Genomic DNA, 72,089 nt, shown 5'->3' with positions numbered 1-72,089 from the left:
GGGCTGTGGCTCACACCTGTAGTCCCAGCACTTTGGGAGGCCAAGGCGGGCAGATTGCTTGAGGTCAGGAGTTCGAGACCGACCTAGCCAACATGGTGAAACCTCATCTCTACTAAAAATACAAAACTTAGCCCGGAGTGGTGGCGTGTGCCTGTAATCCCAGGTCTCTGGAGCCTGAGGCAGGAGAATTGCTTGAACCCAGGATGTGGAGATTGAGGTGAGCCGAGACTGAGCCACTGCCCTGCACTCCAGCCTGGGTGACAGAGCAAGACTTGGTCTCAAATAAAAGAAAAAGATTCTGGAAAAGCCTGAATCTTGGAAACAAATCTATAAATGGGAGTTCATTTGCCTAGTTTCTTTTTTTCTTTCTCAGAGTCAGTGAGCTTTTGTTTCCCCTAATACAAAAGTTAATCTCCATTGATTTCAATCTCTAATACCTTACTTCACAAATCCAACCTATACATCATGCTATTAAACTGCAAAACCTTTACCATGGGCAATGCAGTTAACTGCGTTAAATGACTACAGTCATCAAAGTGATAAAATGAGTTAAAGCAGGTAAAGACAGAAGCCTTCTGCTTGTCATAATTTCATATGGACCAAAATAACCTCATTGTCCCTTGCAAAATAAGAGGTTCCATTTCTAGCCATTTGAATAAGAGATGAGAATATCTATATTTGGCAATAACTCCCTCTAAAATGAAACAAATTATTATTGATAATGAAATACCAACTCAAGTACTGGACACAGAAAGGAAGGTTTAAAAATACCCTAATTTTCACATAATAAATGATCATTGATCCTGTTATCTAAGATGGAGAAATGACCCTGGAAAGTAATTTATTTTCTATAAAATTCTATTCTGAAATCAGGAAATGATATTACAGTTTTCTTTAAAATTTGTCTCTTGAATCAAGACTTTCAGTACGGAACTTTATATATACAGCTAATCTAAATTATTTCATTTAACTCAATTCCTCTCTCATTGGCCCATTTAATAGAATACAAAGACAATAATAACTGCTCTATACAACCCAGATGTAATCATCTTGAATATGTGTTAAAGTGGTCTCTTTCCTGTCTTAGGTAGAAATCAAAGCAAAACAATTTCTTATAACTATGGAAATCTATGAATTGTTCTGGTGATTCCAAGGCAATATTTTCTGTATGTTTAATTTCAGTTGTAGGGAAAGATTGGAAGGGTTAAGAAGTACCTGGCCAGAAAGACTCACGAATGGAACAGTAAGGCATCACTTTATCACTCACCATTGGGGCACCTGGGCCAGTCTCTTCCCCATCTAGTTTTGGTGGATTATTTGCTTCACTGTTTTCTCTAACTAGAGAAAATAGGAATACTTACCTCGTTCTTTTGAGTTTCAAATCTGAAAAGGCAAGTGAGGGAACACAGTAAATTATAGAACACTGCATAAGGCATTATGTTTTTAAATTATACTTTGTAAAAATGAGCCCCCCAATTTCTGTAGTCACATATAGTAGGCAAAACCACACTGGTATCCTTCAATAATTGAAACTATTTACTCAATATGATTTGAGGAGTCATCAGCAATACCTTTCCAGAAACCACAATAATTTTAAAGGCATTTAACCAATATCTCACAACTACTAGTAGATATTTATGTCTCCAGTACCCGATTATTTTCTTGGATCAATGGTTAAAGCCTTTGTGTTTTCCCATAAATGAACATCTGTGTAGGAATTGGCAGTCATTTGCAACTGACCAAAATGAAGCTAAGGGACCTTTTTTTACATAAGTTTTGAAAACAGGGGATCATGGGAACAGCATGAGTGTCCTGCATGTCTGATTACATATGTGATGCTTTATATGAGGGATGGACGGGGAGGTAGGATAAAGGAGAACCACAAAATAAGAAAGAAAGCAAGTTGATCTCCAAAAGGAACCCTGATTTGGTATCACAGACTGGATGTGTAAAGTTAAACAAGTTATTGAAGATCTCTGAATTTTAATTTCTCCATTTTAAAAATAGACTTATGAACACATATTTCAAAAAAGGTGAGATTACTAAATAAGATAAGGTTTGTAAAGTGCTTACTTAAAGCTAGAATATTTACTATAACCTTCAACATAGTACATACTTAAAAAATTTGGATTCCCTTTCCCCCACCAAAATGGTATGAGTATGTTGACTTAAGATTTATCTCCTACTGATGACTTTACTTAAAACTTATCCAGAAGTTTTCATTTATGAGAAATCAACTTTTTAAAAAAATAAATCATCAGTTTTCATAGCCAAATTTTTCTGTAACTAAGTTTCATGTACATTAATCTTTTATACATTATGTCTGATAAGTTACACTGACATCACATGGATATTATCTGGAAGATGAATTAGCATTTATAAAAAGGTTAGAGATTAAAGTGTATATTTTGGGGGGCTCTGAAAACTATTGTGTCACATAGGCCCAAAATATTATTTATCATCTATTCGATGTAAAGTGATTCCCATAGAAAAAAAATATATATAAATTATAGAGTAAGAAAGGCACAGATTCATTGTGTCTCAGGAAGGCAAAGGCTTTCCCTTACATCACTAGATGTTGTTATTCTGGGTCATATATACTTGCCAAGTATTGAAAAGTTCAGGTAATTATCTCTGGTTCTTAACAGGTGCCATTTATTTGTCTTCATTTTATTCTAAGTGGAGGTCATTTGATTAGTTTCTCACTGACTCCCCTAGTTCTACTGGCAGATTTTTCTCTGCATATTTTTGGAGCAAAATCAGTTCTGAAAAGGAATATACGAATTAAGAATGCACTATTCTCATTTGATGGAACAATCTCAATCTTCTAAACTTTTTCCTTCTGGGCATTTATTTGTTTACGGTGCACCCTTGGTTTGCCCAAGAGGATTTTTTAATAATTCATTTTGGTGGCTCAAGCCTGTAATCCCAGCACTTTGGGAGGCCGAGACGGGCGGATCACGAGGTCAGGAGATCGAGACCATCCTGGCGAACACTGTGAAACCCCGTCTGTACTAAAAAATACAAAAAACTAGCCGGGCGAGGTGGCGGGCGTCTGTAGTCCCAGCTACTCGGGAGGCTGAGGCAGGAGAATGGCGTGAACCCGGGAGGCGGAGCTTGCAGTGAGCTGAGATCCGGCCACTGCACTCCAGCCTGGGTGACAGAGCGAGACTCCGTCTCAAAAAAAAAAAAAAAAAAAAAAAAAAATAATTCATTTTGCACAGCGAAACACTTTATAGATATATGGTTCCCATATGGCAGAACATGTGTAGTAACTACAAGATTATGTGAATAAATGCTGCTTCCAGTTTGAAATTGTCAATTATGAAAAGAGTCCTAGACGCCTTTCCAAATAAGATAATCGTAAAAAGATACATTCTGCATGATCTGTATTTTTCTGAACTTTAAAGAGAAATCTGTACAATTCAATCCATGTAAGGAAAAAACACAACCCGATTTTCAATATATGTATACACACACACACCACCAAAAATCTTGAATAGCCTAACAGTCCAAAACGTATAGCTTCTGGATTCAAGGCTCTTTTCTATCTGACCCTAGCTTTCCCTTCTACTAGTAGCCCTCTGTGGTTCTTGAACCACAATTGCATCCTGCCTGTGACAGACTCGCTTGCTTGCTGTTTCTCCATTGTGAGCGATGAATGAGGTAATGCCAAAGTTAAGTGCTTTCATACCAATAAAACATTATATAGCTTATGAGTTATTATTATTTATTGCCCATTTTTTTCACTATCTAGGTCAAGTCTGATTTCTTCCACAAAGCCTTTCCTCACTAGCCGAGGTCACAGCAATCAATCTTTTTTCTAAAATCCCATCGGAAATGTGATACCTCACATGTGCCACTTAGAATGACTCATGGCCCAAAGTAGAGTGCAAGTTCAGCAATAGGAGAGGCCAAGTCACATTTATCTTTGAGTCTCCCACCGTGTCTGTTGCAAGGTCTAGAATCGAGTAAGATTAATGCATATTTGTTGATGACTATGTGCTGTACCCAGATGTCAATTCAGGCCTTTTAATAAACAGATTACTCATTTAAATAGCTTGTAGATTCCACTTCAGTATAGTTAATTTTTTTTTTTTTTAACTTCCAGGGAGGTTTCTCATGAAAAACCAATACAAGAATACCAAGAATTAAACAGGTATATTACCTGTTGTTTGCATGATATGCTAACATGAATGTAATTTTAAGGGTTTTTTTTGTTGTTGTTGTTGCTGTTGCATTACTTCAATATCTGCTCTCATTTGCCTTGCAAATTCTACCTGATACCATACAGTTCATAAACTCATGTTTCTCTGCTCAACCAATGTTTTCCAAATATCTGAGTGTGGATTAAATTGATCAGGTGGCAAACTGACTCAAATAAAAAGAGTTTCTTAGTATCATTTTATTTCAAAAAACATTCCCTCTTTTATGAGTAGGCACTATTTCAAAAAAATCAATCTAGGCCATTCCAGTCTTGCTGTTATGTTTTCCTTTTAATGAGGAACTTATGAAACTGGAAACTGTATTTCACATTCGAGCATCCCAGAAGCCTTCTACTCCATATCATATCCCCTCTCCTATTGTCTTTCCAATCCATTTCCTGCTGTCACTCTCTCCCATTGCCTAACCAATGCATAATCCCTTTAAAATGCAAATATTGATATTTACAATAGTGGAATTTCTTGTGTAAATAGAATTGTGAGATTTGCACGGAAATGAAAATCTAGTCTTTGGAAACTGCCTCAATAGCTATCTGTGATATATATTTTTTTAAACAAGGTCAGTAGGGTAGATGAAAATAGGCCTATTTATACATAAACGCAGTAGGTGGCTTTTTCAGTTATCTCTTTAGATGCAATTCAGTCCTGGTGTGGACAAGTACAGACTCTATCTTTTCATAGCAGAATATAGTGTTACAGAACTATCACTAGATTAAAAACAAAGGCTTCAATTTTTAAAATTTGCCAAGTAATTAATTTTGTTATGAATGATTTAAAAATTAATACCATAGTTTATCATAGCTCTTTAAATATCAAATGTTCACAATTGCCCTAAAGCTTTGGAACTTATTTTTGATCAACCATTGCTTAAAAGCTGCATTTTATGTTGTTTATTATTTAAAACCAACAAACATATAAGAAAAATAAAGATCAGTATGTCCCCTTTCTCTGTTATTTGAATGTCTTCAAGATAAGAAATTTCTATCCAGCACCAATTGCAGGAAAGGCTCTGGTACAATAAAAAATGTGCCAGACTGGTTTCTGGACAGAGAACAACCTTAACTTCCTTTGCCACCTATGGGTTTCTTGTGGTTAATCTTCTTTTTGTGATGTTGTCTCTGAAAGTGGCACCAGGACTGTAAATTTTACTTGACATTGTTGTGATGGATGGATTACTAAGACACTGTAAATGATGTAAACATCTCAATAGCATTAAGAAGTCAAGCTCATGTTTATTGCAGATGTGTGGTACATCTAGACATTGCAGAGAATAAAATTATTCTTATTCAAGTCCTAATTATAAGAATTATGCATTAAATTGGAATAAATAAGTGTATTTAAACTAAAACTAAATTAAAGGGACAATAGCAAAATCCTGAAATTATTGGGTTGTTATATATTTGATGTTGTTAAAATAGGTCTTAAGAATAAGAATAACAAGGTTGTTAGAATTGTCATAAGAATAACAAGGTTAGCTATTTAAATAACCCCCAAACCAAGACATGCATTGCAATATGATTCACACCACCAAAAATTGTGGTCTGGTCTAGAATTTCCACAGAATAACAGTAGTAATTTTACTTCTGTGTCTGATTTCAGCAAAGCATAATTGTTATAAATCAATCTCCATGAGGTTTCTTTTCAATTCTTAGAATCTTAGAAAATGATCTCTTCACTTTAATCATTAGATTCCTTTGTACACATATACTTAGTGTTTAATTCCTATCCAAACCACAGGCATTGACCACACTGTCATAATGATTTCAGCATAAAGTAATGTAATTCACCAATTGTACTATTTAGAGTGAAAATTAAATTGTCAGTTATTTAAAATCATTTAAAATTTAAACAAATATAATAACTAACTGCGATTATGGTAAAATTCCTTCCCCATACAGTAACACTCGAAAGATGAAATCTTCGCATAAAATAAAATAATCTGAAACTAAAGAAAATGCCAGCCTACTTTAAGTCATATTTAACAGAAAAAGCATGAGTCCAATCAAACAAGTAGATGCTTGGAGCATGTGGAAATGGCATTGTATTCTTAGGATATCCAAGAAGAGGCAGTAGCTTTACTTTTATTTAATGTGATTTATACAGAACCCTTAGCTTAGCATTAAACATGAATTGCTTAGGAAATATAACCTTGATCAAATGCAACTTCAGACAATTATATAAGGCAAATCAATCATTTGGGACTTTGAGTAGATGTAGGTGTTAATGGTATGGTGGTTAAAAGTATTATTTTTGGAGCCAGACTTCCTGGGTTCAAACCTTGGGTCTCCCACTTAGTAATTCTGTTTCCGTAAGTATATAGTTGAACTTCATAGTCCATCATGTGAAAATCTGAAATGATGTTAGGGTTCTCATGAAATTCAAATATGCTAATGCATAGAAAGCACATAGGAATGCCTGGCACAGACTTTGCATTCCATAAGTGACTTGGCATTCATTCTTACAAGCAGGACTTTTTTTTGCCGTGATAACATCTGTAACACTTCTTAGGCATCCTTCAGTCTTGGGATCAGACCAAAGTTCCTCATTTCAACCGTAGAAGACAGAAAATGATTCAAATGACTACTTTCTTAATTCTGAGGATGAAGAATTAAGAGTCTTCTGACACATAGCTAGTACTAATCTAGCCGTATAGGAGAGTGGTTATTCCAATACATACAATAGATGAAGTGGTAGGCTAACCAACCTACATCCCCACTTCTCCAAAAAATGATATCTACATCTTGGTTATGGGCTGATTATGTTTCCCCTAAAATTCATATGTTGAAGACTTAAACCCAAGTACTTCAGAAAGCAAACGTACTGTAGGATCTCTAAAGAGGCAATGAAGTTAAAAAGGAGGCTATTAAGGTGGGCCCTACTACAACATGACTTTTGTCCTTGTAAGAGATTAGGACACAGATACATACAGGAGGAAGACTATGTGAAGACAGACGGAGAAGACAATCACGTGCAAACCAAGGAGAGAGGCCTCAGAAGAAACAATCGTGTTAACATCTTGATCTCAGACTTCTATCTTCCATATTCCGAGACAGCAAATGTCCGTTGTGTAAGCTACCAAGTCTGTGGTGCTTTGTTATGGCAGGCCTAGAAAACTACTACACAGCATCTCAGAGAGTAATCATCTTTTTTTTTTTTTTTTTTTTTGATGGAGTCTTGCTCTGTCACCCAGGCTGGAGCGCAGTGGCCGGATCTTGGCTTACTGCAAGCTCCGCCTCGCGGGTTCATGGCATTCTCCTGCCTCAGCCTCCCGAGTAGCTGGGACCACAGGCACCTGCCCCCATGCCTGGCTAATTTTTTGTATTTTTAGTAGAGATGGGGTTTCACCGTGTTAGCCAGGATGGTCTCGATCTCCTGACCTCATGATCCACCCACCTTAGCCTCCCAAAGTGCTGGGATTAGAGGCATAAGCCACCGCACCTGGCCTGTAATCAACTTCTTAATTTGTAAAACTGTAGGAGATTTTGCATTTCTTTTGTGTTTTTTCACTTTATTATAAATGTCCAGAGAGTGAAAGTGGACATATTATGCTTGTGAGATTCATCCCTATTTTTATACAGTAGGTAGAGCTGCAGTCTATTTGATTTTAACTGCTGCACACATTTAGTTTAATGAATACATCACAATTTATTATTCGTTCTACTCTTGACAGATATTTGCATTATTTCAAGTCTTGCTGATATTGGCATTTTTATAAATGACTTTCGGTGAACATACATCAATGTTTTTGTTGAGTATTTACCTAGAATTAAAAGTATTGGGTCATGGAGTATGCATATGTTCAGTTTGGGACAGTACTGTGAAATATTTTAAAAGTATCTATTTGTACTTCTACCAACAGCGCTTGAGAGTTCTGACTGTCATCAGTGTAGCCTTTATGACGGGGTGGTAATAATAACCTATTTTTGAATTAACTTGAAGTAATTAATGATGTAATATTTTATTAATATGTAAACCAGTTTCATTAATTTTTAGTATAGAGTTTCATGAGTATATTTATCCTCATGACCGTCACCAAAACAAAAATGTAGAACATTTTTATAATCCTCCCAAATTTTCCATGCAGGTTGTAGTCATACTGCCTATCTTGAGCCACAGGTCCTCACCCCATTTTCTGTCACTACAGATGAGCTTTGTGTTTGTTAAAGTTCTACATTAAATGCAGTCTTGAAGCATACATATCCTTATTCCCCCTCTTTCACGCTGCAGATTTCTGCTATCCATTCTTCTTGTTCTAAATATCTATAGTCCACTCATCGTTGTGGCTGTAGATTTCGTCATAAGCATATACTAAGTATGTAATGAGGTCTTTAATTTTGCTAGTTCGTATGTCTCCCAAGCCGGAAATAGGTCTGGGAATAGTTCAGCTTTCTGCCAAGCCCTGTGTGGTTTCACTCTGAACATGCAAAACTCACCATTCAGCTTCAGAATCAAGGGGTCATTTTGAATTCGGGAGCCGTTTCTCTGCATAACTTCCCCCATTCTGGTACCCTGCCTACAAATCCAGATGCCTTATCCTTGTTTTGGTTTCTTTATGGTGTACTCTGCTTGATTATTCCTGTGCTGTGGTCTGGAAATTGCCTTCTGACAGAACGCTGAGGAGATTCTAGTGCTCGCTTTGAGTCTTCCCCATCTCCCAGGGATCACATCCTTGAGCTGTGTGTTGCCCGATAGCAGAGAATAGTTGTTCCGCATCCTTTCCCCATATTCTTAGTTAGTTTCCCCATATTCTTAGTTAGAGGGAAATATCCTTTCCCCATATTCTTAGTTAGAGGGAAATCTCATCCTGGTTGAAATTTGAAGTACCTCATACTGGTTTAAATTTCCATTTTCATGATGATTTACTACATTGAGAACCTCTTTATAATGTGCCCACTGGCTTTTTGTATATCCTGTTTTATGAAGCAATTAATAAATTTTTCCTCATTTATCAACTAATTCATTTGTCATTTTCATATTGATTCCTAAGATTTCTCTTAATATTCTAAACACAAGTTGTCAACTGTATGTTGTACAAATACATTCTCTCAATCTGTGATGTTCTAATTTTTTAATGTTCTCTTTTCATGACGTGTTCTTAGTTTTCATAGGGCCCCACTGATCTTTTACCTTTTTCCTTTGCTATTATTTTACGTTTCTTGTAAGAAGCCTTTGACAGCTTGGGTTCATAAAAATATTTTCTTATGTTTTAGTCTAAAATCGATATTGTTTTACCTTGAATATTTATATTTATAACTCACTTGAAGTAGACTTTTATATAAGATGTGCAGTAGGAGTGGAAATTCAATTTTCCCGGCACCATTTAATAAGAAGGCCATGCATTCTTCACTGCATCTCAGTTAATCATATATGTGTGGCATGGTGCCTGTACAGTCTATTCTTCATAGACTATGCTGTATTTCTGCGGCTTTGCTTGACATCAGTTTAAATAAATATCATGCCTTCTATGTAAGTCTCCAAGGTTTATTCCTAGTCTTCAAGATTTTCTTGGTTATCTGGGCTTTGCAGCTTTCCATGTAAAATTTACAATTCACTAATTTTCACATTTAAAGCAAAACCAAAAACAAACCAAAAGCTTTGATCTTTGAGTGAGATTCCATAGAAGAATGTACAGATATTTAACTTCTCAGCAATATTGCATATTCCACTAACTGAACAGGCAATATTTCTCCAATTATTTTGCTATTGAAAATTTCCTGATGTTAATTTGTGTTATTTCATATGGAGCTTTTATAATATTTTATTATATTTATTGTTAGATACTTGAAGCTTTTTAATGACATTGTAAGCCATATATAATTCTCAAAAATTTCATTACTATTCATGAGTGGTGTATAACAATAAAATTGTTGTATATTTACAATTTAACTTGAAACCTTGCTAGATCACTTATTAAAACTCAAAGTTTTTCTTGATTTTCTATGTACACATCATGTTAAATGCAAATTGTTATAAGGTTATTTCTACGTTTCCAGAAGTGAAACTTTTTCTTTCTTTCTTTTACTGATTACTCTAGTTCACCATTATGTCTATTGTTTGTTAAAGGTTTTATGTAGATACTCTTTATTGGATTAAGGAAGTTCCTTTCTAATTACAGTATGCTATGAGATGTTTTTAAGTATTTATAGATGTTGAACTCTATCAAATGCTTTTATTTCACCTATTAAGATCATCAATTTTTCTATAAACATAGAAAATAAGCAGATGTGTTTGTTTCAATTTTATAAATTAAGATATATGCAATAGAATCTATCCTTCTTCATTCACAATTCTGCAACTTTTGATGAATCATGTATTCATGTAGACACAACCACAATCAAGGTATACAATAGTTGTACAGTATTAAAAAATTCTCCCATGCCTCTTCAGAGTCAATCTCTCTCCTCATCCTCTGGCCAACACCAATATTTTTACTGTCTGAGTAATTTTGTCTTTTCCAATGTAAAGGATATGATACAGTGTGCAGTCTGTAGGTAGACTCAAAGCCTACCTTTTTTCACTTAGTGTGATGCCTATGATGTTCATTCATGATGTTGCAGTACCAGTACTTGCTGTTGAGTAGTAATTCTTTGCGCAAATATGTCACAGGCAATATAAAGAACATATGGCTTGTTATTAATTGCTGTTAATAATGAATAATGCCTCTATAAGCATTTACATACATGCTTTTGATGTGACCATACATTTTTTATTTTACTTGTATAAATACCTGTGAGTGGGATAGGTCTAATGTAAGGAAATATTATCAAATGGTTTCTTAAAGTAGTTTTAGCCACTTTGCAGCATTTAAACCAAAAATATATCAGAGTTCTATTTATTTTGCATTTTTTTTTTTTTCTTTAGACAGATTTTCACTCTTATAGCCCAGGCTGGAGTACAGTAGTGCAATCTCGCCTCACTGCAAACTCCACCTCCTGGGTTCAAGCAATTCTCCTGCCTCAGCCTCCCGAGTAGCTAGGATTATGGTGTGTGCCACCACGCCTAGCTAATTTTTGTATTTTTAGTAGAGACAGGGTTTCACCAACTTGACCAGGCTGGTGTCGAACTCCTGACCTCATAATCCACCTGCCTCGGCCTCCCAAAGAGCTGGGATTACAGACATGAGTTGGCATGTCAGTATTTGTTGTTTTTGTTGTTCATTTTCAACCATTCTAATAAGTGTTTCTTAGTATTACATTGTGGATTTGAATTCCATTTCCAAAATGGTCAATAATATTGAGAAAATTGCTTTTGCCATCTATATATATTTTTGGTGGCATATTTTCCTGAATTGTATGGCCATTATTTTAATGGATTGGTTGTTTTTGCATTTTTTAGTTTTGGAATTACTTTACGTATTCTGGACACAATTTTTAAACAGATATATGATTTGAAAATATTTTCTTACAGTTTGTGGGTTATCTTAATTTTCTTCTGTTCCATTTTTAAATGATATCTTTCAAAGAGCAGAGGTTTCAAATTTTGATGAATTGAAATTCATCATTTTTGGTGTATGTGAATCATAATTTTAGTATTCTATCTAAGAAATACACACCTTATCTAATATTGTACGGATTTCTTACTAGATTATCTTTTAAAATGTTTATGTTTTTTGTTCTCATATTTGGATTCATCATCCATTTTGGGTTAATTTTGTGTATAGGACTATGTCATGCTGTCTTATTCACTGTTCTAGTATAGTAAGTCTTAAAATTAGATATCATGAGTTCTGGTCTTTTTCATGATCATTCTTACTATTTCAGTTTATTGCCTTTCCATATAAAACTTAAAATTAGCTAGTATACTAATATGACAATTTTGGCTGAGGTTTGATTGGGACTGCATTAAATCTACAGGTTAGTTTGGGAAGAATTTGCATGTTAACAATATGTAGTCATCCAATTCAGGAACACAGTATATTTCTGCATTTACTTAGTATTTATTTTGATTACTTTCATCAATGGTTAATAGTTTTTGTCATCAAAATCCTGCATACATTTTGTCTGACTTCATGTAAATATTTCATGGTTTTGTAGAGATATTATAAGTGCTACTTTTTGAAAAGAAGTCGAGTTTCCACCATTCATTGTTAATATAGAGATACACAATTAATTTTTGAATAATTAGCTTGTATCTTGTGACCTGGAAAATCACTTATTAGTTCTAGTATGCTTTTTTGTATATACTTTTTTGCAGTTTCTACATAGGGATGGCATCATAAGAATGAAGAAAATGTTTTCTTCTTTCCCTCCAATCTGTCTACATTTTATTTATTTTCAATGGCTTATTGCACTGCATGAGACTTCCAGTATAACGTTTGATAGGAAGGTTGGAAGAGGGTATCATTGTCTTCTTACCATTGTACATTATGTTAGCCACAGGTTTTTGTAGACTTCCTTGAACAGGTTTATTCTTACTGAAAATTTGTATCATGAATATATATTGAATAATGTGATACATTTATTCGTTATCTTTTGGGATAATCTTTGTTCTGTTTAGTCTATTGATGTACTGATTTACACTGATTTTAAAATATTGAAATATACTTGCATTCTAAAATTCCCATTTGATTATTTTGAAGATAACAATTATCTGGTTAAATTATCCATATTTCATCTTTGTCTTCATGTTTATTCTGTATTCTTGAAAATTTTCTTGTAATTATATTGTCCTTTATAATTAAATCCAATTGTTGAAACATTTATGAATTCACATGTCTTGTCTGTTACCTCTCTGAGATTTTAGGCATGACGCCTGTGTTATAACATGTGAGGTAATTTTTTATTATATCTGAAATTCTGCTTAAATCATTTTATGCCAAGACAATCATCTTCCAGAGAGATATTTGCCTTCTGATTTATTAAATTTGTAGATTGAGAACTGCTTGCATTAATCTGTGCTTAGTAGTGGCTAGGTTGTTTTCTTGGTAAGGATCAGTTTTTCCTTTGTTATTACCTGCCTGTCCGGGTTTCCAACAAAGCCTGGAGTTTTCTTTAGGGCCTCCAGCCCCTGATGTATATGGAACTCTGTCTCTGGAGACTTGACAGCTTCACTTTTTTTTCACTATCATTTTTCTTAGGATTTTACCCTTCCAACCTATATTGCCCCAGAACATGGCCAATGCACCAATATGGTGACCATTATATTCTTCAGCCCACCTTTCAAAGCCTCTGCCCAAAGTTTGAACACCAGCAACAGCCCTCAGCGGGTACATTCTCTGCTTTGTGCCCATATCCTTATTCAGAAAATACCATCAGGGTAAAACTGTCTTCATATGATTGGAGCCTGTTTGAGATTCTACTCTATCTGGAATGCTAGCCCATCTAGTTCTCATTGTATATCCATTTTTCTGCTGTCCTCAAACAGATATTTTAAAATTATTATTCTCTGTAGTTTATTTTTGGTGTGTGTGTGTGTGGTTGTGCTTAACAAGAGTATTGTTCTGTTATTAGTCATTACACATCATCCACAGAAATTCCCCATATTTTTTTACGATGATATCAGATACTTTGTCTTCTTTAACACTTTCTTTAATTCCCAGATCTTAAAAAGTGTCTCACATATAGTAGATTCTCACTGAGCATCTGCTAAGTGAATGAATGACCAGTGTATTTCCAACTAAAAGCCATCCATCAAAACGTTAGTTGCCTTATTTTGAATGTGCCAGTTTAATGCTCAAAAACTACAGTTTACCACTATTGTGTCCTAACAATTTGATGGTCATTATAGGTTTAGTTTCTTGAAAATCTTGAATTTTTCTCTGTGGTACTAAGAAGATCTTCTGTCACTATCTTATCATACCTTGTTGATGATATTGAAAAAGAATAAAAGAAGAGGGGACACCTGCAATAATCATAGACACACTTACTGAAAATGTCCTGTGTAATATGCATTAAAAATGAGACTTCCGCTTTCTCAATATGTGACTTAAATATTGAATTAAAAGAAAAATTTTTCATGAAATAATTATGAAGATACAGCCAGAAATGTCAGTGATTATGTTCATGTAAATGTGAGACTATAAAATCAGAATACCAGTGAATATACTCTCTTAAAATAATGTGTCATAATATATAAATAGTTCAGTTGTTTCTTGTTTCTATTAAAATATCTTCATGTATTTTGCCAGCATAAACTACCTCAACAGGAAACAGAGAGTTGCTTCCTGGGATACGTTTATTTGAAAAATATCAGTTAATTGATTTCCCTGGAGGTCAGTGAAATCAAGAGTAGGAACCCACTAGAAATATTACTCGCCAAATGAGCAAAAAAGATCTTCTTGTGCAATGTTTATTTTCAGACCCTGACACAAATCTAAAGAGTTTAAACTTCATTTCGAGTTTCTAAGGTAAGCACAGCATTTTTTTAGTTGGTTATGCGACATTTTATTTGACTGAGAATGTAGCTAAAGAATTAATAATTATAATACAGACAGTTATTTAGTGGGCACAGTACTTATATTACAATGAACCCTACTCTAATACTTTAGTGTTAGAATTTGATCATTTTACATATTCTGAGCTGTTTCAAGGTAAGTGCTTGTTTGCATGTGTGTGATGTCTATTTTTTAATATAATTCTTTGCAAATGCCTGGAAGAGATCTCTAATCATTGCTTTTATTTTAATGTGTTTATTCTCACCTTACTACCATCAGTGACATCGCTGGCTTATTACTGCATTTATTTTAAAAACAAAACAAAACAAAACCAAAATAAGGCCTTTTTCTAGATTTGGAAACTCATAAAAATTCTTCTGAAATGCACTCCCAAAGACTAGGCTGCAAATTTTACATTACATTTCACAGCATAAGATAAGAGCTTTAATCTCTCAATTTGAACTATCCAAATGACCCTGGGCTGCTCATTTTAGATTAAAGCACTAATGGTCCCATCGCCTGTTGCAGCAAAACTCATTCTTCACTTGTGTGAAGCATCAGCCTTAAAGGGGCCACAATTATTATTTAAGGACATTTCAAAAGGAAAGCTGACACTACCAAATAAACACATTTAACGAAGTGAGATTGCTAGTACTAAGGCGCTAATGAACTGTAAGTTTAGCTGAAGCAAACAAAATTTATCCCATGTCCCCTCCTGCCAATATCTAGGACTCCAGCTGGAGAAATAAGATGTAGGATTCATCCAATATTCAATCTTCAGACAGTGGAGAGAAGGTTCCTCCCCTATAGCCCTGTGCTGACAAAATGGCAGCTGAATCCTAGATCAAAGTGAATATGAAGAGAGAGATGTTCAAAATTAATCATTAATCTTTTTTTGTCTCACATATATGAAGGGGAGAGAATTCCTCCTTATAGTCATTGAAATATGCAACATATATATATTGCATATTTAATTAACTATAAGCATTTAATTTTCTTAAAAGTTTTTGCCACCAGGATTCTCCTTAAGAAATCAGTAAACATTATTGATCTATATATAAGGAATACTGTAAGATTGCCTAAACCTGTGATGGGCAAACTATCATGATGAAATTAAACAAACCAAAACATACCAGCAATTACTTGGATATTTTCAAATAAACAGCACAGACTACATCTTCTCTTCCATGAAGAAGGAAGAAAGAAAGAAAGGAAGATAAAAGGAAGAAAGAGGATACAGAGGGAGGGAGAAGACTGGGAGGGAGGCAGGGAGGAAGAAAATCACAAAACAAGGGTTTTAAGTGATGTACTAATCAAAGATGTAGGCATGGTCTATTGATCAGTTTAGCAGTTTAAGTGGCAGTTATGCATATATTTGAAATATATATATACCTTGTAGTCTGTTAACTTTGGTTGCCTAAAGAATTGCTGCATAATCAATTCAGCTACAGCAGTCAGTATTGATCAGAAAACAGACAGATTGGCTGTGCAGGGGCCCAGTACATTTGCTCACCTACTGTGTATAAGCAGGGCCTATTTCAAACCAAAAGAACTATAGAACGTTTCAATTCATTAAAATAAAAACCAACAAGGAAAAAAGTCCCATACTTTTTATTTGACAAATAAGTTGCTAATGTAACATCATGATGTTGCCCGTTCTAAATTTATATTATTCCAATGCTCACCTGGTAAATATATTTATGAAGTGATGCGAGTTACTCGGCAATATTTTGAAAGTGAGGCATGGGCATTTCCTTTCTTCCCCTTAACCTTCCTTCATGCCTGCTCCACTGGGGCTGTTCTACAGAAACATCACCATAAGGCTGCTTAAAATCGTAACTTCAGTACATTCTGGTTAGGGAGGTAGAGAGAGAACAAACGAACAAGCTTAACATATTTTTCCAGTGGGATCAGATCGGCTTTGCGAGATTTCAACGGTTCAGTTATTTTTAGCCTCCTGGAGGAAATTCAATGTCAAATGCACTTTTTTGTTGTTGTTGTTCAATGTGCTCAGTTCCCATCCTTTGTTCTGCAAGCCTCCTGTCTTTATACTTTCTGCATCTGCTTTTATTACATTTCTAACTGATCATGAATCGCTGCTTCTTGTGTAAAGAAAAAAAAACTTAATCTGTGAATGATTCCTATGTTATATCCAGAAACAAATGCCAAATTGGAATTAAAGAACAGGTAAAATATGCAGTAAGACAGAATTGCCACTTGTGCCTGATATCAAGGAATGCTTGTGCTTTTTCTCAACAACATAAGCAATAATAGCAATTCCTTGCCTTTTTTCACTTAGCTTTTTCTGGTACTACATGTATTTTATAAGCAACCTCAGACCACAGATTCTTTCTAGAGCAAGGCAGAATATAAGTATGTAAATAAAGTTTAGATAATTTTTAAATTTACAAAGAGCTTTATATTTAATCCTTGCCAAACATTCCCACTTAAAAACAGAGTTAGTGAAATTCAAAGATACCACATAACTCACCCAATATCGTATTTGGAAGCTTAAAAGCTAAAGTCTTTTAGAAACTGAAGTGGTCATAATTGCCATAGTTCAACTATTTTCAGTCCTCATGAACAAGTCCACCATTTTTCTTTTTATTTATTTATTTATATTTTATTTGAGACAAGGCCTCACTCTGTCTCCTAGGCTGGAGTGCAGTGGCACATTCGCGGCTCACTACAGCCTGAAACTCCCCCATGTTCAAGCAATCCTCTTGCCTCAACCTCCCAAGTAGCAGGAGCTACAGGTGTGCACCACTCCACACTCAGCTAATTTTTAAATTTCTTATAGAGATTGAGTTTCGCCATGCTGCCTAGGCTGGTCTTGAACTTTGGGACTCAAGTGATCTATCTGCCTCAGCCTCCCAAAGTGCTAGGATTACAGGTGGGAACCACTGAACTTGACCCACCATTTTTAGTATGGCCCTTAAGGCTTTCCATCATCTAGTCCATGCCTTCACCACTGACTCTATTATTCATAATTCTTCATATTTCCGCCATGTTTTCTTGGAACAACAAATTGCCCTTTAGTTCTCTGATGTCTTTTCTTTGATATCCTGTTCTTTGATTGTCTCTCACAGGCAATCACTTTGGCTATCTTGTCCTTTCCCTAATCTAATTTAATTCCTCCCTCTGCCCAGACAACTATTTTTTATTTTACTGATTATGAGTATGCAACAGGAGTGCGTAGTCTAGGTAAAAATCTCGTTCTATGACTTCTGGCTGGGAAACCTTGGGTAAGTTTCTTCAGCTTTTTGTGCTTCAATATGCTCATTCACAATCTGTGAATGCTAATATGACTTTCCTCATAGAATTGCTTGCAGATTTAAAGTGGTAATCCATGTACAATTTGTAACCCAGGTAAAACATGTAAGAACCGGAGTCCAGAGACTGCCTAATTCATTTTGTATCTCACACATCTCTGTATGATAAACTACTAGATCCTGATATATCTTTTTTCTCCTTTGTGGCATTCATAACTATTTCCTCTTCTCAATTTCCTCTGCCAGTTACATAATCCAGGCCCTTGTCACTAAGTCTTTGGATTTCTGTGATTTTATCCTAAGTGTTCCACCTGCCACATTTAAGATATTCTCCACACCATTGCCAGTTTAGTCTTCCTAAACTGCAAATCTATCAGCTCACTCACTTGCTGAACACTCTTCAACAGCACCCTGCTGCTTTCAGCTTACATAAGGCTCTACATGCTTAAACCTCTGCTTCACCCTCTAATGCCATCTCCCTAAGTGTACCTTTATCTCATAACTTACAGAGAATGCTAAACAATAGTGAGTGAATGGATTCAAAGATGTTCTATTGCACATTGAGTCATAGTACAAGCATATCCACTGGACACAATATAATAATGTCCTTCTAGATCTGTTGTCTGTGAAAAAGGACCCAATCTGTTTCAGGCAGGGTTAGAGCAGGAAATATGTCGCCTGCTGGATAATCAAACGCTTTGATCATCCTTCAAAGGATAGTGATACTGAGAATCCCTGGAAGGGGAGGAAGAGGAGGCTACAAGCTATGCCCTTCTGCTTCACGCACTTTCCTTTGGTTTGTTCGTTGGCACACTGTCTTGGGACTTACAGACCTCTATGGCATTCTTTTTTGTTTTTTAAAGCCCTTGATATTTCTTCTACTTAAAAAAAAATTGAGAATAAATACATGCAAAAGGTGCAAAAAATGCACTCAAATTTGTGTTTTTAACATTTGTCTACATTCATGTAATTATCTTCCAGATTAAGATAAACATTTTAAGCACCCAAAAATATTTCTTGGTGCTTCTCTTTCCCAGTAAATACCCGGCCACACTCCATAGGTGACCTGACTATTCAGATTTCTTCCCCCATTAATCAATTTGGACTCTTTCTACTTCATATAAATATAATTATATGGATATTAATATTATATTAGTATAATTATGTGTGTATTAGTAAAGACTACATATTAATATAGACATAATATGTAGTTTTTATATCTCACTTTACTCATGCCTCAAAATATCAAAATTGTGTCCAAGACGCTTTGTGTGTCAGTAGTTTTTTCCTTTTCCTTCCTGCATAGTATCCCAGTATCTCAATGTATACAAATGCCACAGTTTTTTTTCCAGCCTCATGTTGATGGACAATTGGGGTGTTCCTTGTCTGAGGATATAATGAATAAACATTTTTGTATGTATTTTTGTAGGATATATTTATTAATTTCTCTTCCATATATATTTACTTAAAAGTGAAATTGTTTAAACATAGGATCTTGTGGCCTTTTTGCATACTTCTTATTTTCTTTTCTTCCTACTTCTTTTAAACATTGAACAACCCTTCCTGACTCTTGTGTCTGTATTACCAAATTAAATTATTCAATTGTTCTTTTACACCATCTTCATTTATCTTTAACTAGATACCTAATCTTGAACAAGTAAGAAATCTGACAATACAAAGAGTGATATATTTTTCCTTAGTTTAAAAATTAGAGGGATTTTGAGGGTCTCCTTCTACTTTTTAAGAATATTCTGAAGTATTACAAATCATTGATATATGCCACCAAAAATTCAACCCTTGTTTGACATTTTTTTTTAATTTTGGAATTTTATCTGTGCATGCTCATCACTTACTTTTGACCCCTTACTAAAGTGCTTGTCTATGACTGTGACTTAAGTTCTTTTAGGTTAATTAGCTTGACTTGATAGGTGAACGTCCCTTCCATACATTGTATGCATCAGTGTCTTCCAAAATGTTCTTTTTTCTTTTATTTTTTTTCTTAGTGCTTGTTCTTGGGGGATTGGTAGCTCCAAAATTAACACTTGCAATTGCACCCTGAAAAAAAATCTCTAGGATTCTTAGCTTCAGTCTGTTGAGTCTAATATCAAATGGCTTAGGCAGAATATTCAGTCTTCTCAGTGACCTTAACCTTTTTCCTGGTTTCAAAAAACAGGATTTATGTCCTTGTGATTCTTTGATTCACTGTAGAAACTGCTTTAATGATCGCTGCAACGAAGTCTCATGTTTCACTTTAGCTGTAACGTTTTTGGAAGGAAAACATGAGAACTGAAGAATGCTTCAGCAGAATTTCAAATAAAAGAGAAAAATAGAGCTTTTAGTGTGAAGATGCTAGATAATAGTGTTTCTTTGTTCTTTCTTGGCAATACCAGTGATAAATATCAGACAGAATAAAGCATATGATAAACAAGAACAAAATCAAAAGCAGGAAAGTAATCTCGATCCTGTTGATAGTGGCAATAAAATCCCACCCACACTTACTTGTAAAATGGGAACTCCTTACTAAAGTATATGGAATATCAGAAATCACTCCTAATTTAAGCTTGTTTAGATGTGAAGAGATTTTTCACACAGAACCAGAGATGATCTCGTACAAATAATTCATTTGCTCTGTTTTAGCCAAGACAGAATCAGACCATTCTCTCCTGGTTATCAATCAAACGAGCACTGTCTAATTTCCAATTTCTAGAGGGTCAAACTAGTAAGTTGGGCGAGTATTTACAATGCCAAGTTTCTCAAAAGAGCTTCTATGTGTCCTGCCCATTTTCATTGTCTGCCTTCAATTCATTATAACTTCATTGATAAGAAGTTCTAAGTGTCTTTGTGGCCATTGAGGGAATTCTGAAGGTTTAGGTAACTGAGAGGCTACAGGGTGCTTTTGTGGCAGTGAAGCTTAGAGTTGAACACAGACATCACAACTTGCTACCTTAGCAAGGTAATTACAGCACAAATACAAACAGAGGTATAATGAATAAGTGGAATATCATCATTTCTGTATAGGCTACTCTTTTTGAAGACCGTTGGCCTGGAAGTTAGACAGAACGATAATCCTCCTCTGAGTCTACCATAATGGTTATGTGACCTTGGTTAGAGCAGATATATTCCATGATCCCTGCTTTCCCATATCCATGAGACAGAAATAATAATGTCTTCATCTTACAAAATTGTAATGATAATTAAATTAATAACGAATATGGAAAACCTAGCATCATAATATGCATCCTAACTTAGCTCCCTTACAAAAGTGCTTCTTTATTTTGATTTGCTTTTGTATCTTTATAAATGCTGGTAGGTGCAGAGAACACAATGGAACTTTGGATGGCAGTGTGCTATAGATAAAAGAGGATAAAATAGAGATTGGAGTCACACAAAGTTAGCTTGCTGCGGCAGCTCCACCACTGACTTTCAAAAGTTGATTAACTCTTGACAACGTTAGTTTCTTCAACTATAAAATAGAGGTAATAATTACCTAACTGGGTGGTTTGAGGATCAGTCCTAGGGGATGATACACAGGAGTGTCTCTGGAATGATGCACTTTGCAATAGCTTAAAAACAGTACATCTCTTTTGTAATAGAATTTCTTTTTCAAAAATATGACCCTGGATATATCATGTTTTCTCATCACTCTTAGGATTGTATTAAACTCTTCTCACTGGACTGGCCCTGTTTACCTCTTAGATCTCACCCCCAACTGTCTTCTGTGTTTACTCTGCTTCAACCATCCTGGTCTTCAAACAAGCCATGCTCATTTTCAAATTAGGACTTCTCTTCCTATCTATTTTCAAAGCTCATGTCCTCGCTTCTTGCCCTCCCCAAACATCTACTCCATCCTCCTTAAAATCCTACTCCATCGCTTCCTCAAAGTATTCTCTAATACTTTACCATGTCTTATGTGTTTTATATACTGATATGGTTTGGCTCTGTGTCCCCACCAAAATCTCATGTTGAATCTTGATCCCAAGTGTTGGAGGTGGGTCCGGGTCGGAGGTGATTAGATCATGGGGGTGGTTTCTAATGGTTCAGCACCATTCCCCTAGTGCTGGCTCGTGAATGGGTTCTCTCGGGAGATCTGGTTCTTTAAAAACATGTAGCACTTCTTGCTTCACTCTCTCTTCCTCCTGCTCTAGCCATGTAGGATGGGCAGTCTTCCCTTTTGCCTTCCTCCATAAATGGTAGGTTTCCTAAGAACTCCCTAGCGATGTTTCTGTACAGCCTGTGGAACTGTGAGCCAATTAAACCTTTTTTTTTTTTTAGGAGTCTTGCTCTGAAGCCAACCTGTAGTGCAGTGGTGTGATCTCTGCTCACTGCAACCTCTGCCTCCCAGGTGCAAGCAATTCTCCTATCTCAGCCTCCTGAGTAGCTGGGATTATAGATGTCTGCCACCATGCCTAATTTTTGTATTTTTAGTAGAGATGGGGTTTCACTATGTTTGCCAGGCTGGTCTCGAACTCCTGACCTCAGGTGATCCACCTGCTTCAGCTTCCCAAAGTGCTATGATTACAGGCATGAGCCACCATGTCGGGCCCTTCAGGTAGTTCTTAATAGCAATGTGAGAATGTACTAATATATACACATATTGAAATTTGAAATTATAACATGTATCTATTTGTTTTCTTATTTATTATGTGTCTCCCTTAGAGAAGGGAAGAGTCCTGATCTGTTTTATTCCTCCAAATTCCTAGCTTGATGTAGTAGTCATTCAATATACATGTGTAGCATGCACAAATTCATTAATCCATCAAATCATACTTAATATTTAAGTATACTAGAATTCTTTTCGTTCTAACCAATGTGCCCTTATTCAAACCCCAACATACACAAAGAAACATTATACGTAAAACTTATCATTTATTACAGTACTCATCTTACAAGGCAGACATCTTTAATGTTCACATCAGAGTTATAAAGAGTGCCAGTTATATTTATTCTGTATTCACAGTAGTGTTAAAGGTAGACTGAAAAAAATATTGTGCTAGCAAATACATTTTGACAACATGAATGCACTTTATGCAAATACCACCAAGTCTTCCTAAAATGGATAATAGTGTTGAATCACATTACTACCTCCTAATGGTATCTACAAATTGCCACAGTAATTTTCAGTTTGTAAGTAGGAAGTAATTCCTTCATTTTTTTTTTCTTTTTAAAAATGGTGCCTTCTTTACTTTTAAGTTTCTTCTACTACAATCAGAAAATTGTATGTGGCATTGAAATTTCTCAATGTAAATTACTTTTGTCCTAATCAAATGTCTCAACTTTTCTCTCTCTTTTTTTTTTTTACCACTTAGTTACCCACAAAAGTAGTTTATTGCCTTCTCTGCAGCTCTGCCATAACTGCCAAACTTTGATTAGTTTGGCAATTCCTTACATTTGAGGCCAAGATTTCTGCAGAAGTCTTTTTATATACTCCAGTGAGTGAGTGAAGACTATCCCATTCTATCTGGGCAACTGGCAGTTAAAGAAAAAAATCAAACAACTTTCTGAAACAAGGATAAAACAAGGACAGCAAGAATGCAGTCAAATATGAGTTGAAGATTCATGAATATAGTATTTTGGTAGATTCTCGATGTGCATATGAAGGAACATATTATACATGTCGATCTTTCAGGAAAATCTATGGAAGTGCATCACATCCATATAAGAGTATACTTAAGAATGCCCACGTGAAGATTTGTTTGTGGACATCAATAAACACTTATTGAGCATCTACTATATGTACTCTTTCAGATTTTTCATTGACGTTTATATTGAATTCCTCACAAAAATTGATACATTATTGTCCCCATGTTATACAAAAAGAAAACAGGCTCAAACAAGAAAATAGGTCTTAATTGTAGATCATAGATCTGATCTTGCCACCCTCTAAAATGTAAGATATAAAGCTGCTTTAGAGGAACTTAAAATCAAGAAGGGAAAATAGGGTAAACACAGCAATATTTGTTTAATAAGGTGTAACAATAGAAAGTTCAAGGCACTCACTATAGATTAATTCCTGTGGATAAGAAAACAAGGGATGATTTTATAAAGGAAGTAAAACTCATACCAGGCTTTGAAGGATGAGTTAAATTTACTTGATCATGCCCCATAACATCTAAATGATTACTCTGTATCAGACACTTTTCTGTTTATCTTTTATTGAATTGTCAATGTAACACTTAGAACACCACCCATATAAAATGCATCCTATGATGTTCCTCATTTTACAGTAGAGAAAATTGGGTGTCATCATGGTAAAAAACTCACCCAAGACTAAGCTTTACTGAGTGCCAGGGCAAGGATTTGAGACCAGTTAGTTTCCAAGAATCTGTGCTTTTAGCCACAATTTTTCTCTCATAGGTGAAGAGAAAAGCAATCTAAAATGTTATCTATTTATTTGTTGTCTTCATTTCTTCCCCTCTCATTCACACTTAAACCAATGTCATGTATGGTTTTGTACCCCAAAGTTCATTAAAACTGACCTTCTCAATGGCCCCCGGCCCCCACAAAGCTACAGGTGGTGGTCACCAGTGCTCTTCCTCTTGACCCATAGGGAGTAATTTGGTTCAGTGGCTCACACTGTTCCCTTCATTTGATTTCTGGGAACCACACTCTTCTACTTCTTCTAGTACATAACTGGCCTTTTTTTGGGTTCCTTTGACTAGTTCTCTTTAAACTCTAAATATTGAGATGTTGTATGCTCAGTCTTAAGACCTCTTATTTCCTTTAGAAATACACAGTTCCTGGTGATTTTATCCAGTCTCAGAGATGTAAATGGTATTTATACAATGAAGACGCCTATGCTTTTGTCCAGACTTCTCTGGACTCCAGAATCATCAGGCCTTCTTAGCATATCTTCTTGGTGTCTGTTAGAAACCTCCCATTTAATATATCCATATGAACTCTTGAATTGCCTTCTAAAACCAGCTCTACTTGAAATATTTCACATTTCAGTAAATGGTAATTTTATTCTCCAGTTAGTTATGCAAAATAAAATAAAATAAAATATATAAAATAAAGTTGAATTATCCATGGCTGCTACCTTTCTCTTTCACCTGACTTTTAATCCTTTGGCAAATCTTCTTTGCCTCCCTGCTGTTCTTTAAATGTGCCACGTGCACTGCCCTCCCATTTAAGGATTTTTATATTTGATTATTTATTTTGATTGGAAGGCCCTTTTGTCAAGAATTCACTTGACTTTGACTTGCTGTCTCACCAATATTAGATCTCCCCTAATTGTCACATTTTAGGTCTTTGCTCTGTCACTCATCAGACAATATTTATAAGAGCATTCACAGACCTCAATATGAAATTCTGCTTCACCCTCCTCTGGTTATATCTTTCTCCATTAAACATTTCACACTCAGATTAGATTTATATTTTACGTAGTCATTTTCTGTCTGCCTCAAACCTCCTTAAAATGTAAACTCCACTAGAAAGGATATATATTTTTAATTTTGTTTAGTGCAGTCTCTAAGGCCTAGAATATTGCCTGTCACATAGAAGGCATTTAATAAATATGCCTAAGTAAGGCAGTTAGTAAATATCAGTAAATCATTTCATAAACCAGTAAATTCACATCAATAAATGATATGAATGATATCAATACATTCATATCAATAAATGAATGAATAAGACAAAAGTTTAATATGAGAAAAAGCCTAAGGATAGAAAATTTCAAGAATTGAGAAGGTTTTGTGAATGCTTTTATTTGACAAAATAAAAGAAAACAATCCAAAATATTAGTGGAATAAAGCAGGGAATTTTTTCTTATTTTTATGGCTATATACTTACAGAAATGGTACAAAATGTGAACATTATTGATATAAATATCACTTTTCACAATTTAACTTCTCTGTTATATAATGAGAGTATTTTTTTTTTCATTTAGAAACTGGGGAAATAACTATGCTAGCTCCTGTGGTTGTTATGATATTAAATCTGTTATAGAACAAATTAATACATGTTAAACACAGAGTTCATGGGAAATGGGAAATGATCAATGTAAATGATATACTATCATCATCATAATTATTTATTATTGCTTTTATTGGGATGAATTTTATTTACAGGCAAATGAGGAGATAAAACATGATGTCTCTAAGGCACAGTTTACTACATGCCAAACAAAAAAATTACCTAACAGCTATAAACATGGATGTAAGAGATAATTTTTTTTTTGTCTTTTTGAGACAAAGTCTGTCACTGAGGCTGGAGTGCAGTGGTACAAACACTGCTCACTGAATCCTCAACTTCCTCAGCCCAAACAATACTCCCACCTCAGCCTCCAGAGTTGCTGGGACTACAGAGATGCACCACCACGCCTGGTCAACTTGTGTATTCTTTCATAGAGATGGAGTTTCACCACGTTGCCCAGGTTGCTCTTGAACTCCTGAGCTCAAGTGGTCTGCCCATCTTGATCTCCTAAAGTGCTCTGGTAACAGGCATGAGCCACCACACACACCCCTTAATCTTTGGTTTGTATAAGTTTTTGGCTATCACTGACTTAATATTGGATTTTAGAGTATTTTAACTCCTGAAAAAATTTGCTAGTAGTATGTATTAAACTCAGTTCACAAAGCAGTAAAGGTTTAAGACATTTTCAGGAGAATTACATTTCAAGTATTTGTCTGGAATCCTAATTTATTCCACAAATATATATATATTAATTCATAGATCTGAATCCCTTTCTTTATTTTCTTCCTTTTTTGTTTTTCTTTGGCATGATATAGAAGAACAAATAATTACTTTATGACTGAAATGCACCACCTTGGATAAAGCCATGATGACTCCCTTATATGATTATTTTAATGTGACTTCCTTTAGAAAAAAAGCATATTCGACTGTCTCTGACATTTTCAGAAAGACTTTGACACAAGGAAATAGAATCTTTTTTTAACTTTTTATTCATGGTATACTTCTCATTTATGGGATTTCAACTGGTGTTTCTAACTGGTTACGTAGAACACAGGGATTATTTAGACAAAATACGAATCAAACCATAGTCTGGGCATGCAGTAGACAAAATGTTTGGATAATTTAGCTGATTATGATGAAATGATACAACTAGGATCATAAGCCCTTGAAGCAAAATACTTTAACAGATTGAGGTTTCATTAATGACATAGAAATAATAAGTATATTGTAGATTTTTCAGAAGCTTACAACTTTAAGAATGCATGAAATAAACTATATGGATGCCAAATCAATTAATAAATGGACAAAAAAATTAGCTCTTAAAGTAGTGCTGTCCAATAGAAATTTAATGTCAGTCTCATGTATAATAAAACATTTTCTAATAGCCACACTGAGAAAACAAAAAGAAAAAAGTAAAATTAATTTTAATAACATTTTGTATAAAATAATTCTCCAATATATTATTTCAACATGCACTCAATATAAAGGTATTAACATATTTTATATTTTTATATTAGATCTTTGAAATCTTACTTATAATTTATAACTACAGCACATCTTAAATCAGATGCTAATTTTGTTTACTGGAAATATTTCATCTATATTTAGATTTCTTAAAATTTTAGTTGCAAAATTATATCCACAAACTCAAGTTATTCAAAGCACTTCTAAAAGTATTCCAAGAATGAATCATGCTCCCTTAAAATTTTACTTTATATTTGTATTCACATGGTCATAGTATCCAAAGCAATTTATAAATTCAATGTTATTTCCATCAAACTACAAATGACATTATTCACAGAATTAGAAAAATCTGGTCAAAAATTCATATGGAATCTAAAAAGAGCTTAAATAAGCAAGACAATCCTAAGTCAAAAGAACAACTTTGGAGGCATCATGTTACCCAATTTCAAACTATACTACAAGACTACAGTAACCAAAACAGCACAGTACTGGTACAAAAACAGACACATAGACCAGTGGAACAGAATAGAGAGCTCAGAAATAAAGCCACACACCACAACCATCTGATCTCTGACAAAGTCAACAAAATTAAGCAATAAGGACGGTACTCCCTATTTAATAAATGGTATTGGGATAGTTGGCTAGCCATATGCAGAAGACTGAAGCTGGACCTCTTTCTTACAGTATATACAAAAATCAACTTACGATGGATTGAGATGGACATACATGTAAAAGCTAAAACTATTTCTTTAAACTGTACAATTACCTAAGAAATACCTTCTGGATATAGGATCTGGCAAAATTTTAATGATGAAGATGTCTAAAGCAATTGCAACATAAACAAAAACTGACAAATGAGACCTAACTAAAATAAAGAGCTTCTGCATAACAAAAGAAATTATCATGAGAGTAAACAGACAAACTACAGGAAAGGTGAAAATGTTTGCAAACTATGCATCTGACAAAGCCCTAATATCCAGAATCTATAAGGAACAAATTGACAAGCAGAAAACTAACAACTCCTTTAAAAAGTGGGCAAAGGACACTTAACAGACTTTTTTCAAAAGAAGATGTACATGCAGCCAACAAACATACGAAAAAAAAAAAAGCTCAACATCACTAATCATCAGAGAAATGCAAATCAAAACCAAAATGAGACACCATTTCACACCAGTCAGAATGCTTATTATTAAGAAGTAAAAAAGTAACAGATTCTGGCGAGGTTGTGGAGAAGAGAGAAAGCTTATGCACTGCCAGTGGGAATGTAAATTGGTTCAGCCATTTTGAAAAGCAGTGTGGTGATTTCTCAACTTAAAACAGAAGGAATATTTGACCCAGCAATCCCATTATTGAGTGTATACTCAAAGGAATATAAATTATTCTGTCATAAAGACATATTTTCATTGCAGCACTATTCACAATGGCAAAGACATTGGATCAACCTAAATCCAATGGTAGAATGGATTAAAAAATGTGGTATGTATATTCCATTGATTACTACACAGCCATAAAAAAGAACAAGATCATGTCCTTTGCAGGCACATGGATGTAGCTGGAGTTCATTATCCTAAACAACCCAATGCAGGAACAGAAAACTAAATACTGCTTATTCTCACTTAAAAGTGGGAGCTAAACATTGAGCACACATGGACACAAAGAAAGTAACATACCCTGGGGCCTACTTGAGGGTAGAAAGTAAGAGGAGGGAGAGGATAGAAAAACTACCTCTGGGGTGCTGTCCTTATTACCTGGGTGATGAAATAATCTATACACCAAACCCTTGTGACCCACAATTTACCTATGTAAATAACTTGCACATGTACACCTGGACCTAAAATAAAAGTTTAAAAAAAGTAACAGAGCACTCTTATTCTTCTGTTGTTATTTTTCTTTTTCATGTAGAATGTGGCTCTTGAACTTATATAACTTTAAACCTTTTTTTTATTTAAATTTTATCTTAAAAACTTCTCCACAAAAATTTAACTGTTTTCTGTAGAGCGATTTTCCTTGTATTCTTGGATCCATTTCTGATTCTTTTGAGACATGTTACCCACTGTGATATTAACATATTGTTATTATTATATGAGTTTTAAGAGTAGGAAACTGATGTTTGCTTCCTAAGGAGAAGTAGAAGGGATATGTGCCTACACTTTTATAAAAATTTCCTTGACTTCCAACTTGTACTCCTGGCAGTATAAGTGCTATAGTAACATCTCTTCATATAAGTGGGCTTCTAATGAACTAAAAGATATTTAGGCAAAACATAAATTTATAAATTTACAACTATCCTAAAAAATAAATAAATCATTTACTTTTTAATAAACAGCAGATTAGTTTCAAACTCCATCTGTCCAAGATAAAGAAATGTACAAACTCTTGTGTCAACTCTAATATTAACATTGATTTTAAAAGATTAATGCTCAAATTAAAAAGGAACAAAAATTATCACTATCAACACGATTTTTCTTATAGTTTTCAGCCATTTTACATAGCAATGATAATTAAAATGTTCTAGAAATTGATTCTTGTTAGAAAAATGTATAGAATTATTGTTTGTTTATATCTTGAAAAGCTTCAATTTTAACCTAAATCATTTTATCTGTTTAGATCATAAAACAAATTTTCCTTTCTCAGAGATTCAAATTTAAGTCATTTATATGTAGTCTAATATCTCACACTGACAATTTTTTGCCACTGTTAGTGAATATTGAGAAAATATTTATTTTGTTTCAAGAAAGACATGAATCTTAGTTAAGTTCAGTAGATCTGCAAAATTATTTCAGGACTCACTGAACATTGTTAAAGAACACAAGATTTTAATATTTTTCAGTAGTTCCATGGCATTTATAGCATTCTTAGCATTTTCTTCTATGTAGTCTACAGTTTAACAACTATATCCATGACACTTCTCTTACAATCTTTTCCAGGAAACTAAGAATATTTTTCACATGCATCACGCAGTGAAACAAAGCAATAAGACAGTTTATTGGGATAGAAGTAATTTTTTTTCTCTACCTGAAATTCTTCCTTGAAAGGTATAAAACCACAAATGCATTTTTGGAGAGTTGAAAGTTTTAAAATTATGTTTATAGATTTCAAAGTCTTTTTAGTTAAAGTATACCCAAACTACTAATCAGGCAATGTCTTTATATAATACAACTAATGCAAATCTAAAAAGAAGTACTCACAGTTGTTCAAATTTTGAAATAATTGATGCTTGATATTATTAATAAGGTCTTGTAGTCCACAGAAAATTATTTGGTGACTTAACCAAAGATCTTTCACGTGTTGCAAAAGAAAGTTATTTTAAGTATTTCCTGTGTGATTTTCTAACAAAACTTTTACAAGTGAAATAATAATTTCATTTACTATCTCTATATCTAATTGAGATTTTATTTCTATTTTTTATAGTTACTTTTTGTGCAAGAATCAAAATAACTTCTAGTTGGCCCAAGGTATAAGCTTATATGGTTAAAGATTATTTAAATAATTTTGCTGAATATTTAATTATAATTTCAAGGAATTGATTTCTTTTTTTTTTTTTACTATAGAGAGGAAACCTATTATCAAAATCATTATGTACTTACTGAAAATGTTTCTTAGCATTGTCTACTATCTAGTTTGTTATTTCCTTTCTTGAGCAACAAGACCTTTTCATTTGTTTTGCTTTTTATCAGCAAATTTCAGTATGCCTTCATAGTGAAATTTATGACATACTTTGCTCTAATCACTTTCCTATGTGAGATACCTTGCTCCAATAACTTTCAGGTTATATTACTTGGTTCTGCATCCTCACTTAATATTGCATCAGTAACAGTTTTTTCTTTAAAATTTAAAAGTTGTCTATATATACTTTTTGAAGTATATAAATAGTTACTGCTAAAAATCAGTATTTGAATTTAAATACTAACCACAATTACATGATATAATTGTAACTCTGGCTCTCTGCATAAATTATTCAAATAAATGTTTTGCAATGTTATTTCAGTGCATAGCAAAACTTATTTGATCAAATCAACCCATTAACACTGACTATATCAGTGATATATTTATGTGCAATACTAGATATGACACAAGTACCTAACTTGCACACACTGATACCACAATAATCCCTTTCATGATGCAATGGTTAATGTGAAATTTAGATCTACCAAAACAATAAAGATGTGCTTAACATAAAAAAAACTCACAGTGTTTCAACTGTTAATTTTTAAAGTTACATTTACATGAATTAAATGAAATAAAATCAAAATGTTTCTTATTTACACTAGCGAGAGTTTATGGGCTTAACATTCACATGTGTCCAGTTGCTCTTATAATGAACCATGCAGCTCTGGTTATTTAAAGAGCATGTAAAATTTTTTTACCTGGTTGAGTTGAAGATGAGAAAATTTCTCATCTGTACTTTCTCATCTGTAATTTTAGTCAATTGAATCTAAATGATATGCGCGTGGAGAAGGAACACAATCATGTCCTTGATGGTTCTTGATGACCAGTCTAGGAATCTTTATGGCTGAGTTTGATGTTAAAGGTTCTGAAGGCTCTTTGGGTGCCTCTCAATCACAGATTTCCCACATATCAGATGACAGGAATTAAACATATCTATCCTTAGTGAGTCCTACAATAAAGTAACAGACATAATTATAAGTATCACTATTGGCAATTGACTTAAATCAGGGATCCCCAATCTTTTGGCTTCCCTGAGCCACATTGGAAGAATTGTCTTGGGCCATACATAAAATACTCTAACACCAACAATAGCTGATGAACTAAAAATATATATATATATGCAGTCAAAAACTCTCACAATGTTTTAAAAAAGTTTGCAAATTTGTGTTGGGCCACATTCAAAGCCATTCTGGGCCGCAGGTGGCCTCTTGGCTGTAGATTGGACAAACTTGACTTAAATAATAAGCAAGAGACACCTTGAGACAGCGATAAGATTATTTTTAGGCAGATTTTAATGCTTTGGATTAAAGGCAAAACATCCTAAAGATGTATTAGCTCTGTTTACTTCTGTTTCACCACAAATCTGCATTTCCAATTTGAATAACTTCTCTTATTTTTTTGCAACTTTGTGTTTTTATCTTTTTTTGTTGTTGTTAAACAAAAACTTTCTCAAGCGCCCAATTAAACTAAATATAATTGTTTTCTTTCTGATGCTTTTGTAAATAATTGTTTTTGAAATATTTATTCAGGATAGACTGGGCAAATAAAACTTCGGATGGATAAAAATTAATGGGAGGTGGCAAATGGAATTACCAAAATATATAAGTTGCTTTCTGGGAATATTTTTACTGGAAGAGACAAATTCTGGAGCTTGCATGATTAATAGATATCATTAGTTTACAAAGGCCGAAAAGCAAGGTTATCTAATGGCCAATTCACTCTATAGAACAGGCCTGGCCAGAATCAATATGATAATAATCATTCTTTCCTCATTTGAGAGAAGCGTGAAGTGCAGTGTCTGTGTATGCGTGTGGTGGTGAGGGCCAGGGGTGGGCTGGAATGGACCCAGAGCAGAACAAACACAGGCATCATATGCAGGCTTTTATTTGTGATATTTTCAAGGTATTTAATACCAGACAGAAGACATCAGCTTCGTCTTCTTTGAGTCTAGTTGCTGTGGAACATAGTAGAGTATTAACAAATAAATGATAATGGAAGCATGTGTCCCTTGGGAAACCAGAGAAATAAAAATGAAAGTTACCTTTCCCATTGTTGGTAAACAGACCGATGATCTCTGCAAATTTAATTAATGGAAATCTATTAAATAAATTAATTCTCCTTTACTATGTCTAGCAAAGCTTCAGTTAAACATGGAATATTTTCACACAATTGCCACAAAAAGATAGAAATTACATAAAATAGCCTTTCTTAAAATACTAAATACTTCTTGAATTAGGAAATAAATATCTATGTAAAAATGTATCTTACTCTCCTGGTCACCTTGGACAGACAACTCCTCTGGTCCCTTAGTGTCCTTATGTATTTAATAGTATCTACTGATATTATTAGACTATATTAATATAAGAATTATATAAGTATGTAGCGAAGAGCAGCCAGGTAGACAATGAATAAATATAACTAGCTATCATGTTTATTTTTGTAGTCAATAATATTATTATTATTAGATAGTATAATTAACTCAAATATAGAAAAATAGTGAATCAATGTAGTATACTGTATATATGTGTGTATATACACATATATAACACATGTATGTGTACATTAGTAGATAGATATAGTATATGGTATTCTATAGCATGATTAGAGGGATCTATTATGCTATTAAATATAATGAAAAAAGTTTATTTCTCTAAACTGTGAAATATAGTAGCAAGAGCACTACCCTTTTATCTGAAGTCTTGATTTCCACTTCAGCTTTATTGTTTGTTAATTTTATGATTTAGGCAAGTGATTTGCCTTCTGTTAGCCTCAGCTCTTTCTCCAGAAAAAATAGAATTAGTAATATGCTTTCTGGACTTCCAAAAGGCTTCTTGAAATTTTTAAATAAGAAAGTAGATAGAAAAGTATTTTATATTTATGTGAAACTTTCCAATTTTCAAATATTATTGTCAAAAATATTATATTAGGTATGGAGAGAGGGTAAAACAGGTCACTAAGGTCACTAAGACTATATAAAATTAACATAGAAATTAAAGAAGTTTAAGGAACAGCTAGTATATATCCATCAGAATGAAAAGAGGAATACTTTTACTCTCTTTAGATCTGCCTGGAGCAGGTCACGACAAATAGTAGAAAAGAAGTCAAAAGGTTCCAGATTTAAATTCAAGTGTTGTCACTAACTAATGGCCTACTGGGTATAATACCTAGCTTACAGGGTTGTTTTAAATGTAAAAGAAAATGTGTTTTTTAAGCACTTAATACAGTGGCTGGCACATAGCTCTCAATAATTGTAACTAATAAAAATTAATTATGGAGTAATCCCACATGCACGTTAAAAAATCTAGAAATTTACCACGCTTTAGTCAATAAAAAGGCAGAATTTCAGAGATATGTGGATCATATGGCAGTATCTGTTCTAGTGATTCAGTATGGCAATACAGTCAATGCAACTATAATCAATTAAAACCAGATTCATCATACCTATAAAAGTAAATACAACCAGCAATAATGACAAAAATGAATCATACTGTTAGAGTCTGCCTCTGAATCGAAATTGCTTGGCCAGGTAGCAGCTCATTAATTCTCCTACCCTCAAGATAAATGAACCAATTTTATAATCTTAAGAGCACTGAATTATATTTCAGAAAATAATCAGAATTATTGATAGAAAAGAACATACTTGAAATCTCCCTGATTCCAAAAGGCTTTACATTTCAACACAAACCCGAGGCATTTTTAGAGGTCGAATTCTATTTACGGCTGGACTTAAAAAAAGATTCTTGGTTAAAAACGAAGGATTGAAATGACTCATAAAAGGGCACTTGGACATCAAATGACTCTCACTAGACTGTATTTTGATGACTTTAATATTAATTAATCACAGATGTAGAGGTAAAATTTCCCTTGAAATACAGATGGAGTTTTTAAATTCATAGTATAATATACTTGGAACAAATTGCCTTTGAGAAGGCAACTATAAAATTCAGGTATTTTCAAGTACTCTTTTGCACCAAATCTGACAGAAAACAGAGCACATTCTATAGAAGCAACCAGAAAACGAGATTTGTCTTTTACTAAAATTCTTTTAGATTTGCTCCTGGAATTTAATGATTAAAATTGTCCTGTGGAAGGCACGATGCCGGAGTCATGTAAAATGTGGGGTGAATTTGAAGATACACAAGTTTCAGAAAGCACTCTGGGAAGAGAATGGTTCTCTGGGGTGCTAGAGGAGTGGGGTATTTAATTTGGAAATGAATTTGACGATAAGCTTGTATGCAGACCACATGGTATTACACCTAAGCAAAACTGAGGATAAGATTGAGTCTTCTACCCATGCAATATGAGAGCATCATGTATTACATGTTGAAAGTATTGAATCTACATGAAAGATTTCATTTTAGGGCATAAAAATAAATTGCTGCCCTGTCAAATAATCTTGAAACTAACCATATTTGGTGATAATATTTTTACAGGCAAATGTCTCTAACTATAATCAAAGATAATGTTGCACAATTTAGATAGAATATTGGACACTAGAGAAATCCTATGAAATTATTACTAGAAAAGTTTTTCACGTGGTCTTCCCTCTGGAGGATTTTTCCCATGAGTTTTCAAGCAAAAATGATGAAGAGGATGAGGAAAAGGAAAATGATCCTGATAGGGGTGGTAATGATGATGACAATATGATTATAGCTATGTTCTTTCATGAGTTGAACTAGTCAATAGCAAGTTTTTTATCTCAACTATTTTCTAAACATTCATAACTTTTCTTGCACAGAAAATAACATATTTGTTACCTAATTTAATATTAGAGAATAATACAACTGTGGATGCATAATTGAAAACGCCCAGTGCCTTATCTCAAATATATTTTTATATGAATGCAGCCTACACAAATTCACTAGGAACACTCCATTCAGTAAGAAGAATTCAAGCTTTCCTAGTTTTTCTTTTATTCTTAGTACAGCAACGAATTTGTGTATGTTGTTCAACATTAGATCCAGTGTAATGTCTGCATTTTGAGACACTAAATTACCCACAAATTACACCAATAATTTGTCTAAACTTACAGCCTTTAGTCAAAATTAACCTATTTTGTTTTCCATCTATGGGAATCTTACTAGTGTGAAATTTTACTAGACTTATTGATCACTGAGTATTCTTTCTCCATACCCTTCTATCAAAATCTATTATTTTATTATCCCAGCTCCTCTTTTTATTCCTTAGGTAAAAATGTCTGGTAGTTTAAAGTATGATCTTTTTTAGAGATAGTTGCATTTCAACATTTCACCAAGAGATAAAGCCTGTATTAAAATAATCAGGGAAATAAAATATCAGCAGCAAAATATAACATTTTGGTGGGGAAGGACATGAGCTGAGATTCTCTTAAGGTCAGAGTATAGGAAAAAACTATTATACATATCTGGACTTCATTTCTGCTTCATAACTTGATCTCCATGTATATTAAGAAATACCTATGCCTCAGTAAGCCTTATTGTAATGACTAAACAGTGCATGTGAAAATTCTAGCCAAGTCTTTGAAGATGGTAGATTTTCAGTATATATGAGTATCCAGTTCTTCCCAGTACATTACGCCTGAAAAGCAGTTGCAAGCACCTGACTATGATTCAGTTATATAGGCAGAACGACTTCAACATTTTCTTTTTGTCCTAACAGATGGATGATATGTGGTTAGAAAGCCTAGAGATAGAATCTTTTTGCTCAAATAATTTTTGGATATAAATCTTGTCTTCAAGTTTTCAGTATCATGAACTCATTCATTTCTCTGTTGTAGGCAAATTACTTTTTCTGGTTGGGCATGCTTCTGTTTATTTTTAGAGTTCAAACATTGCTAGGACTCTAAAATTCCATATACTCTTTTAATCTACATGCACAGGGCTTTCTTCAGTTCAGGGAACATGTCTTTTTAAAAATTATTTCTTCCTTATCCTTCTTTTCTACTTCCATAATGTCTATTAGGGATCTTACATTTCTAGATATACCCAAGTGTCATCTCTTTTTTTATGATTTTTATCTCTTTATGTTTAAGTTAACCATATTCTTCTCTTTATCTGCATAATTGCTTTAATGAAAAATCATGTTTTTAGCTTGAAGAGGTATACTTCAGGACAAGAGAGGGCTATATTTGAATCTATAATTTAAAATCTCTAAACCTCTTATGAGTTTTCCTTTTTAGCTTTATATAGAGAGTATAACATATATAAAATGCACACTTATAAGTGAACAACTAAATTTATTTTACATACATTTATATGTAACATATATCTCTCCAAATTGTAATCAACACACAGAAGAACATATAGAATAATCACCCCAGAAGCTTCTTTTATTCCTTACGTGGTCCTTCCCTCCAAAACTATCATTCTGATGTCAGCCATCATTGAATGGTTTTGCCTCTTTTTGATTTCCTGTAAATAGAATCATATAGTAGATACTTTTTTGTATCCGGCTTATAGAATTATGTTTACAGTATTCATCCACATTGTTCTACACAGCAATACTTTACCATTGCTGTGTTTTACTCCACTGCAAAAAGGAAACATACATACATACATTAATAAAACATCTATATATTCTACTATTGATGGAGAGTTAGGTTGCTTCAAGTTTTTGGTTATTATGCACTATGCACATATTGTACATGTTTTGTGGAAAACGTGTTTCTCATTACTGTCGGAATTCTAGAGTAAAATTGCTAGACCATTTTGGATAGACATTTTCACCACTAGAAGATAGCATCATTTTTCTATTGTGGTTGCATTAATTTTTATTCTTATCATCAGTGTAAAAAATGAATATTAAATATTCTTATTATTTTTAATTCAATTTAGTTTCTATTCTCCCTTAAAGTGCCTGTTAAGACAGTGTATTTTCTGTTATTTCTGGCAAATCTGATTTATTGCTGCTGAGAGTTTTTAATGGATTGTTATTATTTTTTGCCAATATATGAGGACTCAAGTCTTATTGAAGTTCCCTAAGTGGCAGGAACTCAAGAAGAAGTGGAAAAGGAGATGTTCTCTTTCCATGTGGGCTGTTGAGAGAATGAACACGTCACATGACTGCTGAGGCACCTGGAAGATGGCACCAAACTCCCTTGCTCCCGAGTACTCTTCAGTTTTAGGGTCATAGAGATCTTAGTCTATCTTAAGTTAGTTTTTGGCTTAGGCAGACTAAACACAATTACACTGGGACAATGTCAGCCTCTCCAGTGAGGTCAGCAGGTAATTGTAAGCCAAAGTCTTCCTATCGTGAGGAAATGTTTTCAACCCTCTTCACAAGGGTTTAATTCTAGAACTCAAATGCCACCCTTATTCACAAGTAAAAGAACCACACTATTCTTTCCATTTAACTATAGTAAGCTATTGATGTTTCTTAGAGCAATATTTCTTTCAGCATGGTAGTTATACTAACAAACCTGCCCCCTCTCTCGAACACATTCTACATTCTGCTTTTCTTTCAAATGGCCTAAAATTTTTATTTTTTATTTAATGCTGAGAAGAAGCAGTAACATTTTATGCTTATTAATTTATTCAGTTCCCATTAGAATGATTTGCTCTTTTCAGAGATAAATACTGAATTTGTGTGATATTGAAAGAAGAGATATTTCAAACTGCCCCTTGTACCTGTTTGACTTATACAATGACAAGCAAAAATGTCATATGTATTTGGACAGCCAGAGAAGATCATATGTAGTTGGACAGCCTGAGAAGAATGTCAATTGTTAAGTACAAATGGTAATGTTTACTTGATATCACCCTAAGCTCTCTTGCTAGCCGCTGACTTTTTAATAATATTGTATTATAAACAAAATGCAGTCAAATGTTGATCTCTGGAGCCACTTGAGGTTTTACAGCTTTCTGAAACCTATCATAAAATGTAGGCTTGCATATTTCCCTTGATATATTTTTTGTAGCTCAGTTTATAGATGGTTTATAAATCACTATATATATGTGCAGAAATATGGATGAATTATAATCACACATATTCCTTCTTCCACTATATAATTCTAAGAATAATTTAGCCAGTCCTCTTTACATGATTTGGAGATTAATTTTACTTGCAATCAGTTTTGGTCTAGAATATTAATTCAAGATGTTCTCTATTTTAGCCATCTCCCAAGAGTAAGAAGTTTTAAATCATAAGCACATAAACCTGAAACTATCCCAAACAGTAATTCATTAATCACATGCTCAGAAAATATCTCTCTAGTTCAGGGCTTTGGAAGTGGAAAATATGTATGTGGAACAATAGAGTCTCATGATAGAATGAAACCCTAGAGGTCATCTAAAGTTAACGACCAATTCATTGCTTGAATGTTGTCTACAATCTCAGCCAAGGGTTGAAAATTTCCAGGGTGCTCTCAAAAAGTATAATTCTCTCAACATTGAAGTAAAATCTTGCTTCAGGAAATGGTTACTGTGGTCCTAATTGTTGTACCTTCAGGACCAAACAGTACAGGTTAAAACTTTCTTGCAATGGTAACTGTACCGATATTTAGGGCCATTCTTCAATCTCCCTTGTGACTTGCCTTCCTGGTTTATACTCCAGTTCTCTAATCAGTTTCTTATACATTAGGTTTTGATTCACTTGTCAATTGACAGCATCTTCTCTATACACTATAGTTTGTGGCAAAAATGAACATTGCAGATGTAGTTTTAAGCTGTTCATGAGAAACATGCCTTCTTTATTGACACCACACAGCCTTCGAAGTGAGCTAATTTTGCATTAATACTTTAGCAAAAACAAAAGTGTACATATGAGCATATAAAAATTGTTCACTTATGCAAATATTAAAACATCTAAATTTGTTTTACATATTGTTTTTAAGTCGTATTTTTATCATTTTAAATTGAGAAGTTTGTGAGATGTTAAGGTCAGCATTAGTGGATGGCAGTAAAAGATAGATTCAGAACTGATTAAATGCAAATATTATATTTAATATATTTTATCTTCTTAATTCAATCCATTGTTTTACTCTGTTGATATCCTGTTGGATTCTAATTGAGTCCTTCTTTCAGCTTTATATGATCTGAGAATTTGGTAAGTGTTTTAGCAGTACCCTTATGTAAATCCTTAAATTAGAATTGTTCAAGAGAGCACAGTTTTAAATAGAATTATTTCTAATTTATGTATAATCCATAATCCATATACTTTGGATAAAGCCACTTAGTTGTAAAACCATCCAAATAGCAATATTTGTTTATTTTATCTGCTCTGATAAGAAAATTTCTTAAAATGTTCTGCAGTTCTGAGGAGATCCCATGGCATCATGGCATGTCCCTGATTGCTAGTGTGCCTTTGACGGAGCTGGCCAAGGAGAAGGCTTCTTTCTTCATCACGGCTTTATACCTGTTTCTCCTAATGCATTACGTGGTTTTGAAGAAGACAAATTTCCCAAATAAAAGTGGGCCACCAATCTAAATATTTTCCATCTAGAACATTCAAATAATTATAAAATCTAATTTACTAACATTTATATTTTTATCAAGTTATCAGAAAATATTCACGTTAATCAAATACAAACTCTTCATATTTCCAAGTTTTCTCAGTTCTTGGAATATAAGTCCCATGCCATTCAGAAATTTAGATTATCATTCACTTAGCAGTGCTATGGTTTGAATGTGTGCCTTCCGAAATTCAGGTGCTGTCAATGTCATAGTTTTAAGAGATAGGACCTCTAAGAGGTTAGACCATAAGGGCTACTCTCTTTAGGATTAGAATCCATTTCAAAGAGGCTTCATGTAGCACTTGATTCTCTTGTTCTTCTTCTCTCTACCGTATGAGGGCACAGCATTCTTCTTCTCTGGAGAATGCCTGTAGCTTTCATAAGAAAACTAAACCTGCTAGCACCTGGAAATTAGACTGTCCAGCTTCCATAATTGTGAGAAATAAATTTCTGTTCTCAATAAATAAATGAGAATATTAACAAACTGGAAATAAATGACCCAGTCTGTGGTATTCTCTTATAACAGCACAAAATTAACTAAGACTGAAATTGGTACTGGGAGTAGAGTTTCAATATAACACATACCCGGAAATGTGGAAGCAGCTCTGGAACTGAGTAACAGGTCGAGGCCAGAACAGCTTTTAAGCAAATGCTGGACAAAGTCTATATTGCCATAAATGGATCAAAAAGGGTGATTCTTGTAGGAGCTCAGAAAAATAGAAGAGTTGGAAAAGTCTCATTCTTCTTAGAGATTATTAAGATAGTTGGGACAGTGAAGACTCTTTGGATGAGGTCTCAGACAGAAATGAGAAGCAAGGGATTGGAAATGGAAAGAAAGGCCATCTGTGTTACAGAGTGGCAAAGAACTTGGCTGAATTATGTTCATGACCCAGAACTTTGTGGAAGAATTTAAGAGTTTAGAATTAAAATATTTGGCAGGAGAAATCTCTAAGTAGCAATATGTTCAGGGTGCCGCATGATTTCTCTTAACTGCTTATAGTAAAATGCAAGAAGAGAAAATATTAAAGATAGAATGTATAATTAAAAGGGAAGCAAAACATGAATATTTGGAAAATTCTTAGCCTGCCTAGGTAAAAAATATATATTAAAAAATGTTTAAGAGAAAAAGCCAAGGATGTGGCTAAGCAATCATTTGATAAGGACATTACTATGAATAGATTGATGCCAGATGCTATTTATTAAAAAAATTTTTTAAAATAACCCCAAGGACTTTTATATATATTTGAGACTGCCACAGTCCCAGGGAGCCAGGACCTTGAGGGCAGAATGGCTTAAAGGGAGGGGCCCAGGGCATATGTGGATGTTGGGCCACAGTGGTCAGGCCACCTCAAGTTTCTGCTCTCCACATTTTGGCAAAGCACTCCTCAGCTGTCCCAGCTATGGCTCAGGTGGGCCTGGGTGTGGTTGGGGTTGCTGATCTGGAGGGCACACTCAGTGAGCCTTGGAAGCATTCACATGGTGCTAATTTCGCACTCACACAAGAGCTATGGAGTCATAACTTCTTCCACCTGGATTTTCAGTGATGCCTCAGAGAACTTCATGGCTCAGGTAGAAGTCTGCCTCAAGGATAGAGACACAACAGAGTCTCCACTAAGGCAATGCCCAGTGGAGCCATGGGGTCAAGTCCACTGTATTGAGCCCCTACTAGGGCAATGCTAAGTGGAGGCATGGAAGCAGGGCTACTCCCCCAAACCCCAGTCCTATAGTGCCACCAGTGTGCAGTGCCAAACTGGAGAGCTGCGGGCACCTGATTCCAACCCATGAGAGCTGTGGCATGAGCTGTGCCGAGCAAAACCATGCGGGTGGGGCCTCCAGGAGCTTTGGCAAACCAACCTTCACCCCAGTGTGTCTGGAAGGTGGACATAGGGTCAAAGAAGATGATATCTCCAGCCATAAAATTTAATGTCCTTTGTCCTGTTGGGTTTTGGATTTACTTAGGACCTGTTATTCCTTTCATCATTTGTATTTCTCTCTTTTGGAATAGAAACGTCTGTCCTTTGCCTGTCCCACCATTGCACATAACTTGCTTGATTTCACAGGTTTGAAAGCACAAGACTTGCTTGATTTCACAGGTATAGAGCTAGAAAACAATTTGCTTCCGGATAAAACACACCCTTGTGTCTCACCCATACGATGTTTAGATGAGACTCAGTGGCTGCTGGAATAAGACTTTAAGCTGGGGCTACTGGGATGAAATAAATGTATTTTGTGTCTGAGAGGGACATAAATTTGTGGGGGACAGGGGCTGAATGCTATGCTTTGAATGTGCCGCCTCCAAAATCCAGATGTTGCCAATGTGATAGTATCAAGAAGTGGAGCCTTTAAGAGGTGGCTAGGTCAGGAGGGCTCCTCCTTCGTGATTGGGATTAAGGCAGTTTTAAAAGAAACTTAACACACGTTTGACTCTCTCGGCTTTCCACCTTCTGCCAGTAACAGCCCAGATTTTCTTTCCTCTGAAGGATGCAGCTCTCACCAGATAACTGAACCTGTCAGCACCTTAATCTTGGACTTGCCAGGTTCCAGAACTATGAGAAATAGGTATCTATTCTTTATAAATTACTCAACCTGTGACACTCTATTATATCAGCACAGAATGAACTAAGGTAAACAGATAATTTATTGCCTAATCTATGAGATAATTAAAAACTGGTGATTTTGAAACACAGGATACTATTCCTGTCCTCAAGAAATGTATCATCTTGAGTAAAAGATTAGAAGTCAGAGTGACTATTTAGGAATCAACCTGTATGTCCACGAATGGATGACTGGATTAAAAAATGTGATATACACACACCCTGGAATACTAATCAACCATAAAAAAGAAGGAAATCATGTCTTTTGCAAAAACATGGATGGAAGTAGAGGTCATTATCTTAAGTGAAATAACTCAGAAACAGAAAGTCAAATACTTCATTATAAGTGGGAGCTAAATCATGTGTACACATGGAAATAAAATGTGAACTAACAGACATTGGAGGCTTGGATGGGTGGGAGGTTGAGGGGATGTGAGGGATAAATCATGTTTACAGGTACAATGTGCACTATTAGGGTGATAGTTACAGTAAAAGCCCAGGCTTCATCATTGCATAAGATATATGTGTAATAAAACTACACGTGTACCCCTAAATTTATGCAAATAAAATATAAACAAGTAGCTTATGAAGACAGAGTTAAAGTCAGATTGCTCTGATAGAGGAATTTTGGGCGTGGGTTGATTTTATAAAAGGAACATCTTATAAGTCAACTTCCTTGAGGTTTAGAATTTCAGGAAGAGAGAAAAAGGGATCCAAAGAGAAATTTTAAAGACTTTGTTTTTCTTCTTCATCTTTTTTTTTTTTTAAATATGATTCCACTCAACTGCTGTAATTCCTTCAAGTATTTAATAAATAATTACACTTCAATGTTTTGTTTTGTTGGCTTTTTTGATGTATTAATCTGCTAAAGCTACTCTCAAATGATGGCCTGGTGAACTTAGGTGACATTTTTATATTGGCCATGTTTCAGAATAAATTCTCTTTTATTTTGAGCTATGTATGCATCCATATCTCTATGGCCCTTCCAAAGTATCAATAACCCACAAAACAATTACTTTACTTTGCTTTCCCAGTGTGGAATTCATAATTTTTAGGGGCAACTTCTGGACACTGGGAAGTGTCAACACTAAGGTCAATAGTGGCAAGGTGACAGTGAAATTGACGAGTGTAGACAAGGTGTTGTGGCACCTTGGATATTGTTTCTAGAAATGTATCCTTTTTTTGAATTGGCCTTGTAGATTCTATCTGCAAGAACTTCCTCCATGAGTCGGCCACCAATGTAATCCATTTGTTTTCAGGTTAGGAGTTGTTTAGTAATTAAAGATACTCTTAGTCATTCCATTTAGTACTGAGAAGACTGCAAACGAGAAAAGGGATCACCAATATTTCTGAACTTCATACTTCTATAAAATAATATGTACATGACTATTTATTGGAGCTTTATGAAACTAAATTATTACAACACTTAACAATGCCCCAGGCATTCTTTTAGATATTTTATATCTATTTACTCTAATCCCCACAATGCTCATCTAAGGTAGCTATTATTTTCCCCCTCTTGTAAAACATTGAGGTTCATGGAGTTTATTAAATAAGATATCTTGTTTCAAGTCTCACAAACGTTAACTATTAAAGTCAGAATTTCTAAAGAAGTTCATTGTTAATTTCAAACTCCCTGTCCTTTCTGTGAGGTGTATAAATTTTTCTCTAGAAGGTCTGTATTATCTATGAATAAACCATCTTATATATTTTGTAGCCTTATTACTACAGTTTCCATTTATTTTATACTTAAGGGTCCTTTATTTAAATATCTGTCAATTCTTTCACATCATTTCAATTTCAGGGGATTGATTATGAAATATTTCCCCCAAAAAACGGAATAGCAGAGACTATTAAAGCATATAAGCAGCTTGCTTTTTCTCATTGATTTGTTCATTGTTTTCTCAAATGGGAGAATATTGGGAAAAACGAGAGAGGATTTATAGTTCAGTCGAGGGTCAGAAGATTTTTGTAAATCCAGACCTCTTTAAGCAACTTTTAAAGTAGGTTAAATGTTTCACAAAGCCCCAGAGAGCACTGCAAAATCCTGCCCTTCAAAGAAGTTTAATATTATTAGAGTGAGGAAAAATTTAACCTCAGATGGGATAATGTACACATTTTAAGCATTCAACCATTATTTCTGATGCAGACATATCAAAGCTTCCTCAAGGATCTAGAACTAGATGTACCATATGACCCAGCCATCCCACTACTGGGTATATACCCAAAGGATTATAAATTACTCTACTACAAAGACACATGCACACGTATGTTTATTGCGGCACTATTCACAATAGCAAAGACTTGGAATCAACCCAAATGTCCATCTGTGACAGACTGGATTAAGAAAATGTGGCACATATACACCATGGAATACTATGCAGCCATCAAAAAGGATGAGTTTGCGTCCTTTGTAGGGACATGGATGCAGCTGGAAACCATCATTCTTAGCAAACTATCACAAGAAGAGAAAACCAAACACCGCATGTTCTCACTCATAGGTGGGAACTGAACAATGAGATCACTTGGACTCGGGAAGGGGAACATCACACACTGGGGCCTATCATGGGGAGGGGGGAGGAGGGAGGGATTGCATTGGGGAGTTATACATGATATAAACGTCATGCACATGTACCCTAGAACTTAAAGTATAATAAATAAAAAAAAAAGAAAAAAGAAAAAAAAAAAAAGACATATTAAACAAAGCATCAGTCTCCTTCATTACTCCCCCCATCCTGTCAAATTTAACATTATACTAGCTAAATAAAGTGTTTATGGTGGTGTTTCTTAAACATTTTAAAATTTAAGGCATTATCAAATAACTACTACATCAGATGAAGATTTAGTTTTTCTTATAGTTCTACCATAATACAAATATTACTGAATTCCACATATATATGATAATTTTGGTTTAGATCAATATTCGGTATTTATTTACCATATTACCATGGCTAAATAAGTGACCTACATACACAAATGAGCCATATATCACATTTTACTTACTTATTTTTCTCTTAAAATTATATTTTGCTTAGTTTTTTTTAACCAGTAAGTATTACTATGCTATTCCTTAATTTTCTTAAGATTCTCTCAGTAGATTAGTAAGATTGTCTCAAGTTCTTGATCAATTCTGTCTTCTTGTAGACCTCTTTCTGAGATCCTTTGACTTGCTGTGAGAGGGTCAGGTGCGTATCACTGTGTAATTTTCTTTTTCTTTCTTTCTTTCTTTTTTTTTTCTTTAGCTGAGCCCATTCTCAGGTAGATTCTTGATGAAGGACACTTGTACAAGTGTGATCATGTCTTCTGACCACCTTCACAATTAACTGGTGGCTTTCTTGCATAGAGAATTCCACCTTTTGTCCAGAGATTCTCCCTCTCTTTTCTTCTCTCTCTGTTTCCTCTACTTTTTCTTTTCTGTTTGCTTGCCTTTGTTTCTGCTTTTCATATAGTGTCAGTTTTGTGAATCCTCAGATGTCTGCTCACACATAACAGTGGGGCACTAAAGCCAGCCCGGAATCTGTGCACTCTTGGGGCTTGTTGATGTGAAATATCTGGACTGGGCAATTCCAATGAAAACAACATCTTTCTTAAATCTTTAACGAGGAATTCCCAAAGATTGCTCCCCTCTCACTCTTGGAAACAAAGGAGATCTTCCCTCCAAAACTTTTAAAATGCAGGGTTTAACTGGGTTGAAATTGAAAAGACAAAATTTAGTGAAAACTAAAGACAATAGAAAAGTTATAAGATACATTCATTTCCCTCTGTGGTACTCTCCAATAAGAAGCACACAGAACTAAAATGTGTGTGGGTGGTACATTACTCAGAGATTGCTTCTCTTAATTTAAGAGATTGGTGGTGCCCACACTGTTTATTTTAGCTAGTACTGTCATTTTTTTTTAACGTTCTTAATTATATCAACTCTAAAGTAAATTCTCATACTTCAGTCAGACATTGGAATAAAGCAAAATATTCCTCGATTTTTTTTCCCCTTCCGTACAGAAATTTGGAATCCTAAATAAAAGATTTGGAAGACGTGAACAACATTCAGCTCCACTAGCTCTGCTCACTTTCTATAATATAAACGGCAGTAGGAGTGGTGAAGTTATTTAATTATATATAATGGTTCATCAAAATTGCCAATTATCTCTAATGATATACATGCATAGAAATGAGTTTTGAATGCGATTTATCTTACAGTCATTCACTGTGATAACATAGGTTTGTGTTTCCTACTCTATTACTATTGTAGGAAGCTCTTATGTAAAAAGAAATTGTAGTGTCTATCTTTCTGTTTAGCATAATGTGGCTTACCAAGAGGAGATTGTTTCAATATAGCCAGCTGTCTATTAAACAGCTTTTATCTTCTGAACACTGTTTAGAAACGGTTTAGTTATTTGTTGGGTTAGAGACAGTATATGCAATATATCAAGTACAATGCTTTGATAATAGTTAAAACTAGATAGTTTATTGTTACTGTCATCATTATTATCATTTTTATCATTATTTTTATTGAGCTCTACATATTAAAACATATCTTATATTAAAGGATTTTGAAGATATGCATAATTGCAATTCATTAATCACTTTCTGACATAAAGTCAGAGATTAGCTATGAGGAAAGGGAGAAATTTCTAAAAGCACACCTATTTGGAGGGGAAAAATAACAATACTGCACATGGCACCTTTTAAAATTGATAATATGATGCTTTCTACACAGGTTAAGCCAAAATAGATAAGTAAGATATACCCATATGTATGGAGTTCCTGGCAAAGTGTAAGTTGCCACTCACGTCTAATGAGCACTCAGGTTTCCGAAGAATTTTAGAGTGTGATTATTAATACCATCATGATATTTACATGGCATTCAAAGTCCGGCTTAAATTAATATAAGAATCTAGATAGACAACTTATCATGGTGTTCCAGACATGGATAAATGTCTTGTAGAAAACTCTTATGTAAGAAGAAGTTGCAGTGCCTATCTTTCAGTTTAGCATCAAGTGTCTTACTAAGAAGAGATTGTTTTGTTTCAATATACTCAGCTGTCTATTAAACAGCTTTTATCTTCTGAAGACTGTTTAAAGAGTGTTTTGTAAAACAATCCAGAAAACAGTGAAAAATAGTCTCTGCATGATTTACTTGGCCTATGGAGATACAGCTGTTAAAAACAGCAATTAAAAATAACCAAACAAACATATGTATACAATTATTATTAAGCTAACATAGAAACGATGAAGCAAAAATACCTGGTAAAAAACTGAGGAAATGGAATACCATCGCACAACTAGGAAAGAGGGAGCACCTCCGGAGAAATGGTTTCTAAGCAAATTCTGTAACAGAAAGTTTCCCAAGATATTCATATCTTTTTAGTAGAAATTTAGTTCATTCTTAAGACACGCCATATATAGTAAAAGAGCTTCCTGGATACAAAAAAAGGAAGTAGAAGCGTTTCATAAACCTTAAAGTAGGATTAGTTTCTTTGAAGAAGTTTTCATTAGGGTAGAGAAAATTCATGACAATTATTTAGAGTGGGTATCACCTTGAAAAGTCTTGGTGGTCAAAATAACAATTATTCTACAGATGACAGATGAAAACTATGGAAAGATTTTGAAAATCTCCTTTAAGGTATATTCATTATATTCCACGAGAGATGCTCAGACATTTTGAAAAGTAATGCCTTTTAAAAACTGAGAATCTAAAACCAATTTCAAAATTTTTTAAAATTTTACTGTATCTTTTGACCGTATATGGTATGTGTTGACTATATTTTTATTATTAAAGGTGATTTTTACCTGTAAAGGCATACTTTAAAGTATGCCAACCTATGCCTTGAACTATGATTATTACTGCAATTTTGTTTTTTATTCTTCTTTACGTATCATAAATAAATGGATTAATATCTATCTATCTATCTATCTATCTATATATCTATCTATATTTAAAGTATGACCTCATTCCTATGGCCATCTTTAAATCCTAAATTTACAAAATGACCCCACAATGATTGTTGACAGGATAAACTTGCAAGGGTTAATTAATTTCTAGAGAGAGATTCAAAGTTACTAGTTATTTGTGGATTTAAATTCAGCTGCATTATAGTATAAAACCATGATATATGCTATTAATATTTCACAATTCCTCAGGATAAAATAAAATCTTCATAACATTGTACCATGCAATACTTTAAACATTTTCTTATGTTTTTCTGAAATATGTATTCTTTTCTAATCATCCAAAATTATATAAAACAATAAAAGACTCACATTTATTTCATGTTATATATAGATGCCTTATGCTTATATGATTTAACTGTCAAGTCATAACTATTACTATTAGTAACCCCATTTTAGAGGCAGAAATTGAGCCTAAGGAGCAGGTTAGTGTGCCCTTCAATGTGCTGTATTGGCTAAAGGTCATCTTTATCCATGTTTAATTGTTCATTTTGTTTCTTTGGCCTGCCATCAGCAATATATTTATCAATAGGTATTCATGTTAATCTAGCTTACAAGAAATAAGAAAGTTTTCTGTCCTGTAATCTACCTCAAGAAGTATGTTTCACAAATTATCTAACATAGTTGTCTCAAAGTCTAGCACTAAGTGTTTAATTTCAATGCACCATATGGGCCAAACAATGGTCCTCACTTAATTCTATTTCTTTGATGTCTTTCTTTATTCACATCTCATTTTTAAATAATATGTCCCGAGAGATTAACAAATGACAAAAAAGAAAGGAAGAGTTTTAAATATTATGCTCTGTACTTAGCAATAAATAAGAAAAATATATTTACAATTTAATGAGAAAAATCAATGACTCCGTAGATTCTGATTCTCTTTTCCCAAAATGTTTATTCACTAATTGGCACAGTAGACTCCTACCAGAAGATTTTGCCAAGAAATGTGTCAAATTTATACTCAGCAGGGTGAAGTCGAGAAGTAAAATAAATATAGTTTGATATACAAAGATATTTCTTTCAAAAACACTTTATAAATCTTTGAACATTTCTGGGAGCCTACTTGCCAATCCTATTTGACCAAATAATCTGAAATTCCGTAATTGTTTGCCAGGAGTGGCTTCAGATAAAAATCTAGACTTTGCTAAACTAGAGTCATCTTCAGCTTCTTCCTTGTACTACACATGGTTTTGGGTACCAGGATAAGTTCAGATAATGAAATTAGTCTTTAGGCTTCCAACAGATGCTATTTGCTATGGGGAGGAAGAGAGAGAGCAAAGAAGCAAATGAGTTTATCATTAAAAGTAGACAAATAGGTTTATAGTGCTCAGAATTTGGAATAAAATTCTGTACAAATTTAAGTGTTGGAAATTCATTAAATTTTACATTCATTGCATCACAGAAAATGGAGACTCGATTTCTTCTAAATAAATAGAATGAACAGCCCTAACCATTACTGCCTATTGCACATATTTTCTGATTAAGCCTCTGGAATGCTTGTGTCCATCATCACAGAAGTTGTAAAACAATTAGGGAAGCTCAGGACATATTTCTAATTCCAATATCCCTCATCCAAGTGTTGGATCTTTGAAGGGAAAGATTTCACTCCAATCATTTCAGAACTACTGTACCTTTTAATGGTTGATGCCTTCCATAAAGCAGTAAAGCAGCAAATGCTTGTTAAAGTTCAACTTTGCCTTTCATAATTCAGAGATGTACGTAAAACAGATGATTTAATTTTGATCACACCTTCAGTAAGTAGGTACTATCCCCATTCAAGAGATTCCAAACAAAGTCCTAGGAATGTTAAATGTCTTGCTCGCACAAGCTCAATTCTGTCTGATTCCACAACCTGTACTATAAATACTATGTCTAAATGACTTTTACTGGAGTGCAGGCCAGAAATGTGTCTTAATCTGACTCAACCTGACATATGTAGGCACGTTTTCTAAAACTGAGATGTAAACATTCCTCAGAATTAAGAAATACTAGGTTCAGGGCTTACTAGGAGTAAATTTTATTATTATTATTATTATTATTATGTGGTTATATAGCTGGGACATCTGAATCTACACTCAAAGGATATCAGTGGTTGCCTAAGGACAGAGGGAGTATAATGGGAAGGGCTAGTAGGGATAAAAAATAAATGAGCATGAGGATACATTTGAGGGTGATGGATAGTTCATCATCTTGATAGTCATTATGATTTCACAGGTGTATGCATATGTCAAAACATATCAAATTATATATTTTAATATGTATAGCTAACTACATGCTGGTTATATATCAGCACATCTGTTTTAAAGACGACACTACTGGCAGGGCGCGGTGGCTCAAGCCTGCAATCCCAGCACTTTAGGAGGCTGAGACGGGTGGATCACGAGGTCAGGAGATCGAGACCATCTCGGCTAACACGGTGAAACCCCATCTCTACTAAAAAATACAAAAAACTAGCCGGGCGAGGTGGCGGGTGCCTGTAGTCCCAGCTACTCAGGAGGCTGAGGCAGGAGAATGGCATAAACCCAGGAGGCGGAGCTTGAAGTGAGCTGAGGTCCGGCCACTGTACTCCAGCCTGGACGACAGAGCGAGACTCCGTCTCAAAAAAAAAAAAAAAATTAGAAGAAAATATCTGTAAATTACATGTTATTTGATAAAAGGTTTGCACCCAGAATAATTTTTTCAATTTTCAAAACATTAAGAAATGAGCTAAATATTTCAATAGATACTTTTACAAAGACACGTGGATGCCAAATAAATATACTACACAACGTCCAAAATCAGTAGTCATTAGGTACATGCAAATTACGACCTAAGTTAGACACTTTTATCACTTATTCTTGAAAAAAGAAAGAAAAACAAAAAAAACATGGGGAGAATTTGACAGTACTAAGTAGTTCTGCTGAGGAAGTGGAGGAACTGGAACTCTTTATACTGAAAGGAGAATTGCAAAGTAGTATAGACTATGTGTCAAACAGCTTGATGCTTTGTTAGAAAGTTAAGCAACTGTTTAACATATGATCCAGCAATCTCAGCTCTATGTATTAACTCAAGTGAAATTAAAACTTATGTTCATGTAGATACATGTATACAAATGCTTATATTAGCTTTGTTTATAATCTCCTCAAACAGAAAACAAAGCAAATGTTCTTCAACTTGTGAACAGATAAACAAACTGTTGTAAAATCATACAATGGAGCTGCACAACAATAAAAATGAATGCATTTCTGATACATGCGATAACATGGATGAATCTTAAAGGCAATATACTAAGTGAAAGAAGCCAGAGTTTTACATACTGTATGATTCCATTTGTTTGAAATTATGCAATAGGCGAGACATTAAGGGCAGAAAATAAATCAATGATTGCCAGTGTTTGAGAAAAGATTACTACAAATAGGATAAAAGAATAATTGGATAATGAAATCATCCTGTATCTTGAATATGTGTTGGTTACATGACTCTATGTGTGTAACTCATGGAACTGTAATTTACTTTATGTAAATTAAACCTCACCAAAACATGCACAGATTCGTAGAAAATCGGATGCTTATGACTAATGGAAAAGAAGAATTAATATACTTATCAGTTACTGTATCCTTCCTTATATTTGCTTGCCTGGGTTTTTGTAATAAACTACCACAAACCTGATGACTTAAAACAATGGATATGTATTCTCACCATTCTGGAGGCTAGAAATCTGAAATCAACGTAGATGTTAGCTGGGCCATGCTGCCTTTGAAGGCTCTGAGGAAGAATCTTCCCATGCATCTGGCATCCATAAATCTTCTCTTTCTTCAGCTTTTAATGTCCCCAGCTGGTTTTTGTTGTTGTTATTTATTTATTTATGTATTTGCTTGTGGCAGCATAACTCCCTCCAATCCTTACCTCCATCTTCACAAGACTTTACCCTCTATTTCTCTGTGTGTCCTCTCTTCTTCTTATGAGGAAACCAGTCATAGGATTTATGGCCTAATCCAATAACTAATTATGTCTACAAGGACCTCATATCCAAATAAAGTCATGTTCTGATGTTCCAGGTGCACATAAATTTGAGGAGTCAGGGAGGGCACTATGGAACCCACCACAATTCTCATGAATGGTATACAGACAAAGTTACATTTGGAATAGCAATTTGATATATGTGTGTGTGTGTGTGTATATATATATATATGGAATTTTTCTACATAGTTAATTACTTTAAAGAAAAATCTGAATGCTAGAGATCCCCATAGCCTAATTGTGTATAACAAATTTTTAATTGAGCAAGGATATACACAAGAAGGGCTAGGCTCAGCATCCAAATGTAGGAGTTGGGGTACATTTGTCAAAGGATCAAAAAATTTCTAACCAGAAATTGTGAGACTATTTCAAATAATGTAAGCTGGTTTTATGAAAATGTCAGAGAACCATTTCATATTTGGTCAGAATTTCTGTGCATCTTTTGTTGAGAAGCAATAATTTCAGTAATTACTGAATTTAAAAGTTAAAATTACTTCATCTGCTCATCTCCCCACACCCCATCTGGTTCTAGTATTTTGGCCAAATTCCTACAGAAAAAATAATTATGTTTATAGAACTCCACCCTGAGAATAAACAGATAAGCTTACTTCCTAATAAAAATATAAACATTTCTTCATATTCATCAAACACCAATTCATACATTTTTGTTCCTATATAAAAATTCAACCCTAATTCTTCACCTTTAGCTAAGAGAGTGAAGCAGAAATGATGTTTTGGCAATTTCAAGCCTGTGCCTCCACTCTTTTTACCTCTTGGAACCCAGCCTAAATCAATCAGGACAAGTCTATTGTACAATGATAGAAATATTGCCTATTTACCTCATCTTTCCCACCGAGAGACAACAATTCCCAGATACGTTAGTCAGGCCATTCCAGTCTAGCAACCTTTGGCCCATATATGAACAAGTCCAACCAAGATCAACCAAGGCTGGCTCAGATCAGCAGACTTGACCAGTTTACTTAGAGATATGAGAGCAATGACAAGTGCTCTTTTTTTTTGTTGTTGTTGTTTGTTTGTTTTGAGATGGAGTCTCAGTCTGTCACCCAGGCTGGAGTGCAGTGGTGCAATCTCGACTCTCTGCAACCTCTGCCTCCTGGGTTCAAGCGATTCTCCTGCCTCAGCCTCCAGAGTCACTGGGACTACAGGTGCATGGCACTATGCCTGGCTAATGTTTTTTTGTTTTTTTTTTTTCAGTTGAGACGGGGTTTCACCTTGTTAGCCAGCATGGTCTTAATCTCCTGACCTCCTCCCAAAGTGCTGGGATTACAGGCGTGAGCCACTGCTCCTGGCCACAAGCGCAAATTGTTTTAAGCCACAAGTTTCACAGTGGTTTGACCTCAATGTATATCGATACAATAGGGTTACCAATATCTATAAATACAGGAAAAAAATAGTTATTAAGTTCTTGTTATTTCAATGGCAATATGCTTCTACATTTTATTTTAGGAGAGATATGCAAGAAATTGTTAGTGTGTTTTTAATAAAGGCAAAACTTTTCAATTCTTTTCTAAACCAATGTACCCAATGGTCAGTCATTTGCTTCTGATTCTCTCTTTGATATATGATTTTTATCAAATTGAGATTCTATAATTTGTTTAAGTTAAAAACTATTTTTTTCTTTTCTACTTTTTTTGTATATTCTCTTACTGTTCAAAATATGACCATGACAAAAGTATTGAGTGATTCCTATGGCAATATCCAACTGAAACATTCAACTAGGATACCAAAATTATCTCATTCAGATTATGGGATGAAAAGATGTGACAGAACCTATGATCTTACAATTTGTCATTCGATTGGTCATGCCTCTGCTTTTCTTTTCTCTTTAGTCATCTAAAATGTTTGGCTAATTTTCCTTCCATTTCACCCTTAACCTGTAATCTTTTCAGTCAAAGAATCTTACTACAGTGATGGTCATTTTCAAACAATGTATTTGTACCTTTCAGGTTATGTCAAATTGTAGCCACTAAATTGTTTTGTTTCCTATGCTAATTCTAACACAGATTATGCTTTTTGTCCACTTGCCTGAAAAATGCAGAGCACAAAATTCACTAGATACTTTTGAGGAAAGATCATTTACTCGCTGTAATGTGTTAAGTCATTTCATGGTGATGATAGTAGAAATGATAAACAATCAGTTAGGCCAGTATGTGAAGTAATTTACACTGGAAGGTCACTAGAAATCTGTCCATCTTTTTGGTATGGCATTTCATTATTAATTTACTAGCAGAATTTTCTTTCCCATAAAATGAAGACCTACAACAACGACAGATTGCTGATAGAGACACTATGAAGTCACAGTAGTATTTAAAATTTTTTTTTTTTTTTTTAGACAGTCTCACTCTGTCGCCCAGGCTGGAGTGCAGTGGTGCCATCTCCATTCACTGCAAGCTCCACCTCCCAGGTTCAAGCCATTCTCCTACCTCAGCCTCCCGTATAGCTGGGACTACAGGCGCCCGCCACATCGCCCGGCTAATTTTTGTACTTTTTTAGTAGAGAGGGGGTTTCACCGTGTTAGCCAGGATGGTCTCGATCTCCTGACCTCGTGATCCACCCGTCTTGGCCTCCCAAAGTGCTGGGATTACAGGCGTGAGCCACCGCGCCCGGCCGTATTTTTTAAATTTTTAATGCTCAGCATATAAAGACTTCTGAGAAAATGAAGCTGACATTGACATCAATCAATGTCAAGCCCTTATCCTCTCTCAGTAGTTAACATCAAAGCTACACATATTTAAAAGTCGATTACTGTTTGGTGATTATGGCTTGACAAATAGGCTGAGTTTGTCAGATTCCAAAAAGTCCATGCATCTGTATCACATTTTTGACACTAATATTCCCTTCTGTGACCCCACAGAGGCCAAGAGTTGAAGAAACTTTGAAGAATGGGCTTCTTTTTCTTTTTAAATCACAAAACGATTATTTGCTCTATTAGTAGACACAAATTGTAAACTTCCTCACTATTCTAAACAAAGTATGAAGATAATAAATACCATTTTCTGAGGTGAAATAATAAAAATGGAGCACACCAATAAGAGTAACAGTATCTCATTTGCAATCATGATCTCTCTAGGTTATGTGTATTGCATATTTTAATTCTCTGTTACGCACATGAGAAAGTTTTCCTTTTCCATTCATACTTCCCAGGATTAAGGTTTTCTATTATAGGACTTACATAAATGTTAACACCTTTCTTCTAATTTTTCTTATTTTATGAGAAATAAAATAATCCAAGCATATCTTCAAGTCATTATGCTGTTTGTCTTTCTGTGACGACTATGAGTGCTAACAATTTGAACTCCACCACTTGCCTTGAACGTAGTTCCAGAAATGCAAATGAGAACGAAAATACAGTGCAAAACTAATTCTCCACTAAGAGGAATACCATAAAGCAAACTTGAAAGATCCACAGAAGTTGATCTCAAGCCAATTTCCATACACACAAGGTTGCATAATCTTGACTGTATGTTAGATACTTTGTGTCAGAGGGTAACAACTTGCACCAAGGCCCACTCATGAAGCCACATGCCCCAATTATCTATCTCTGAGACCATTTCCCTTTAGTAAAAACATAGCTAATATGTGCAACTTAGGGTATCTTGCATGAACTGAGGCCCAGAGATGAAATCACTATCTCTTCCAAGAGAACAACACAAATGCTTCATGTCATTGAACTGTCCAGGTAGAAGCTTAAACACCAAGCTAATAAAATGTTGAGAGAGAATTAAGCTATTGAAGTTACTTTTCAAATTACAATTGTGCTTCAGAAAACAATTAATCATACCCAGGTACAATATATTTCATTCTGACAACAGCAGTCTGTGACAGAAAAGACTGAAGGGAAAATGAGCCTCTCCTTTTATGGAAAGATGGACTGATTGTAGAGTTGTCGATAAGCACAAGTGCTGTTTGCACGTGCACGTGTGTGTGCCTGTGCGTATCAGTGTCTGCGTGAATTTTTCCTAAAAACTTCTTTAAATCAGTTTAAAATGAACAAACCAGCCTTTTGCTGATATCTTAAATGTATTCATTTTTTTGTCATTAGAACCAGAGTTACTGTGAATCAAGTGGGCTTCAAGTCCAATTTCAATGGAATGCAAACTTCAGAAAGACAATATTAATATCAAATATTTTACAGCCAAATCTTTTCTTAGGGAGCTGGATGTGAGGAAATAAAATGAATCTGGCAGTTCTCATCCAAAGATAAAATGCCCAGTGACCTTAATACCAAAAGAGTTCTCTGGGTAGAAAAAAGAATTAGAATTCATCTTTGCAATTTCACTTGACTGACACATCCGTCAGTGTCTCTTATGATCCAGCTGACCCACCTTGACAGAAACTCCAGCTGTATTTCCAGGATCTAATGAAGGGCTGTTATGTTGCACTTGTTAAGTTAAGAGCAATCTTACATTTAATATCTCGGGTTAAAAAGGACAGAAGCAAGTGTTGGAGAAGTTTGTGGTTTTTGTTTTGTCGCCAAGACTTATCTTATTACTTGCCTTTCAGCTGTTGAAAGAAAAACTTAAAGGTGATTTTAAATGTTTCATAGTTTGCCTGTAACTGTGACCCTACAGAATGAGAAATAGCTGCAACATTGTTTGAGATTATTCTCATCTAACAATTTCTTCCAAAATAACAGAGATTCCAGTAACTCTGTCTCCACTCGATAAGGATCCATCTGGAGGTGTCTCCACTCGATAAGGATCCATATGGAGGCTTGTATTTCCACAGAAAATAATTCCAGAAAAGTTTGGTCATATTTAATATTTTAAGACTAATTAATTAGAGTAAGATTTAGGTTACAGCTGTCAGTTACAGTGATTGATGCTAGAGATCATTTTCCACTGAGTATTGTTTTCTGCTATGCAAATTGAAGACAGAACAAAATAATTCTGCATTATTTTTTATTTCTCTTCCAACAGCTATCATAATAAATGAAACCCAGGATCCTGACCAGTTCTTTGGCTTAAGATAATTTTTTGTCAGTAATGCCATATGGATATTACTTTTACTATTTTTTTCTTTCATTTTTCATTTCAAAGATGTTTCTTCTCTTCTTCTGTAGTTGCCATCTGAGCTGTGGGGGAAGTTATTTGATTCTTTTCTCTTGAAATGGACTTGAAAAATCAGCTCAAACAGACTGAGATAAACTAGTCACCTGGATTGAGAGAGTAGGCAGAAGGTGTGTAGGAGATTTTTACCCTGGGGTCAACATACTGAGAAAATTTAAAAGAGGACAATTACATTGAGCTTCACTAAGTTTCCCTGCTGAAATTCTATCCAATATTTCTTCTCTATGAGCTATTGCTTATAAATCGGTTACTGGACTCCCAGGTTATTTCTGTCAGATATTTATCCTATTACGCGTTCTTGGAGGTTATAGTGTATTATACTGGGTTAAAGTTTTCTGATAGCAGTTGCCAGCTAATTGAACTTCTCAGTCTTTGAAGCTTTGATATTCTCTTTGAAAAAAGTTCCCCTTTTAAAGAGTGTAGTATTTCAAGCCACACACCTTTACTCTACTTACTGAAATTTATGGAAAAGAAATTGTGCTTAATTTATATATTTATTCATTTAAATAGCATTTACTGTCAGAAAGAATGTGAAATCTTTTTCATATCCTTTTGAATTCATGGGAAATGATGATGGATAAAATAAATTAATTTATATTTTGTAATTGTATTATTTAAGGAATCACAAGATTGCTCTCTTGTGAAATAAATACGTGACTTCAAAAATATATGTGCTATCTCAACTAATTGAGTGGAGATCATAGCAAGTCAAATAATTTGTTGCCTTCATGATTTTTTGAGGGAATCTTACTTTTCAGATAACATGAAATGAAACAAACATATTATTGTATATTTAGCAATTATTTATGAAGCACAAAGTACTACTACTACTACTACTAATACCGTATTGGGCATAGTGGCTCACTCCTATAATCCCAGCACTTTGGGAGGTTGAGACAGGAGGATTGCTTGAGGTCAGGAGTTCAAGAGCTAGGCAAGTAGTGAGATCCAGTCTCTACAAAAACATTAAAAAATTAAGAATAATAATACCAAATATATATTAAGTATTTAACTGTCAGGCAGAGTACTAACCATTTTCTAAGCATTGCCTTGTGGTATCTGCCAATTTCATCATAAGTGGATAATCTTTATACTAAAGATGATGAAGTGAAGGCTCAGGCATGCTAAACAGTTTACTCAGTAAGGTTGTCACAGAGATGGGATTTGAATCTGAGTGGTGGGCACTCAGGTGCTATTGTGCCTCTCTGTGTGTCAGGCCCACTGTTACACTTGGACATCAAAGCATGAACCATTTAGAGTAACAATTACCTTTACAAGGTTGTGTTTAGGAAAGGGGAAAATAGAAAAAGTTAGAAAATTGTAAGTGATATGACAGATAAACGTACATATTATTATGAGAAAAAACAGAGGGATGCTTAACCCAGGCTTAGGAGTTAAAAGAAACTACTAAGAGGAAGCGGCATTACACCAAGAACCGAAGGATAAGCAGGGTTGGCCGACGAACTAGTTGTCGGCGAGGAGGAATATGATTGCGTTGGTTAGGGCCAAAACTGAAATGGATGATATCCACAAAATGGGATAATTTAGAGCTAGTTTAATAAAAGCATATTTATAAAGTGTCAGCGTGGTATAGGGAGACTTCAAGAAGAGCAGAGGATCCAGTGGCTGGGAACAGTGGGGCTCTGTGATGTCCCTAGGTGTGAAAAACCAAAGGGAGGGAGTATTTTGTGAAGAGTGCCAGAGGAATAAGGGTTGGGTCATCAATATTCTTCCTCCAGTTACCTGTCATTTCTCCCCATTTACCAAGACAGCTGCGTGCCAGAGTGCCAGGTGTGTCCAAGTAATCTCCACAGGGCATGGTTTGCTGGCACTCAGGAGTGAGGACGATGAAGGCAGCAAATAGCACAGGACATAGACGAGTTGTTTCAGGCAGCGAAAGCAGAATGTGTGAATGCTGAAAATTGAAGGACATAAAAGACATCCCGTAACCTAAGCATAGAATATGCTTGAGGATGGAGTGGTACATGCGATTGTTCGATGCTTTGGGAGATAGTTGGAATGGAGGTTAGAAAATCAAGATGTTGCTAGATTATTTTCAAACTTTTTAATCATGCAAAAGTATATTTTATCCGAGGGATAAGACAGAAACTTTGAAGGGTGTTGAGCACAGGAAGCAACATGAATCTATTTGTACTTTAGAAAATTCACTCTGGTAACAGTATAGAGAATAAATATGAGGAGCAAAATCAGGAAGGGAAGGAGTCCATTTAGGCAACCAATTTGATGCATTCAGAAATGATGGTGGCATAGATTGAGTAAGGGGCCAGGAAGATAAAGAGAAACAGACACATGTATAGATGTATTTAAACTACACACATTCAAATATATATACTCAGCCAAAAGTAAAAGAATAAGTAGGAAAGGGAGAGAGAGCAAGGGGGAGCACGAACACTACAGAAAGAACAATTTCAATATTGGGCAATTTCAACTGCCATTTCAAACAAGAAATAAAGTAAATATGTATGTTTCAAAGAGAGAGTGCAATGGGAGCTATAAACCTTTGTTCATTCAGTCAATATTAGTCTCTACTTGTCTAAATAAATATTTTTTCATATGTACTTCTACTTTTTGTACTAAGATCTTAACACTTGTAAAAGAGGAGACTTCAAGGTTTTTAAGAGGTAGAATGAATTAGACTGATGAGTGGATATAAAGGATGAGAAAGACGGAAGAGCTGAAGGCAATGTCTGATCCCGGTTACCTGGTGGATAATCATGCTCTTTACTAAAAGGGAAGGAGGAGAAAATATTTGGAATGGAAGAAAGTTTACGTCTGGACGCAAAAACGTCCAGACATACACTCCTAGACTTGTACACAAAATGTTGATTTTACTCTTGGCTAGATGAGCAAGTTGGCGAGAGCGTGTGAAAGGGCTATTTCAAACTAATATATAATGAATTCTGCATGTTACACATCATGCGAATACATGCTATGAGTATACACTCACAGAAAGGCCAAGACTCATGTAATTACATTTAAAATATTGTAGAGTAGTTTTTGTAGCCAGTATGCAGACATCCTAATTTTAACAAAACAGATTAAGAAAGTGTTTCCAAAGAAATTTGGGAAGAAAGAGGCTCCAGGAGATTTCTGTATTTAAATATTCTGTGTTCTTCGATTTCTAAAAATATACATTTCATAAAGATGAACAAATTTGGTTAGCCCTTCGTTCTACTCAGCCATATCTCTTTTTAGAGCCCTCTATTGACCAACATGGCCCCGGTGTATGTCTTTATACTACAAGTTTGGCTACATAATGTTCAGTCGGGAGTGGAAGCAGAGTATAGAATTTTGTGTTTGACAGATTTGGGTTTAAATCTCAGCTTTATTAATTACTAGCTGGGTGGCTATGGGAATTATTTTCAAACTCTCTTAGCAAGTCTCAGTTATCTCATTTCTAAAATAGCACTCAGATAATAGTACCACTTGATTCTTAGGTTTGTAGTAAAAAAAAATAAATGATAGCGTAACCTCTTGTTAAAGTCAAACAGAATGTAATGACACATTTAAGAGGTACATTACCAAAAATAATTACAAAGCAAGTCTAGTTTTTGCTTACATAGCTTGAGAGCAGTTGATATGTCACTAGAATCAATATGTTTGTGAACTGACACTTGTATCCTGAACAACCACATTGAGATGTTCCCAGTTTCCAGGAGCCTTGGCCACTGGGAGGGTCCCAGTGTTTAATTAATTGCGTAGTCTGATGAAAAACACTGCTCACCTGGGTGATCTTGAGTGACTCCATTCCCTGCAGGTTGAAAAGAAGAGTATATTGCCTTTCAAATGTTCCTGAGCTGCAGCTGGAGAGTCACCTAGAGGTGTTGCTTAGCTCCTTGACAATGGAGATAATAGCCTCCCATTGTCAGGCAGGTCATTCCAGGAACATTAGCAAAATAACACACTACCAGACCTTATGGACGTGTACATTCCCATCCAGATAGTCTTAGCACAAATGCCAAGAATCTGCAGTGATTTCAGGCTACATTGTGAAGCATTATGAAATAAAGCCATTATGGTATTTATACAAGTACTAAACACTCATCATTGTATGCAGCCTTGAGAAATGTACAAAAGTGAATATATTTCGTCGCTGCCACTATCAAATAGTATTCAATTAAATGACAACTTAGTGAAAGTCTATTGTGCTTTTTCTGAGAGAATTTCAAGTTATATGGATGTTTCATAAACATTAAGTGTACGTTTCTTTCTTGTTCTGAAATTTTACTGTATTGAATGCATTTAATCAAAGAAGAAAGCCATTTGCTGAGGCTTTAGAAAACTTTACTTGTTATACAAAGATTTTCTTGGGTTCTAACTGTTCCAGCACTTTAATGGAATGTGATTTTTAAGAATTAAGAATAAGAAGGTTTTTTTTTATTTGCATTGGATTCAAGATTTTAAATATTAACAGAAAGAAAAAGAAATAAAAAAATTCTTTTCAATGTAAAGGTACTTTCTCCATCCCCATATAATAATGAAGACATACTAAGTAAGCATAATAGATGCAAGAAAACAGATGTTTAAATAAAATAAATAAATCCATCTTAATAAATACACAAATATGTAGATGGTAAGCACAGCTGGCTCAATGCCTACTGACAACGTATTTCCCACAACTTAGAATTTATTTGTCTAAACCTATAAATCAGCAGCTGGTGATTAAATTTTTAAAAAACACAGGTAATACCTGACTTACAATGGTTTGACTTAACAATTTTTTTACTTTATGATGGCATAAATGCAATAAGCATTTAGTAGAAAATGTACTTTGAGCACTTAACCAACCATTCTGTTGTTCACTTTCATTACAGTATTCAATAAATTACATGAGATATTAAATATTTTACTGTAAAATAGCCTTTGTGTTAGATGATTTTGCGCAACTGTAGGCTAATGTACGTGTTCTGAGCACATGTGAGGTAGGCTAGGCTAAGCTATGATTTTTGATAAGTTAGGTGTAGTAAATGCTTTTTCAACTTACAATAGGTTTTTCAGGATGTAACTCCATCATAAATCAAGAAGCATCTGTATGCAAACTGACAAATGTGTGTTTGCACCTCTCTACCTACCACACAAGCATTTGAGACTCGTAGGGACAAATTTATGCCTTGTTCTGCTGTAAATCATAATTTCCTAGGATACAATTCCCCAGGGTGTTACATTGATTAGACTTGGTAAATCAGTAAAATTTATTGAATAGTCTTAATATCATCATAAATTTGACACATTATTTTTCATCAAATATCCCCTACACAATAAGGTTTTGGCATAATAGGGATCTCATATTCTTATTTTTAGTGCATTTTGTGCTGCTACAAAAAAAAATAGCAGCATAAAAGATTGAATAATGTATATGTAATGAAAGTTTATTTCCTCACAGTTGTGGAGGTTGGGGAGTTCAAAATCAAATTGCTGGCAGGTTCAGTTGACTGGTAAGGGTTGCATGTTTTGGAGGTGAGAACTGCTGTGTCCTCACATGGCAGAGGGTTAGGGCAAAAAGGGACAAACTCCCTCCATCAAGCCCTTTCATAAGAGAACCTAATCTCATTCATGGGAGAGGAGACCTCATTACCTAATCACCACTTAAAGGGTCCGTACCATCCTTTTGAACATTAAGTTTCAACAGCTGAATTTTGGAGAGGACACACTCAAACCATAGCATCTTCAAAATATTATGAGACAACAAATGTAAATTTGTTTCATTAAGGTTTGTTTCTCCTCTTTGCTATACATAAAGAATATAATAAGATATAAATTAAAAGTCGCCAGTAATGTCTCTCCTCAGAGAAAATAGACTCACATGGTTTGTCACCCATCCATCTAGATTCACTTATAAAATCAAGCCTTAAAATTTTTTCATCCCATAATTTTTAAATGTTAGGCTCTGGAGTTAGTCAGATTGTTTATTTTACCTTGCTTAAATCTACAAACTTTTCATTTGATTCTATACTGTCTGCAAGGTGCCATGAGATGTGCTTTATGCATGTATTTATATTTATCAGAACATCTTTCCTATTTGTGAGATAGTAGAGGATTCAGACAGCAAAATTCCTTGTTTTAAGTAGTTTTGTATTATTATTCTATTTGAATGAAGCCTTTACCCTCTCACATAAATGTATCAAATCTTTACTTATCTGTGATACAAATTGCTATGTTAACTGCCTTCCTGTGTGATATAAAGAGAAGTTTGCAATTTAAGTATCCATACTATTTTCTCCTTTTTAAAAAAAATCTTTACTAAGAAATATTGTTAGTTTAATCATTAGTTCATATTATCCTCAGTTTTTTTTCCCTTTCCTGGCTAATATGTAGTCCCTTGATCTGACACCTTAGCTAAATTTCTGTTTCTCAAAAGTGTGAAGATGTTACTTCAAGGTTGTTTCATTTCCTATAAATGTATTATTTTCCCTCAGCCTCCTGACTTAATATTTTGTCTGACTTCTAATAATTTATAATTACCAAATTGAAATTCTCTACTTTATTCACCTACTTTAATTTGTATTCTATACAAATGATAAGCATTGTGGAAGTTTGAATATAAAATTGATTTCGTATGTTTTATATTACAGGAAAATATGTATTTTCTGCTGTCCAAAGCTCCAGTTCTTACTTGTTTAAATCCTATCAGTGATAACAAATGATCAGTTTCTAGATATTTTTTCTCAAATTAACCCACTATGTTCAAGTAGATCTTGAATACTGTGTGTGTGTTTTTGTGTGTGTGTGTGCATGTGCGCACATGAGACTGAGAGAAAAAAAGAGAGAGACCAGAGAGAGAAATACCCCTTTTGACTTAAGCTTTGTGTGAAGATATATAAGAGATACACAGGAGCCCTAAGGCAGCGAGGCAATGGATATTTTGCTTCAGTGCCCATTACTAAGATACTCTTCTCATTAATTTAATTTTTAGGACTCACTTTCACAGTGTATTTTGACCTCTTATCCAAAACTCAATACCAGAAATATATTACTCATCTAAAAATATTCATATTAAGAATGTTAAAAAGTAATGGCAATATTTAACCTACATAAAATTGTGTCAATACAGTATAATTTCACTGAAGGAGGAAGTACCTCCTCTGTTCTTTTGTGATGGTAGTTTTTAATGTCTTTATCCTGTGTCTCCTTTCCCTAGCAACTTAATTGCTCATGCAATACAGCAGTATATTTTTAATACATGTTAAAATCTTCAGCAACTATTTCACTTGTCTGAAGTGCTACTGTCCCATTAATATTCTCAAAGTCTTAGAGTGTAAACAAAACAATTAAAATGTATGAAGCAAATTTAGAAATAGTATCTCCTTTATTCTAAGGTCAATTCTAACCTTGTTGATGAACTGAGTTACTGCTTCAATGTACTAAATTGGTTGCTTTCAAATATTGTATTCACAAAAGTGAACTATGTTTTCATTATCTGAATGTTTTATTATAAATATCCATAATATCATGTGATAAGTAATATATAATCACTATATAAAAGTGATCCAAAGTGTAAGGAAGAAGAAAATTTAGTCCACTAGAAATTTCTTACATAGTAAAACCATCCTATCTGTTATACAATCCTGTGAATTTTCAAAATAGCATGAGGAAGCATAAACACCTCCACCATCAAGGTAAAGAACAATTCTTTCATGCTGCCGTTTAGCATCAACTGCTTTCCTCATGCCCACATATAAACAACCACCGAATTTTTCTCAACTCTATGATTTTTTCCTTTTGATTTTGACTTTTTCAGAATTTTATGTACCGTATGGAGCCTTTTGAGTTTGGTTTCTTGCACTTAGCACAATGCATTTAAGATTGCTCCATGTTATTGAATATATCAGAAGTCAATTTTTTTAATATTGTTGAGTAGTATTCCATTGCATTTATATGTTTGGTTATCCTTTCAATAGGTAGTGACATGGCAACTATTTTCATTTTTTGGCAATTATGAATAAAGTTGAGATAAACATTTATATACACAAATTTCCATTTTTTAGGTAAGTGCCTAGAAGTGGATTACTGGATCCTATGGTAATTCTGTATTACATTTATTAGAAAATGGCAAACTGCTTTCAATAGGATTTTTAAATGTGCACACCCACCAGCAATGTGTGAAAATTCTAGTTTCTCTGCACCCTCATCAGCACATGTTATCATGAGTTTGTTGATCGGTTGGTTAGTTTTTAGTCATTCTAATCATAGTAGTGGTAATGTGCATATTGGGATCACATTGTAGTTTTAATTTACATTTTCGTGAATTCAGATGCCGATCATCTTTGTATGTGTTTATTTACTATCTGTGTATCTGATTTGACAAAATATCTGTTTAACTCTTCTACTTTTAAATTGAGATTTTTATTTATTTTTTGTTGTATTTTGAGAGTTCTTTATATATTTTGGATAAAGTCCTTTGACAGGTAAATGATTTACAAACATATTCTCCCACTTTATGACTTGCTTTTGCATAATCTTAACAGTGACTTTCATGTGAAAATATTTTTAATTTAGGTGAAATAGAGTTTTCAAGTTTTTATTTCAATGGAACATGCTTTTGGTATTATATCTAAGAACACTATGCCTAACTCTAAGTCATATATATTTTTTATTCATCAAAAGTTTATAATTTTCAATTTTATATTCTTTGATCTTTTTTTTTTCCTTAATAAAGTATGAGGTAGCCATCAAGGTTTATTTTCTTATACATTGATAACCAAAAATTTCAGCACAGTTTCCTCAAAAGGCTGTTGTTTCTTCATTGCGTTGTCAAAATGTATCACATTGACAAAATTTTTGTAGGTCTACTTTTGCACTCTACTTTCTGTTTTATCTGTCTATCTATCTGTCTATCTATCTATCTATCTATCTATCTATCTGTCTATCTATCTGCATATCTATTTTTTGTGGATACTACACTGTCTTTATTACTATAGCTTTACAGTAAACTTAAAAATAGGGAGTACATCTCCCAGCTGTATTCTGCATTCTCAGTTTTTATTTTAGCTATTGCAATTATTTTTTTCAAAGACATTTTAGAATTAGTTTGTCAATATTTACATATTCTTAATGAAATGTTGATTGCTATTGTGATAAGTCTATAAATTAATTTAGGGAGAACTGAGCCTATTCTAACATGGTATATCTCTAAGTTTATTTTGGTCTTAATTGACTTATTTAAGTGGTCTTCAGCATAAAAATGAGATACATTTTTAAAGTTTATATTTAACAATTTTATTTGTTGCCGCTACTATTAATGGTGTTGTTTATTTAAGTTCAAATTCCAATTGTTCATCCCTAGTAAGTAGGAATGAAAGTTGATTTTCACACAGTGATCTTGTATCTGGTACCCTTGCTAAACTCACTTAGAAGTTTCAACAATGTTTTCTTATTTTCCTTGAGTTTTCTGTATAGTCAGTCATACTACCTGCAAGTTGAGACAACTTCATTTATTACCTTCAAATCTGTGTGCTTTTACTTTTTTATGTTTCCTTATTGATCTGGCTAGAATTAACAGCATGATGGTGAACAAGGGTGGTGATTATGGATATCTTTGACTTATTACCAATCCAGGAAGAAAAGCATTTAATTTTCATCATTGTGTCTGATATTATTTAGAGTTTGTTACAAATGATCTTTACAAGATTAAATATGTATCCTTTTATTGCCGGGAGTTTTTGTCATGACAAAGTATTGAATTAGGCAAAGGATTTGTTCTCTATCTGTTGAGTAGACCGTATATTTTCTCTCTAGTTTCTTATGAAATATATTGATGGATTTTGTGGGGTGAATTACCCGAGTATTCACAGTGTAGACTTGATTTGGTCATGATTTACTATCCTTTTTATAAAATACTGGATTTATCAAATATCCTTTCCCCTATGTTCACGAAGTATAATGGTCTGTGCTTTTTCTATTAATTATGTCTTTATTTAGTTTTGGTATCATAGCAATACTGGCCTAATAAAATAAGTTGAGAAGAGTCACATGCTGTTCTATTTTCTGGAAGAGATTGTGTATACTTGGTATTATTTCATTTTTAAATGATCTGTAGAATTGACCAATGAAACAATGTAAGCCTGAGGTTTTCTTTGAACTATGAATTCAATATATTTAATAACCAGAGGACAACTTCTTTTTCTTCTTCAGTAAATTTTGGTAGGGTATATCTTTCAATAACCTGATCTATTTCATCTAAATTTTATAATTTATGGGCAAAGAGTGGCTATCAGTCTTTCTTCTTATCTTCTTAATAATTGTAGACTCTTTAATGATTACCCTTTTTCAATTCTGAGAGTGATAAGTTGCATTTGACTAAAGGTTAATCAATGTAGTGGTCTTTCCAAAGAAAAGCAGCTTTTAGTTTCAGGTATTTTTTCTAGAGCATTTCTGATTCTATTTTTATTTCTGTTTTATGTTATTAAAGGAACTTATCTTCATTTTTAGTTGCTTTCATTTAACTTGTTCTTGATTTTCACATTTCTTCTGGTAAAAGCTTAAAATTGACTTGCAACCTTTCTTCCATTCCAAGTTAAATTTCTAATGCTGTGAATATTACTGAAACTACTTTTGATATGTTGCTATTTTATGTTTATTCAGTTTAAAATATTTTCTAATTTCTCAGAGAGTTCATTTTTGTATTGATGTGCTGTTTACAAGTGCATTATTTAATTCTAAGTGATTAAATATTTTCTGTTATATGTCTGTTACTAGCTCCTTATTTAATTGTGTTATAGTAAACAAAAATACTTCATACAATTTATATTCTGTTAAATTTGTTAAGGTTTATTTTATGGCCCAGATTGTAGTATGTCTTGGTAATAATTTATGTTCACCTGAAAATAATTCTGCAGTTGTATGGAGTGTTCAATAAATATTAATTAAATAATGTTGCTGGATAGTGTAGCTTAGATTTTCTATAATCTTGATCTTTCCTATTCTAAAAATTACCCAGAAATAAATATTCAAGGATCCATTAATTATGAATCTGTCTTTTTCTTCTTCAAATTTAATAGGTTTTTGCTTTAATTATTTTGAAGTAGTGAAGTTAAAAGTTTCATGCATACTTTATATTGTTATTCTTCTTGGTGAATCAACATTTTTATCATTTTTTAACAGCTCTCTTTTTTTCTGGGTGATTTTTGTTTTGTTTTGTTTTAAAGTCTATTTTGTCAGATATTAACATAGCCATATAAGCTTTTGAAAGTTGTGTTTGGCCGGGCGTGGTGGCTCAAGCCTGTAATCCCAGCACTTTGGGAGGCCGAGACGGGCGGATCATGAGGTCAGGAGATCGAGACCATCCTGGCTAACATGGTGAAACCCCGTCTCTACTAAAAAATACAAAAAACTAGCCAGGCCTGGTGGCGGGCGCCTGTAGTCCCAGCTACTCGGGAGGCTGAGGCAGGAGAATGGCGTGAACCCGGGAGGCGGAGCTTGCAGTGAGCTGAGATCCGGCCACTGCACTCCAGCCTGGGCGACAGAGCAAGACTCCGTTTCAAAAAAAAAAAAAAAAAAATTGTGTTTATATGTATACATATTTTGTGTAGCAGGCTCTATTCTTTTTTAAATACTTTTGTTCTCTTCTCTCTGTCTTCTGTATTCTCTAATTGAGACCATTCTGTTTTGTTTTGTTGCTGTTCTTTTTTTTCAGATATTGTAATTCTTCCTTCTAATATTTATATCTGGTTCTTTTTTAATAGTTTTTATTGATCTGCCAGAAGTGTGACCTTTCCATTTATTTCAAGAATGTTCATTATTACTTCATGGAGCATTGTTGTTATAACTATGATAAAGTCTTTGACTACTAATGCCAATATATGGGTCATTTCAGAGTTGGCTTCGTCTCTGATAGTTATCTTTTTCCCTGATAATTTGCCATGGATTCCTTTTTCTTTGTAATGTGAGCAATTTTGGATTCCATCCTAGATATGTGTTATTTTCTTTACAATGTAAACAATCTAGGTCTCTTTATAATCTTTTGTAGACTGTTGATTTTCTTTTTCTTTTAGAAAGCCATCAACTCAGTTGGTTTAGGCTATACTTCCTATCTTGCATTTCGTGGGTGGTCATTGCAATGTCAATTTAACTTATAGGGCATTTCTACGTGCACGTGGCCTTACCCATACATCTGTAGGTCAGACATAACAGCCTAAGGCTTAGGTAGGTTGCTTCATACAATGTCGAGGGACCCCCTTACCAGATCTTTTGCCTCCAGGATTTACTCCACAATCTTTGGCTTCCAGAGTTATCTTTTTCTGGTACTCTGCCTATAATGCCAGGGTTTTTCTCAGAATTTTATCAATCTGCACTGTCTCATAGTCCTTGTGACTGGAACGGGCATCTGGACATTACGGTTCAAGGAAAGAGAGGCAGAAAAAAAACAACAGAGATTCCCCTATGTTCTCTGATCCATGAAGGATTTTTTTTTTCTTTTTTCACTTTCTATGTACAGAAATATTGCTGTCAGCCTCAAAGATTTACATGCATGCACCATGGGTCTTGTTCCTGCAAACGAAGTTCTGCAAGTGAGGCCACCTTCTGCAGTAAAAGAAAGAAAGAAGGCCAGGCGCCGTGGCTCATGCCTGTAATCCCAGCACTTTGGGAGACCGAGGCAGGCGGATCACGAGGTCAGGAAATCGAGACCATCCTGGCTAGCACAGTGAACGCCGTCTCTACTAAAAACACAAAAACTTAGCCGGGCGTGGTGGCGGGAGCCTGTAGTACCAGCTACTTGGGAGACTGAGGCAGGAGAATGGCACGAACACGGGAGGCGGAGCTTGAAGTGAGCCGAGATTGCGCTTCTGCACTCCATCCAGTCCGGACCACAGAGCGAGACTCCGTCTCCAAAAAATAAATAAATAAATAAATAAATAAAAAGAAAAAAAAAAAGAAACAAACAAAAGGAAGAAAAGGAAACACCCTCATTCCAGAGGTTCCTTTTCGTGGTGTCCTAGCCAGAAATAGATTGATATTGTAGTACCTCAACTCACTGTACGGCACTGCAGAAGGGCTGCATTTAGGCCAGATCTGGATGACAAAATAATAATAATGAAAAGGGGAAACCTTCCGTTGCCCTCCCTTTCCCCTTGCTGCAGGGCATGTGATGGGGGTGTGGCTTCTTAGGTGCCCCCCTGCTCAAACCTCTAGGGGGAGCATGCAGACAGATAGGTTGTGGGCTCCGACCTCAGGGCATTGCTTAGAGGTGAATGTTTACAGCTGAAGCCCCAGTGGGGATGTGTTACAGTGTGCTCTTACAGGTTAGCCACCCATAGTCTGCTTGTATTTATCAGCTGAATTAGACCCTCTGCCTTATTGCAAGGACGGACGGTTTTCTGTATCCTGGGGCTCTTGCCCTAGTGAACCAGAAAAATCAGATCATATGTGGGCTTGGAGAATGAGTGCAAGGTTTTTTATTGAGTGGTAACTCTCAGCGAGGTGGCTGGGGAGGCCAGAAGGCGGATGGAGTGGGAAGGTGGTTTTCCCCGGAAGTCGGGCCTCGCTGCTCTTCGCCCGGCTCTTCGGCTTCGCTGACTAAACTGCATTGTTCCCCCGGTCGGCCTGCCGCAATCTGCTGGTGTCTGCCGATGTGTTCTTCTGCCACTTGCTCCTTTCAACGTCTTCTCGATGTTCAGCCACTTGTGTATTCTTCTGCCGGTGTGTTCTCTGGTTGTCCAGCCACTGTGTCTCTGCCCACTAAGGGTTTTTATAGGCACAGGGTGGGGGCATGGTGTGCCAGGATGGTCTTGGAAAATGCAACATTTTGCCATAAAAGCAGAAATGCCTGTCCTCACCTAGGTCCGTGGACACAGGCCCAGGAGTGAAGCCAGAGCGCTTCCCTTCCCAGCACTTTCCTGTCCTCCTCCCATATTAAAGAGGAGGAGGAGGGAGGAGGGAGGAGGAGGAGGAGGACGACGATGACGATGACGACGAGGACTCTTGCTTGCAGAACAGAAGAAAACCTCATGCTTAAAAGAACATTCTTCAAGCTTGGCTCCCATCTCCATTCTGCCTACAAATAGCTTTTCAGAATCTTAAAGAAGTTGTGTTTTTGTATTTCATTCAGAGATTTGAGACAAATACATGAGAGATTGAGGCTGTACTGTACTGTTTGGGCCTC

The sequence above is a fragment of the Trachypithecus francoisi genome, unplaced genomic scaffold (assembly GCF_009764315.1).
Source record: "Trachypithecus francoisi isolate TF-2019V2 unplaced genomic scaffold, Tfra_2.0 Lachesis_group3, whole genome shotgun sequence".
Lineage (NCBI taxonomy): Eukaryota > Metazoa > Chordata > Mammalia > Primates > Cercopithecidae > Trachypithecus > Trachypithecus francoisi.
Note: the sequence above shows the minus strand (reverse complement) of the source record.